The sequence below is a fragment of the Marmota monax genome, unplaced genomic scaffold, assembly GCF_021218885.2.
Source record: "Marmota monax isolate L192 unplaced genomic scaffold, Marmota_monax_Labrador192_F-V1.1 WCK01_AAM20220418_F8-fsc00111, whole genome shotgun sequence".
NCBI classification, from domain to species: domain Eukaryota; kingdom Metazoa; phylum Chordata; class Mammalia; order Rodentia; family Sciuridae; genus Marmota; species Marmota monax.
Window position 1 is genome coordinate 4,078,333 of NW_026695067.1, and position 67,841 is coordinate 4,146,173.

General features: G+C 50.0%; 5 protein-coding genes across 6 annotated transcripts in view; 2 read left to right on the top strand and 3 right to left on the bottom strand.

The window, feature by feature from the left end:
- The first annotated feature begins 3,456 nt into the window (after window positions 1-3,456).
- On the top strand, window positions 3,457-26,177 carry Scamp2 (secretory carrier membrane protein 2). Its single transcript, XM_046427991.2, has 9 exons — window positions 3,457-3,628; window positions 15,203-15,271; window positions 15,690-15,788; window positions 17,701-17,818; window positions 18,687-18,815; window positions 19,405-19,564; window positions 20,668-20,769; window positions 24,326-24,446; window positions 24,679-26,177. Exons 1-9 carry the CDS (start codon window positions 3,572-3,574, stop codon window positions 24,811-24,813), a joined length of 990 nt encoding a protein of 329 aa, XP_046283947.1. The 5' UTR covers window positions 3,457-3,571; the 3' UTR covers window positions 24,814-26,177.
- A 686-nt stretch (window positions 26,178-26,863) lies between these two features.
- Ulk3 (unc-51 like kinase 3) lies at window positions 26,864-33,716 on the top strand. Of its 2 annotated transcripts, none has more exons than XM_046427983.2 (16): window positions 26,864-27,086; window positions 27,692-27,832; window positions 27,913-28,033; window positions 28,602-28,706; window positions 29,429-29,572; window positions 29,788-29,870; window positions 30,317-30,472; window positions 30,652-30,757; window positions 30,979-31,019; window positions 31,240-31,360; window positions 31,497-31,561; window positions 31,647-31,725; window positions 31,796-31,836; window positions 32,210-32,257; window positions 32,394-32,460; window positions 32,571-33,716. In XM_046427983.2, exons 1-16 carry the CDS (start codon window positions 26,985-26,987, stop codon window positions 32,585-32,587), a joined length of 1,437 nt encoding a protein of 478 aa, XP_046283939.1. In that variant the 5' UTR covers window positions 26,864-26,984; the 3' UTR covers window positions 32,588-33,716. The 2 variants fall into 2 exon arrangements, with proteins under 2 accessions (XP_046283939.1, XP_046283940.1); XM_046427984.2 differs by having other exon boundaries at window positions 26,865-27,086; window positions 31,258-31,360.
- Window positions 33,717-38,599: 4,883 nt separating this feature from the next.
- Cplx3 (complexin 3) lies at window positions 38,600-43,090 on the bottom strand. Its single transcript, XM_046428000.2, has 3 exons — window positions 42,827-43,090; window positions 41,570-41,657; window positions 38,600-39,687 (listed from the first exon to the last, which is right to left on the bottom strand). The coding sequence occupies exons 1-3, from the start codon at window positions 42,988-42,990 to the stop codon at window positions 39,463-39,465; spliced, it is 477 nt and encodes a 158-aa protein (XP_046283956.1). The 5' UTR covers window positions 42,991-43,090; the 3' UTR covers window positions 38,600-39,462.
- A 225-nt stretch (window positions 43,091-43,315) lies between these two features.
- Window positions 43,316-56,842, bottom strand: Lman1l (lectin, mannose binding 1 like). The gene is made up of 13 exons (XM_058573817.1): window positions 55,714-56,842; window positions 53,047-53,201; window positions 52,826-52,933; window positions 52,685-52,743; window positions 51,229-51,331; window positions 50,710-50,830; window positions 49,499-49,554; window positions 48,635-48,767; window positions 48,209-48,360; window positions 46,966-47,033; window positions 46,003-46,126; window positions 45,404-45,531; window positions 43,316-44,176 (listed from the first exon to the last, which is right to left on the bottom strand). The coding sequence occupies exons 1-13, from the start codon at window positions 55,886-55,888 to the stop codon at window positions 44,047-44,049; spliced, it is 1,512 nt and encodes a 503-aa protein (XP_058429800.1). The 5' UTR covers window positions 55,889-56,842; the 3' UTR covers window positions 43,316-44,046.
- Window positions 56,843-64,133: 7,291 nt separating this feature from the next.
- Window positions 64,134-67,841, bottom strand: part of Csk (C-terminal Src kinase) — an 18,954-nt gene continuing 15,246 nt past the window's right edge. The window contains exons 5-13 of the mRNA XM_046427985.2: window positions 67,454-67,673; window positions 66,466-66,559; window positions 66,230-66,295; window positions 66,041-66,140; window positions 65,861-65,951; window positions 65,411-65,484; window positions 65,110-65,305; window positions 64,913-64,999; window positions 64,134-64,736 (exon numbers count right to left, since the gene is read on the bottom strand). Of these exons, the coding sequence (XP_046283941.1) occupies window positions 64,554-64,736; window positions 64,913-64,999; window positions 65,110-65,305; window positions 65,411-65,484; window positions 65,861-65,951; window positions 66,041-66,140; window positions 66,230-66,295; window positions 66,466-66,559; window positions 67,454-67,673 (1,111 nt within the window). The 3' untranslated portion in view covers window positions 64,134-64,553. The remainder of the gene's footprint in view (window positions 64,737-64,912; window positions 65,000-65,109; window positions 65,306-65,410; window positions 65,485-65,860; window positions 65,952-66,040; window positions 66,141-66,229; window positions 66,296-66,465; window positions 66,560-67,453; window positions 67,674-67,841) is intronic.

Here is a 67,841-nt window from a genome sequence, read left to right on the forward strand (position 1 = left end):
CAATGCCTTTATTTTTATTTATTTATTTTTATGTGGTGCTCAGAATTGAACTCAGGGCCTTGCACGCACCAGGTGAGAGCTCTACCGCTGAGCCACAACACCAGCCCCCCAAAAAATATTTCTTTCTTTTTTAGTTGTAGGTGGACACAACATCTTTATTTTATTTTTAAAATAAAGGTGCTGAAGATTGAACCCAGTGCCTCACACATGCTAGGAAAGCACTCTACCTCTGAGCCACAACTCCAGCCCTCTTTTGTAATATTCTTTTTTTTTTTTTTTGAGAATTTTAATATTTATTTATTAGTTTTCGGTGGACACAACATCTTTGTTTGTATGTGGTGCTGAGGATCGAACCCGGGCCGCACGCATGCCAGGCGAGCGTGCTACCGCTTGAGCTACATCCCCAGCCCCGTAATATTCTTTATAATAAACTGATAAAGTGCTGGGCAGTGGTACCCACCTGTACTGCCAGCCTCAGCAACTTAGCAAGCCCTAAGCAACTCAGCAAGACTGTCTCTAAATAAAACAATAAAAAGGGCTGGGGATGTGGCTCAGTGGTTAAGCATCCCTGGGTTTAATCCCTGGTATCAAAAAACAACACAAAGAACTGATAAATGTTTCACTGAGTTCTGGGAACCACTCTAGAAAATCTGTTGAACTTAAGGAGGAGGTCCTGGGAACCCTGATTTATAGCCAGACAGAAGCACAGGTAAAACAACCTGGGATATGTGAAGTGTGAGGGGCAGTTTTGTGAACTCACCTGTGGGACTGACTTGGGAACTATCTATCTCCAGGAGGATAGTGTTGGAATTGAGTTGAATTATAGAACACTCAGTTGGTGTCCACTGGAGAATTGCTTCGTGTTTAGAGAAACAACTGCTGCATCTGATGTCAGAAGTGCTGTGTTGAATGCTGGGACATAGCTCAGTGGGGATATAGCTCAGTGGTGGGGAACCTAGCATGCACAAGGCCCTGGATTAAAAAAAAAAAAAAAGTATTGAGTGACTTGCTGCAAGAGTAGAGGGAGGAAAAAAAAAAGAGTTTTTCTGTCAGTTCTCAAGACAATCCTATGAGATACATACTGTCCCTAGCACCATTTAATGGTTTGTGTGTGGGTGGTGCTGGGGACCGAATCAAGGCTCAGGGCCCTGTGCATGCTTGGCAAGCACTCTACCATTGAGTTATATTCCCAGCCCACCAGCCCCATTTTAGAGCTGAGAAAAATTGGTCTCAATAAGGTGAAGTAACTCATCCAAGGCACAGAGTTCCATGTTGCTATCTCCTTCCTTACTGAATAAATGAGACAGTGGTACATGTCTGTAATCCAGCTACCTGGGAGGCTGAGGCAGGAGCATCACAAGTTTGAGGCCAACCTAGGCAACTGAGCAAGATCCCGTCTCAAAAATAAAAGGGGGCAGGGCTGGGGTTGTGGCTCAGTGATAAAGCACTTGCTTCTCACAGTTGAGGCACTGGGTTCGATCCTCAGAACCACATAAAAATAAATAAAATAAAGGTATGTGTCCATCTACAATTAAAAAAATTAAAAAGTAAAAAATAAAAGGGGCAGAGGGTGTGGCTCAATGATAGAGTACTTGCCCAGCGTGTGCAAACTCCTAGACACAATCCCCAGTACAAAAAAAAAAAAAAAAGTAAAAAAATGAATAGTCTCTGGTTTCTCACAGGAAAGTGGACAGAGCCTAGGACAGATGGGTGGGAAGCCTCCACATTGGTTATAATCAATTTCATTCCTTCCTTACCAGCTCAGCACTGTACTAGGTTGCAGCAGTCCAGGAGGAGGTTAGGAAAGCCTTAGGCTATATAGATTGTTCTTGTCTTAGGCCACAGATAGCAAATTTCTCTGCCTTTGGAGGGGTGGCCATAGAGACTGAAAGGTAGGCACTTTCAAAGGGGACACACATCCCATCCTCCCACTTGAGGATATTTCCCAGAGAAAAGTTCAATTGAACCTTCACAGATAGTTGGGGCTTAAAGGAGAGGAAGTTGGTGAAAGAAAAATTAAATATTCACTAAATGCCTATCATGTGTTTGATACTATATTAGTGCCAAAAATACAACAGTTAGCAAAAGAGACTTCACCTCTGCCCTTGTGGAGGTTATGTCTAGTGAAAAACAAATATGCATTATATTACAATCTGCAACCAGAATTATAAAGGAAAAGTACAGAGCAATATGATAGCTTATAATGCATGATGGGTTGATCTAATCAAGAGAAGGAATACCACTTCTGAAGAAAGAGCCTGAGGCTTAGATTTGAAGAAAAATTTGAGTACCATTTCTTTTTTTGCTCTATGGAACTAGGAGTTGAACCCAGGCCTCATGCATGCTAAGCAAGCATTCTACGGTTGAGCTACATCTCCAGCCCTTAAAAGATTAGTTAGAGAATAATTGTGAGGTAGGATGTAAAGGCATACCAGTCAGTGCAAAGGCCCTGACACAGGAGAAAAAGACACAACCGGAGGAACTGAAAAGCTACTAGAAAGGATGGAATGCAGGAGGCTGGGCAGGAGAAAGGGTTGGGAAGGAGGATAGGTGGGAGCAGATCCTGCCATAACTTGAGGCCAAATTGAGAACTTAATCTGTACAAAAATTAAACAACAGGTTTTATGATTTTATTTCCTTTAAATAGATCTATGGAGCTGGGCATGGTGGTGCACACTTTAGTCCTAGCTATGTAAGGAGGCTGAGATGGGAGTTACCACTTGAACCCAAGAGTTAGAGATCAGCCTAATTAACATAGGGAGACCCCATTTCAAAAAAAACTACAACAAAAAAAGATCTCTGGTTACAACATGAATAACCATAGACCAATTAGCAGCTTTGTTCTAGTCCAGGTTAAGAAATTATAGTAATTGGATTACACAGCAGAAATGAACAAAGCCAGAAAGACGGGAATAAAAAAGTTGAACTTGTGGGGAGTGAATTAGCCATCTCCTCTATGACCGAAAATCCATTACTGAACTCCCTCGTTCACTTAATAAATGCCTAATGACCAGGTTCAAATTCCCACCGTGTGGGTCAAGAAATCCTTATCCCTAAAAGGAGCTGCACAGTCCTCGTCTTTCTCTTTCTTGGAGGATTGTTCTTCAAAGGAGAACCCTTCTGCTTGACTTCTTACCCTTGTCCCCCGCCCTCGAAACTATGTAGAATTTCCAAACTTGCACTCTAGGGAAAGAAATAAGTTTCCTGTCCCACTTTTGAGAGTTTACTTTGGAAACTCAAAGTTGGAAGGTATCAGACTGAGACAGTTGGGAATGACTAGGATCCGGCCCCTGGGTCCTACTTCTTCTGTGCTACCCCAACCCTGGAAGCATCAACACAGCGAAGACGTGGATGGAAACAAAAAGCCCACCCACAGTTCTCAAGTGGGCTGGGCAGGAGGCGGAGTGGGCCTCTGTGACGTTGCAGGGACACGCCCCCTGGGCGGGCGCTGCGCCTGCGCTAGAACTGTTGCCTCGCTCCCGGAAGTGGAGGATCTAGACAGAGCGCCGCTGGGTCTGGGTGCCCGGAGGCAGCAGCGCTCGCGGAGCTTGCCCGCTGGCCCTCGACCGCCATGTCGGCCTTCGACACCAACCCATTTGCGGATCCAGTGGACGTAAACCCCTTCCAGGTAGGACTCCCAACTTACAGATCTATCTAGAACCAAGGGCCGCCGCCCGGGCCTTTTTCGCCAGAGCCGAGAGACGTGGCGTAGGAGGGACGGGCTATTTGTCCAATGGGAGAGCGAGCTCTGAGGGAAGGCCTATCATAGCGTCTGGGGGCGGGACTAGCAGCAGGTGGAACTGCGAAGGGGGCGGGGCGCTGCAGCTTGGGAAGAGGTGGGATCTTCAAGCACCTGGGGATGTAGTCCTTCTGATTTGGCCGTTCACTGTGGAGAAGGGTACTGGAGAGGCAGTCGGACCCTTGGGGAGATGCCTTAGTGTCAGGGAGGGTAGCACAATATGACTATTACATTTCTGCAGTCTTGAAAAGACACCTGTCTTGAGTCACCTCAGGAGGTGACAGCAACATGATGAGGAACTTAGAAGCCTACGGTGATGGAGAAATGTGAGAAAACCAAAGCACTCTCCACCTCCACCACCAGCAGCTAAACTAGCATGTAAAGTATAGGAGAGTCCCTGAGGTTTATTAGGAAAAAAATAATAGGAGAGGGTAGGTAGATAGCTCAAGTTTTGTAACATTGAAGCCATTTCCAATGCCTCTCAATTTTAAAATAGCCTTAATAATTTCCACACCTTGGCTATGGGTCTAGTTTGGGGTGGGTTTTAGAGGATAGGAGAGCCCAGGAAGAGTCTTGAAGCAAAAGAATGTTGGTCTGATGGACCTAAGTGTAGGACAGGGTAATTGAGACTGTCCTATGAACTGGGCCTGACCTTTGGAACAAACAAGAAAGAAACAGTCTTCCTATCTAAAGCTGAAACCTTCCTGCTTTTGAGCAAAGCACAAGGATGTTCTTTTGCCAGTGAAAGGCTGGAACTCCTATTAGCTGAATGGCACCTGTGCCTCTTTTGTGTCTGCTCAAGAACAGTTTTAAAGAAGCCAACTTGTGCTGACTAGTGATTTATGAGCACAGATGTTTCTGCTCTGTCAGGTTGTCACTAGGCACGTTAACTCATCCTGTTTGTACTTTATTTTGGTCATTGGCAGCTTCAAAGTTTCCTGCAGTTATCAGGGAAATCTTGGAGGGGTCCTTCCTGTGACTCACAGCATAAGCTTTCCCACCTTGAATCTCTTCAAAGGTCAGAGCAAAAGAGACTTGAACTAAATTATTATATATTATCAGGAAAGCGAAAATTTTATGATTCTTTCATGGTTTCAAGGTGACTTTTAGCCGATGGAAACCCTCAAGGCATATTTTGGTAGCATGTTCCTTATAACGTTGGAGAATTCTGAGCATTCCTCATGTAGCTTAATGCTTCTTGACAGAGCTCTTGCAGAGACCGTGTCTCTTATATAAGTCATCTCTATTAGTTGGGTAAGGAAAGAACATTTGCATTTTTTCCTGTCAATGCCAATTGTAACAGTTTTGCTCTAATTATAAAACTGCTGCATAATACTAGGAAGGCTCCAGTAGCTTTTTAAATGGGTGGTTTTGTTTTGTTTTTTTACTGGGGTGGGGGTTGTCCTGTCAGGATCACAATTTCTGCTGACATCAGAAGCAGTTGGCCATCCAAAGAAGCAGAGAGCTTTTCTTCACTGTTAGCAGTAGCAGGATTATTTTGACCTTTATTAATAGCTCCTTGAAAGTCTTAAACCACATCTCTGGTCCCAGAAATGATTGTGCAAACTGTGAGAGAAATAACTTCTGCATTCAAGCAAGATAGTCTGCCCATCAGACAGCCCCCGGATATAGCAGGACAGGAAGCAGCTGTTAGCATATAAACCAGCAACATCTGGTAGGGAACCTTGTATGAGAAGAAGAAAACTGGCTGGCTGTAGTACTGCTCCCCCTCATCCTGTGCTGATTTTAGTTTTTAGCATTGGGAATTGAACCCAGGGGCCTTTTACCACTGAGCTACATCCCCATCCTTTTGTTTGTTTTGTTTCTGAAACAGGATCTCCTGGGTGGATGGGATTATAGGTGTGTGCCTAATTCGTGGCTTGCAGTTGTGTAGAGAGAAAGTGCTTTGGAGCTGGGTATGATGGTGAATGCCTATAATCCCAGGGGCTGGGAGGCTGAGGCAGGAGGATTGCAAGTTCAGGACCAGCCTCAGCAACTTAGTAAGACTGTGTCTCAAAATAAGAAGAGCTGGGAATGTAGCTCAGTGGGTAAGCACCCCTGGATTCAATCCCTGGTATCAAAAATAAATAAATAAATAACCAGCTTTGGATATGCGGCCCCCAGTGTCCTCCTTGTGGTCACAGCTTTCCTCTCTTTCCTTAAGATGAAATTGTCTGCTTCCCTGACTGCCAAGGCTGGGACATTGGAAGGGTGCAGCCCTTGGGAGACTGGGTGTGAACCCAGCTTCATTTACTTAAGGTGTTGGCACAGAGCTCAGGAAAGAGCAGGTGGATAGGCGATAGACTCAGAAACTGTCACACCTAGTCAGCCTCCAGAACAGTTTTTTTTTTTCCCCCTGTCTTGTCATATAATGGAGGATTGCAAAAATATACTTAGTGTTCAGAGTCCATGGTTAACTGCTAGAAATGGGAACAAGGTTAGAAATTTGTTTTAACCTTTTCAGTTTCATGATATGGAAACTAAAACATGCCAGAGTCACCAGTAAATTAGTGATGGGAAGAGGCTTAGACCTGGGCTTCATTCTGAGGACAATACTATTTTAAAGGTTTTTTTGTTTTCTTTGCACCAGGGATTGATCCCAAGGGCGTTTACCCACTTATCCCCAGCCACAGCCATTTTTATTTTTTATTTTGAAATAGGGTCTTCCTAGGTTGCTTACAACCTTGCTGAGTTGCTGAGGCTGGCTTCGAACCTGCAATCCTCTTGCCTCAGTCCCTGGGATTACAGGTGTGAACCACCATACCTGATTGTTTTAAAGGTTTTTGAATCTTAGACATTAAACTGTTTTGAGGTTATTTTAGGCTAGCTAAGGAAAGAGTAACATCATTACTATTATCACCATTCTAGAAATTGGAGTACTGGTAGTGGTGAAAATAACCAATTATTATTAGCTAAGCTCTCCCCAACCCTCAGGGTGAGAGGGATGAAATAATACAGATTTATTGTGTGGGTTTTATGTGCTAGGGCACACATGCGCACACAACACACACACACACACACACACGGAATTGAATCCAGAATTGTGAGTATGTTAAGCGTGTACTCTGCTAATGAGCTCAACCCTTAGTGTATCCTTTTTTTTAAAAAAAAAAAAAAGATGTAGTTTTTAGTTGTTGATGGACCTTTATTTTATTCATTTATTTATATGTGGTGCTGAGAATCAAACCCAGTGCCTCACACATGCCAGGCAAATGTTCCACCATTGAGCCACAACCCCAGCCCCCTTATTGTGCTTTTTTAAGGTAGTAGTTTAAACCAGTATATGTTCTGGGTAATGGTAGTTTTGAAAGGTGGTCAGATAGGTTTGGGAATCCCTACCTATTCCTTTTTTTTTTTTTTCCCTGGTACTGGAGATTTAACCCAGGATACTTAATCACTGAGCCACATCCCCAAAGACCTTTTTATTTTTATTTTTTATTTGAGACAGGGTTTCACTAAGCTATTTAGGGCTTTGCTAAGTTGCTGAAGCTGGCCTTGAACTTGTGTTCCTCCTGCCTCAGCCTCCCAAGTTACTGGGATTACAGGCATGTGCCATCACACCCAGCCTATTCCATCTTTCTTGAAGGTAACAAGTCTTATTTGTTTGTTAAGAAATCATAAAATAAAGAAATCTGCTCAACTTTATTTGACCCAGCATTTCTCAAGTTATTCAACTGGAACCTTGTTTCTTACTCTTGTGAAAGCCAGTGAAACTCCCAGTGCATTGTTGACTTCCCCATCCAAGTTCTTTATCAAGCCCCTATTCACACCCCATGATGTTGGCATGGGCTTTTATGACCCCTTCCTTAAGTGTGGTTATAGTTGGGATTATTAGAAAACTTCCTGCAAAGTAAAAACTATGTGTGGAAAGTCACAAGAGTGCAGCAGAGGCTTACCAAACTCCTAGGAGGAAGCAGAAAACTGCAAGCCAAGTGTTGACCATTTCACAACCTCCACTGGCACACCCCTAATGCCTCTGTTAATTATGGCATGTCTGCTTGGTACTTCTGGGTATTTGGGTTCCTGCTGTGGAAAGATTCTAGGGTGTCTGCCCCAAAAGTAAAGTTTCTCACTAAGTCTTGTCAGGTATTGAAGAAGTGGAAAGCTAAAAGGAGGCACTGTACTGTACATTTTATTTTTCGTAGTTGGTAAAAGTCAGACCACCCAGGCAAATGCCAGAGCTGCTTTCTTAGTTGGTCCTTTTGCCAGATTTTCCCAGACAGAGAACAGTGATCTCAAGAGGGGGAGTAGAAGAGGTGGTGATGCTGAACAGAGGAAGCCTTTCAGTGTTCAGAGTTGCCAAATCACAATCTCACTTTCACACATTGCCTCCTTGCAGTTAAAAGATAATCTCAGTGCTGTGATTGCTTCTCAAGGATTTGAAACATTTTTCTCCTGTGGGAGGAGAAAGTGGTGGCAGAAAAGTGATTTGGGTGTGAAGAAAGTTACATGGAGTTCCCTGCATAGACATGAGGACTTTGCCACTTCCCAGAGAGGGTTGTCCAGTTTTAACTGTAACTTTGGGAATTCTTAGAATCATGAAGTGGACCTGGTACCACTGTCCTATGGAACAGGAGCATTGTCTTAAGAAATTTGAGAGTGTCAAGGTTTTTATATCTTAGGGCTAACGGAAAGCTGCCCAGATGGGAATATTCTTGCCTTTATGGTTTGCACCTGGAGCCAGGCTTGTTAGAATTTGGCTGGAGATTCAGGTGAATTTGGACTCTATACTTCTGTTAAATTTTCTCTGGAGCCACTATGTGTAGGATAATCCTATATTCAGGGAATGGTAATATTTAACCAGGACAGACGAAGGGTACTTGCCATTCATTCAGAGAATAGGGCTGTGCACATTTGCAAGGTGTGACTCAGCCAGTAAGTGCCCCTTTGAGACGCTGACACATTTGTGCAGGTCATTGAGGCCCTGCTGCTATGCAGACCAGTGCAGGAGAGCAAGGTAAATGGGCACGTGGTCATTGGTCAGATAGAGCTTCTAATCCAGCAGGAGAACCAAGAATACTCACTGATAGGACAGCACAGCATGAGTAGGATGATGTCAGTGTGCAAGAGGAACTGTGAGGAATCTTGGGAGGAAGGACAGAGCCATACAGGAATACCGTGGTATTCTGTCTCTGACCCTGTTCTCTCTACCTTCACTTACCATGACCTCAGAACAGCATTCACACACCAGTGATCCTAGATCCTGATCTCAAACTCTCTATCTTGAACTTCTAACTAGTATTTTACAGCTCCCAACTGGATCTTTCCGGCTATTTCAACCAGATATAATCCATAGGTGTCTCTAACCCGATTTAGAATCTTCTTAGATCCCCTCCCTACCTATCATACCCAGCCTGAAAAACCTGTTTTTCCTTTCCTGTCATCATTATCGTAGTTAATGGTGGCAGTGTTCACTAGTCACCCAAGCTAGCAACCCCCAGCTCCCAACTCCTTCCTTTCCCTTCCCTTCTTGCCCTGCAGTCCTTCCATTTCCCCACCAACCTAGAGTTGCCAAACTGTGGCATCAACCTGAGAAGGTCTCTGGAGTTCTTCCTTCCTTCTCCATCCCTAGCTGCCACTTCTTAGTTCAGTCCTCAGTGTCTCCCATGTTGATGGTCTTGTTCCAGCCAGAGCTCCAGCCATCATCCTTCCGGCATATTCACGTTCCTCACTGCTGCCAGATCATGGCATACCCTGCTCACACATCTCTGGTTGTTACCTATTACCTATAAGGTCAAGTCCAAACTCTTTCACCCTGGCCTTGCCCTTGTGAGTCTGGTTTCCTGATACTCCTGGCTTCTCTCCACATACCCCACTCCACAGCCTCCATAACCACCTCCTATTTCCTGAACACTTGCAAGCTTTTTTTTTTGGGGGGGGGGGTGGTGCTGGGTATTGAACTCAGGAGCACTCTACCACTGAGATACTTCCCCAGCCCTTCTTAATTTTTATTATGAGATAGGGTCTTCCTAATTTGCTGAGGCTTGAACTTGGGGATCTTTCTGCCTCAGCCTCTGGAGTCTCTGAGCCAGCGTCAGTCAGCCCAGTGTGTGTGATGGGGTGGGATTGAACCCAGGGGTACTCTATCATCACTAAGCTACATTCCAGCAACCACCCTCCCTTTTTTTTTTTTTTTTCTTTTTTGGTATTGGAGATTGAACTCAGGGGCACTTGACCCCTGAGCCATATCCCCAGCCCTTTTTAAAATATATTTTATGTTGAGACAGGGTCTCACTGAGTTGCTAAGCACCTCGCTTTTGCTGAAGCTGGCTTTGAACTCTTGATCCTCCTGTCTCAGCCTCCCAAGCCATTGGGATTACAGGTGTGTGCCACCACACCTGGCCCAGCCCTTTTTTATTTTGAGACAGAGTCTCACTAAGTTGCTTAGGACCTTGCTAAGTACTGAGGCTGGCCTTGAACTTGCTATCCTCCTGCCTCAGCCTCCTGAATCACTGGAATTATAGGCATGCACCCCCCACCACCACCATTGTGTTTGTGTTTTTAAGGTAAAAATAACATGATCACATTATAGAAAATTTAGAAAACTGAAATGAAGGCATCCATATTTCTACCAGTCTTTTGCAGCCATTGTTATTTTGATGTGTATTCCTGCCAATCATTTTCATATGATTATTTTGAAAAAACTGTATTTTAGCATTTATATAACAGAGCCTTTTCTGTATTATTATGCTGTCTGCATAGCTGTGATTTTTTCTGGCTGTTCAGGCCTTCGAGGGGATGTGCACCAAAACACACTTGTGCTTTGTGTCATTAGATATTTGTCTTGCTTTTTTTCCCTCCTTTTGTAAATCCTGGTGCAATGAACATTTCCGTAAATACAAGTTTGTTTTTTTGTTGTTGTTGTTTGTTTACATGTTTTTGTCATATTTCCTTAGATAGATTCTCAGGTTCTTGGTGAGAGAGCTCGAAGAGTACTTGCGGCTCTTTGTGCCCAGGACCCAGCCAACTCCACTGGGGACAATTTTTATCATTCTGTGACACTTTCTTATTCTGTGACACTAAGCCTCATCTCAAGCAAGTAGGACTTCACCAAGGTTGGTGACTCTGCCTCCTAGAAGGAAAGACTGAGTTTTTTAATCTGTGAGATATTTCTTAATTGTGTTTATTTATTTTTTAAATATTTTATTTACATTTTAGTTTTCGGCAGAGACAACATCTTTGTTTGTATGTGGTGCTAAGGATTGAACCTGGGCCGCACCCATGCCAGGGGAGCGCACTACCGCTTGAGCCACATCCCCAGCCCCAAATTGTGTTTATTTGAAATCAGCCTCATACTGGGCACTTGGGTAGAGTGTAACATGGGAAAACGGGGAAAAGTAAGTGGGCTCAGGCCCACATAGAACCTGTGAAATGAATGGAAGGAGATTTGCAAACCAAGGAAAACAAGTGTTTCATGACCCTCAGGAGCAGAGCCCCTCCTCCCCTCTTCTTCTAGTGTCCTCCATTTCAACTGTGTGGAAATGCTCCTCAGCCCAGGTGGAGGCCTGCCTTCCCAGGCCTTTGCTTGCCTTTTCTCCTTCTTCTGGGAATCCCACCTTTCTCAGCCCTCTGGGGTGTCTATCCTCCCTCCTGACGTTACTCTGCATCTCACTTTGGTCCCTAGCACATTCATGAGGTGTGTCCACTTGTTTCATCTATCAGACTGTGGACCCTAGAAGGGTATGTATTGTGTCTTGATTGTTCTGGTGTGTTTCTTACACTGTCACTCTTTGCTGAGTAAAAAGAACTGAGTGTAGGAGTTTTTCCTTGTTATAAGTTCAGTAAAGGGCATTAGCCAGTCTGAGTGGCTGAGGGAGTTTTTAGATTGCTTCTCTCTCTTTTTTTTTTTAATATTTATTTTTTTAGTTGTAATTGGATACAATATCTTTAATTAATTAATTTATTTTTATGTGGTGCTGAAGATTGAGCCCAGGGCCTTGCCCATGGTAGGTGAGCGCTCTACTGCTAAGCCACAACCCCAGTCCCAGGTTGCTTCTCTTTTATAGGTGAAACTTAGTCCTCACCATCCTTTTAAATTACCACTTGACCCACTTAAGAACTAGTTGGTACTCAGTGAGCAGGAAAGAAAGATGATGCTGTTGGCTTCCTATTTATAACTCAGGGTGAAAGCTAATGGGGCTGGTCAAGTGTGACCCTTCCTTGAGAGACTCTCTGCGTGTGTCTTACCAAGTATGTTTCCCAAGAATCAACTCTTTGAAGTCCAGTAAGGAAACGAAGCAGAAGCCCTTGTCCATGTTCTTCTGGAGTGGGGTTCATTCATTCAGCCACACAGTGATAAAGCACCTTCCATTTGCCAAGTGTTGTATCAGGCTTGAGGAACCCTCGCTCTCTTCAGCAGTATTGTCTCATGTCCCTAGAAACAGATAGGGGTGAGTTTTTGTTTTTTGTTTTTTTTTTAAGAGAGAGAGAGAGAGAGAGAGAATTTTTTTTAATATTTATTTTTTAGTTTTCAGCAGACACAACATCTTTGTTTGTATGTGGTGCTGAGGATCGAACCCGGGCCGCACGCATGCCAGGCGAGCGTGTTACCGCTTGAGCCACATCCCCAGCCCCACTAGAAACAGATAGACTTGGGTTCAGAATCTGGTGCAGCTGCCCCTGAGATCTTAAATGAACTGCTTCCCATCTCTGGGCTTGAGCTTTTCCAGCTGCAAAATAGGAATACTCCTCCCTCATAGAGTTGTCATGAGGAGTTAAATGAGGAGATATATGGCAGACTTTCTTAGCCGGAGTCCCTCAGCTGAGCCATAGAACACAGAAGCTGACTTGAGTGACTTTTCTCATTTCTTTCCAGAATGAATATAACATGTGCATTCTAGATGCACAGGAGAGAAATCAAGTCACTATGGATAGAGAATTCCTTATGGGGCGTAAGTCTCTCAAAGAACCAGGTTGAAAGAGGCTGGCAGAACCTTCTTTTCTGATGGCTTGACACAGTGGCCAGTTCTGAAGTGACTAGAATTTCACAGTAACATGGTTATATCGTGAACCTGGCACATAATAGACACGGTAAATGTCAGCTTCCTCTCACAATTCCTCCACTTCCCTCCCTTTCTCACCAGACCTCAGATTCTCTTGAAGCTACCCACAGCTCTCAGGGGGAGCCCAGGTCTCCTCAGATGGAAAGTACCCATGTGTCTTACAGAGAGTTTTAGGCTTCTCTTCCCAGGCAAGTTGCCTTTGACCTTTGGGGCCTCTGATATCTACTAGACTTGCCTCCTGGAAAAAGTGGAGGCATTTTTTTCCTCAAATCTTTACTGAGTTGCTGTTCTGCCTTGGCTCCTTCACCAGGCCCCAGGGAGCAAAAAGGATAAACTAGTCCTAGATGCACTTGGCTGCACAGCATTACCAGCCTGTTAGTGGAGACAAAAATCTGTTCATGATGAGCCTTGTGAGGACCTAAGGGCCAAGCCTTTAAGATTTTAGAAAAAGGAAGGGGGATCCATATGGACGGGTAGTCACTCCCTTCATCTTTATCCTGTCCCAACATCCCCTACTGAACTGCCATTGGCATCTCAACATGGGTCTGGAGGTTGTCTATTAAACATGTACACCTTGGCCAGATATATATGTGCCAGCACTTGAAACCACTACCAGGGCTGCCCCTCTGTTCCTCTGTCCTATGGTGATTCAGACTCAATTAACCAGTTCCTTGGCTGGTGGGTCTGATTTCAGTGACTTCAGCTCACTCAGTCCACTCTGGGTCGAGTCTGAAAGGGAAACAGATACTGAGCCCCACATCTTCCTTGCAAGAAGTCTGTTAATCCTGAGAGAAAATTGCTACTAGTTGTTCAGCTAAAAAATAACCTCAGAACCAATTCCTCCAGCTCCATGTGGTCTCCTAAACCTCATCTTGTCACTTTATTCAAGTCACAGGAGCCACTAGATAAGAGGTCGTATCCAGCAGAAGGGTCATGGTCACAGTGTCTGTTTCAGAGGAGGTTGGAGGGCAGTGGGACTGCCTGGGATGAGGCCTGTCCAGGGACAAAAGCTCTAGGCTGGGCCCTGGGGGTGGTCACACAGACTCAACTTCTAGTTGCTGGCAGCATGGGTGGGAAGATAAGAATTAGTTAACAAAACAAACACACAAACAAAACCAGGGAACATGTTCAGACTGACCCTCATCTTCATCTCTGTAAATATTCAGAATAGGAAATTAGCTCCTGCTTTGAATCCTAGGACAAGTTACTTCATCATGTGAGTGTCACTTTTTCCATACCTATAAACAACTCCTATAAATGGAAGGAGTTGTTCTCTGAGGGTCTGAGTTTGAAAGGAGAACAGATACTGAGCCTCAACACTTTAACATTATGTTGAAGAGTTGGGTCTATGGAAGTTTCCAGTAGTGCTTTTCTGGTGGAGGCAAGACTGAGCCTGAAAGACAGGAGCCTGTGGTCGAGTAGCAAGGGGCTGGGAGTGGGATGCAGAGATTCAGGGCTGGTGATAGCCTGGCACCCCTTATGGCTAATTTTCCCAGAGCCTCTGCATGGCCTGAATAGGACCTGAACCCTGCACCTGTGACCAGGAAGCGGGGAAGATGTGGGGTCAGGGTGAAAACAGACTGTTTCATGCCACCAGGGGTGTTGTTTGGGTGAAGAGAAGGACGGGAATCTTGAGCCAGGGGCCAGACAGGAAACAGAGGATTAGAAACTTGGGACAAGGTTGTATTCTGAGGACTTGCACTTTTTGAAAAGAATCCTCCCAAAAACCAGAACAAAAGGTTTTCTTGGCTTTTCATCTGAGTGAGCCCTTCATATCTCTACTCCTAGCAAGTATGCCTGATTTAATAAAATCAGCACTGGCAGCCTGCAGTATTGTTTTTGTTCTAAGACCTTAAACTGTCCTTTAAAAAAGAAGAGGAGCTGAGCATGGTGGTGCATGCTGTAATCATAATGACTTGAGAAACTGAGGGAGGAGGATTGCAAGTTCAAGGCTAGCCTTAGCAACTTTCTGAAGCCCTACTTCAAAATTAAAAACAAAAAATTAAAGAGGAATACATACTTCCTATAGAATAATAGATAAAATAGCACAGAAGGGGGCTAAATGACAGGTAAGCCTCCACCTTCACCACCCCATCCACCTCATCTACTCCCCCCACCAAAAAAAAAAAAAAAAAGCCCACTCCTAGAAGGCAAGTTCTATGAACCATCCTGTATCTGTAAGGCACTGATGAGCAACTGTGTGGTGCTGCTTCTAGGCCTCAGGCTGGGTCTGGATCTTTTCTGAGATGTCATTTGAGCTGAACTATTTATAGAAAGGGCTAGGGGATACGGCTACAGTGTGGCAGGGTGGCCCAGAAGCCTGCAGGAGAGGCTTTTCGGGGCACTGGGCAGGGATCATCATCCTCACTACGGCCAGGTGTCATGGAGTTGCCTGCTCTGGCCTTTCGCCAGGGCACTCTCATCTCCTCATGTATCTAATGCCTCTTTTTCACCTTCACAGGATCCCTCTGTGACACAGCTGACCAGTGCCCCACAGAGTGGCCTTGCTGAGTTCAACCCCTTCTCAGAGGTTGGTGAGCGTGCGTGTTCTCTTGAGTCCTGGGATCCTTTGGTGGTGCCAAGATCGCTGGGGCAAGGAACTATGGCAGAGAAAGAAGCAGCTCTCAAAATCTGTAGTCCTCAAGGGTACAATCCTAATATGAACTCAGGGTGGGAGTAAGGAAACATCATCAAAGGTTCTCTGCAATTCTCCTGTTGGGATATATGAACTGGGCCCCTCCCTGAGGAGGGCAGAGAACTAGTGGAGGTTCCTGGGTCCAGCAAGGCTGGGGTTACTGGGTTAGGGATCATATTGCCCTGAACTTGAGGCTTGTTGGCCAAGAGTCTGCAGAGGAAGGCCAAAAGCAAGCCCAGAGGAATTCCCCTCACCCCGTGGGCTTTCCATTAGTAGAACTCACCTATTTCCCCCTTTGATCTGTCCCACACAGACAAATGCGGCCACAACGGTTCCTGTCACACAACTCCCTGGGCCCTCACAGCCAGCAGTTCTCCAGCCCTCAGTGGAACCAACACAGCCAAGCCCCCAGGTACTATTGACATCGAATCCATTGGCTTCTCCTGCAATGTGGGCAGATCCATGACTGAGCCCTGAGGCTGGGGGGGAACAGAGGACCTTAATCACTGGCTCCCCTTCAAGGGTCTTCTTGCAAAATTCTTTGGAACTGGTCACTTACAAGTGTAGGGGCTAATTGCCAACTGAAGTACTCACCAGGCTGTGGTCCTTGGTGTATTCAGAGAAAGAATTTGTTCCATTTTACCATTCCAGGTCCTCTTGAAGCCTTTGCCTTATTCTTTATTACTTGGGGCCCAGAATATCTTTATCTATCTTTCTATGGCCCTATTTCTATATCTGTCTCTCTCCCTCTCTCCAACTGGGCTGAGGATAAAACCCAGGGCCTTGTGCATGCTAGGCAAACACTGTACTACCGAACTACATTCTTGGCCCTACACCCCCAGCCCATCTCTATTGATTTTAACCTAATTTATTCCTGCTTTTCTTCATATTTTCCCTTGTCCTTCACCAGATATGGTGAATTTTGTCTGCTTTATGCCCAACACTCCATTCTGTCAACTTCCAACCCTATCCCCAGGCTCCTCCTACCTGAGGCTCCTTGCTGCCCCATTGAGTGTGGCCCACAGTGGAATTGTGTGTTACAGCTTCTGCCTAGGCAGATTGGCAAGTTCCTGCCTGCCTGATTCCTGGCAGTGGGTGAGCTCTCAGAGAGGCAGATGCTACTAGGAGGAGATAGTATTCTCAGAGACAGCTACATGTGAAAGCTTCCAAAGGTAGGCCCAGTGTAGATGCCAAGAGGGAGGCTGGGCATCTACCCTGCCCACACTGGCCCTAGAACCCTGTGGAGGTGAGGCAAGCCTTACATGCAGGGATGACTTTATTTCAGCAGTGTGGTGGGCTGCAGGGATCCAGGCCCTGCTCAGATGAAGGCAGGAAAGGGGAAAGGAGACTAAGACCATCAATGTGGTACTGAGGTCTGTTCTCCTGCTTCTGCCTCCAGTGCTTGAAGTTCACCTCCCAAAGGCAACCTTAGCTCTTTGGGGAACTCCTTTTGGTAAAAGGTGTGTTGTGAATGTATGCTAAGTTTGTCATTCTCTGAGATGACCTGCTCCCTAAAGAAGACTGTAGAAGGAACCTGGCCAAACAGTGACAGGAGCCTGCAGGAACAGGGCTCTAGGCCCCATTCTGCTCAGTCTCACCAGAGCGTCACTGAGCTCCCTCACTCAGATGCTCAGCTCAGCCTGCAGAGGAGATAAAGCATGGACTCTGCACACTGTGAAAGCCAGGCAGGGCTGTGCCTCCGGGCTTGTCTGGGGAGTGTCCAGTCACAGTTCAGGTGATCAGCTCTATTGAGATGGGCTTCTGGAGGCAGCTCCTGCGGGTGGGCAGGGATGGTAGAGAGTTTAAATACAGATCCCTGGGGCTCTATCCCTGACCTCAAGTGTCTCCTCTCTGTACTCACTGCTGAAAGCTTTGCACTATTCCCTCTTCACATGCCCACTCCAGGCTCTTCACGTAAGGCATGAGTCTCTAGGTTTCTGGCTTCATTTAGTCTCTTGTGAAGTTTTCTTCCCTCTGCTATAACCCCAAAGGTCATTAACTGAACTCAATGCAGACTCCAGTTTGGGGAATAAGGAGGGCGTCATGGGGGATTCTTTTCTTAGCTCAAGATTAGGGATAAGGGGAAAGGAGAACCCTAGTAATAGCTTAGTGGCCAGAGGGTGGCGTAGGGGCAATGGGAGATAGATCCCCTTGGCCTCTCTGTGGCAGTCCTCAGTTTTCCAAGACACTGTGGGGCTGGTACCTCCTCTGGTACTCCCTACTTGATCTTCTTATTTGGTACAAGGTGCCTTTGCCTGCCTTACCCAAGCTGACACTATTCCTTTGTCTCTAATGTCTGGCTGCCCTCCACCCCATTCTCTCAGGCTGTGGCAGCTGCAGCCCAGGCAGGCCTGCTCCGGCAGCAGGAGGAACTAGACAGGAAAGCTGCTGAGCTGGAACGCAAGGAGCGGGAGCTACAGAACACTGTGGCCAGCTTGCATGGTAAGGGAGGCTGCTGGAGCCTCAGCCCACCCTGCCTGGTACAGGAATGTCCTCAACCCTGCACAGATTGCCCTCCCAGCACTCATCCTGAGCCACCTTCTTCCTGGGGTAGCTGCAGAACTTCAAGGAATTCTTGGTCTTCTCAGAAGGGCACCAGTCCTAGGGGAGAGCAATAAGTTGGAAGTCTGGAGACCTACAGTGTAGACTTGATGTAGATTATTTTTGCACTCCTTTCCAGCTCTGAAATTCTTTTTCTTTTTTCCAGTAGTGGGAATTGAACTCAGGGTCTTATGTATTCTAGGAAGACATTCTACTATAGCTACCACCCTAGCCCTTTTTAAAAATTTTAGTTTAGTTTTTCTGGTACTGGGGATTGAACCCAGAGGCACTTCAACACTGAGCCACATCCCTAGCCCTTTTTAAAAATTTTTATCTTGAGACAGGGTCTCATTAAGTTGCTTAGGGCTTCACTAAGTTGCTGAGGCTGGCCTCAAACTTGTGATTCTCCTATCTGAGCCCCTCAAGTAGCTAGGATTAGAAGTGTGTGCCACTATGCACCCAGCCTGAAATTCTGATTCTTTGATAGCATGGGGCAGGCAGTGGTCCCACGATTTCTTACTCATGATGATGACCCTAGTTATCTTGTTTGTGGGCTTGTTATTAATAAAAATAATTACTTAGACCATTTAGCTCTCTACTTCCCAGTGCATTTGGGCTTCATTATCTTTGAGTGAGCTTATTTAAAGGTGTCTCTTCGGGAACATTTACAATCTTCCATCCCACTCATGCTCCTGCTTGTGGTAGGCCCTCTGCAAACTCTGGTTTGCCTGTAAACTGGGCCAGCATGTGCATTTCTCTTTCCACACAGTGAGAGAAAACAACTGGCCAGCCCTGCCCTCATGGTGCCCTGTCAAGCCCTGCTTCTATCAGGATTTCTCCGCTGAGATCCCTGCTGACTACCAGCGGATATGCAAGATGCTGTACTATCTCTGGATGTGTGAGTCCAACTCCTGCCCTCAGAGTTCAGGGGTGCAGTGGGTCTCTTTTTGGTCAGCTTATTCTTCTCTGGTGTTGACACTTTCTTCAGACTTCAGCTTTCCTGATACCTAGCTGTGTAGGGACCTCCCTATACAGGGTGCTCTCTTCTTAAGAGGGTCAGTCGAGACCACTTAGCACATAGAGTGGAACTAGGCAGACTTCTAAGTCCCTGTAAAGCTCACTGCTCTAAAAGGCCCATTTTAGGTGAAAGCCTCTCTCTCAGGCTCCTAGGTTCCTGTGGGTGAGAAAAGAGATTCTGTAGCTCTTTTGTGGGCCACTAGGGCTAGGGAAAAAGTTACTTCCCAAAGATCAGCCCTGGAACTGCACTTCCCCATGACTACTTCCCAGAGACCTGGGCTGTCCTGTTACCTCTCAGGAACTTAATTTTGAGGTTCCTGAAACCAGGGTTTGGGAACTGAGATTCTTTACTATTTTTGTAGCTGTCATATAGCATGGACCTCACTTCCTCTCCTAAGGAATGGCTTGCCCTGTCGGGGAGCCTTCAGCTGCCTTGGCTTAGTTTGTTTCTCTCCTCTCCCCTTGACCAGTGCATTCAGTGACCCTGTTTCTGAACCTGCTTGCCTGTCTAGCCTGGTTCACAGGCAACAGCGCCAAGGGAGTGGACTTCGGCCTCTCGATCCTGTGGTTTGTGATCTTCACCCCCTGTGCCTTCCTTTGTTGGTACCGACCCATCTATAAGGCCTTTAGGTGAGTGGGACTGTGGCAAAGAGTGAGGGTTAGGTTGGCATCCCAGTAGTAGGTGACAGACCCCAAGCCTGGGGTCCCATCCCCCTAGTGTATAATAGAGTGGTGTGGAAATTTGGTTTCCTAGTGCCACCCAGAGCCAGAGCAGACAAAAACAGGAGCCATTTTCTTCAGTTGGACCTGAACTCTGCTCTAGGCCCTGTCCACAAATGAGGTAAGGAGATCTAGAGAAGGGATATGGAGCCTCATTTGCCATCCCACTGCACCCACACTTGCTGGCAGGGAGATATTTCAGTTGCTAGGAAGAAGGGTCCTCAGAGAACTCCCCTTGGAGTCTCTAAGTGTGCTTAAGAGTGTCAAGCGGATGTTCTTGGTGGCCTCTCTCTTATGTTCACTTGTATACCCCGTTGACTCTTGGGTATCTGATGAGTGCCAGTGCCTAGGTTAGATAATGTGAACATGAATGGCTACATCTCATAGACCCCTAAGGGTTTTGGAATTGTACCTCCGGGTTGATGTTTTCAGAACTGAAATGGGTCAGGGCCCAACTGCATGATCCCATGCATCTTCAGGCAGGACCTGAATACTGCAGGGTACAGCGGTGGAGGTGCTCAACCGATAAAGAGCCTTATCTGATATTCCTACTCTCCATTCCCCAGGTCTTTTGTCCATTTTGTCCATCCAGGTCTTCACAGGTTTTGTGGTGTGGTGGCAGTTGTGTTGAACTCAGGGCCTCTACCACTAAGCTGTGTCCCAACCCCAGGCTTACAGTTTTTACTATTAGAGATTTATGCCTTTTGCTTAGATTTTTATTGCCTCCTATGAAATGCAGGTACTGCAGGAGATGGAGTGTTAGGCTCTTTATATTATCCTTTGGGTGAATAATTTTATCAGGGAGGCAGTAAAAGCCAACCCTTCTTGATTTTTTGGGTAGATATCCATGTGCTTATGTCCTTATGGACAGTGGGACTGGTTCCCTGGGGCCCTGGCTACTTGTCCATCCTGCTTCCTGGCCCCTAGTTAAAATAGATGTCATACAAAGTAAGGAAGGCTCAGGAAATGGCCCAAGCCCTCTCGTGACTTCTTATTTCCCTGTCTCTCCACAGGTCCGACAACTCTTTCAGCTTCTTCGTGTTCTTCTTTGTATTTTTTTGTCAAATAGGGATCTACTTTATCCAGTTGATTGGCATGCCTAACCTGGGGACCAGGTGAGACCTGAGGCATCACAGTGGGAAGTAGGCTTTGAATGTAGGGCTCAGCCTCTCTTGCCCTGTTTACTAGCTCCCAGAGAACTCCATGGATGACCCCAATTCTACCACAGTGGGAGTGGGTGGATGGGCCTGCCTCTGGATCTGCCTTGAGTAAGTTTCCTGTTACTTAACTCACCATTCTTAAGGTGGTGAGTATAGGTGAACTTGGCTTGAATCCTTAGGGCTGTATGCTGTGCTGGATTATAGCCTCTTCCTCCCAGAGGCTGAGGGATGACCTGGCCTTTATAGACACTGAGCTGCAATGTCCAGAGACATTGTAACTGCAGGAGACAGGGCCCAGCTTCCCCTGTGTAGGCTTCTTCCTGCTGTCCTCCCTGAGCACCTGGCTGACTTGAGTTTTCTGGCTACCTTGGTCCTCAACTCAAAATTGGTCTCTAGAGGAAAAGCTAGGACTGATAATTTGCCTCTCTCTTCCAGTGCACAGAGGCAGTACAGAAAGGTCAGCCAGGCACTTGGCTGAGAGCCCAAGCCTGGAAGAGTGGCACTATTTTGGTCCCCTCCCTCCAGCACAGCTGGCAAATCCAGAGCATGAGGAGAAGGCTGGCTTCCCTGGCACTCAGAGCCAGTGCCCACTGTCCTCCCACCAGCGTGCTTCCTTCTCACCCAGCTCTTCCTAATCTGCTGTCTTTTCGTGAACTAATTCAATTACTCTTTACCCTAAGCAAGATCCTTATAGAAAGGCTGTCATGGGGGGCTGGGGATACAGCTCAGTTGGTAGAGCTTGCCTTGTATGTACAAGGCCCTGGGTTCAATCCCCAGCACCACAAAACAAAGAAAAAGAAAAAAAGAAAGGATAACTGCTGTTTGCCAAGCATGGTGGCATAAACCTGTAATCCCAGATACTCCAAGGTTGAGGCAGGGGGATTGCAAGTTTGAAGCCAGCCTGGACAACTTCAGCAACTTAATGAAACCTTATCTCAAAAAATAAAAAGGACTGAGGATGTGGCCCAGTGGTAAAGTGCCCCTGGTTCAATCCCCAGAACCAAAATAATAATGATGATAATGACAATAACAACTGTTGTTCACACTCTGGCCCTGGCCTTGCCCCTCACTGCTCTGCATGGTTCCAACTAGATGTGCTCTGAAGCCTCCAATTGGTTTCTACAGCCCTTCTGTGACCATTTTCTAATTGTGTTTCACCACATCTTTTCTTGTTATTTGTTGTAAAACACTTTAACAGAATTTGCCATCGTATTTACCACCTTAACCACTGAGGAATGTAAAGTTCTGTGGCATTTAGTCAAATTTTTTTTTATTTCACTCATTTATTTTTTATGTGGTGCTGAGGATCGAACCCAGGGTCCTGCATGTGGGAGACGAGTGCTCTACCGCTGAGCCACAACCCCAGCCCCTAGTTGAAATATTTTATCAGCCCAGAAGAAAATGCCATTTCACATGGGAAGTCATTCCTCATTCTCTGCTTCCATGAACCCCTGGCAACCATTAAACTTTTTGTGTGGCTCCCTTCATATAGCATAATGTTTCCAAGATTCAGTCATGCTTTAGTATGTATTAGTACTCTGTTCCTTTGTATGACTGAATATTATTCCATTGCATGGATAATACTATATTTATTCATCAGTTGATGATCATTTGCATTCATTTCAGAATTCTTTTAGCTATTGTGAATAGTGCTAAGAACGTTTTCTGGGGGGTTTACCAGGGATTGAACTCAGGGTCACTCAACAACCACTAAGCCACATTCCCCAGCCCTATTTTGTATTTTATTTAGAGACAAGGTCTCACTGAGTTGCTTAGCACCTCACTTTTGCTGAGGCTGGCTTTGAACTTGTGATCCTCCTGTCTCAGCCTCCTGAGCCACCAGGATTTTAGGTATGTGCCACCACTCCCAGCTTGATGTGAACATTTTTATACAGAATTTAATTTGAAGATCATCTTTTGTGCATGTCTGGGTATGTGTGGTGCTGGAGATTGAACTTAGGACCTCATGCATGCTAAGCCAGCCATCTACCATTGAGCTATACCCCTAGCCTCAAGTTTTTGTTTATCTTCCCTTTGTATATCTTTCTAGGAGCAGAATTGTGAGTTATAAAGTAATTGTACTTTCTTTTGTAGTGTGGTACTAGAACTTGAACCTAGGGGCACTTTACCACTGAGCTACATCCCCAGCCCTTTTAATTTTTTATTTTGAGACAGGGACTTGCCAAGTTGCTGAGGTTAGCCTCAAACTTGCTATCCTCCTGCCTTAGTGTCTCAAGTCACTGGGATTACAGGCATGTGCCACCACACCCATCTAAGTCTACCTTTAACTTATTGAGGAGACTCTAAAGTGTTTCACACAGTACCTGAACTGCAGTGCATAAGGGTTCCACTTTCTTCATGTCCTCACCAATACTTGTTATTTTCTTTTTAATTTAAATTATTATACCACCCTAAAGATATATTTCACAGTTGTTTTGATTTGCGTTTCCTGAATGCCTAATGATATTGAGTACACTTTATGCTTCTTGGCCATTTGTGGATCTTCTTTGGAGAAATATCTGTTCTATTCTTTTGCTAACTGGGCTTTTTGTTATTGAGTTCTAAGGGTTCTTTACATATTCTGAATACTAGACTTTTACTAGATAATGTTTTCATAAGTTTTATTTTCTATTCTCTACATTAATTTCTCAGTGTCCTTTTTGCTGGGTATGTTGGCACATTCTTGTAGTCCCAACTTGGGAGGCTGAGACAGAAAGATCACAAGTTTGAAGCCAGCCTCAGCCGTTTAGTAAGACCTTATCTCAAAAAATAAAAAGGGCTGGGGGTGTGGCTCAGTGGTCAAGTGCCCCTGGGTTCAATCCCTGGTACTGGAAAAAAAAAATCCTTTCATGCACAAAAGTTATTTATTTATTAGTGCTGGGAACTGAACCCAGAGCCACATACAAGCTAAAAAGCATGTATTCAACCACTGAGCTAAAGCCCTACTCTAAAAGTTTTGAATTTTGATCAAGTCCAACTTATCTTTTTCTTTTGGTGTCATATCTAAGAAACTATTGCCAAACTTATAATCATGAAGAGTTGTTGTAAGTTTTCAAATCAGGGAGTATGAAGATAATCCCTTTTACAGATGAGGATACTGGAACTCAGGGACGTGACAAGGCTGACTAAAGACAGAACGGGCTATTCCTGAGCTAGTATGAGAAACTTGGTGCCAGGATAAATGCAGCAGGCATTCCATGCACCCCACCCCCAAGGAACAGGGGGCAGCTGCTACATCTTCTTTCTGAACCTCACATGGCTAGAAGATTCCCCATGTGAATCCATTTCTGAGGCCCCAAAGGAGGCCAACTGGAGTGGCATGGGCTGGTCAGCCCTAAAAGAGGCCTGGCCTCTCTCAGACTAAGGGCTCTGGCCCATAGCGTTCACTATATTGCAGAGAGATGTCCAGGTGGTAGTTGGGACACAGCAGCCAATTGGAAAAGAATCCCTTATGGAACTTCTGGAACCCACTCCCACTTTGCCCCCTCTGGCCCCCCTCTTCCTTTTGTAGTGGTTGGATTGCAGCCCTGTCTACACTGCAGCAAGAGTCCTTGGCCGTGTCAATCATCATGATGGTGGTGGCTGGCTTCTTTACACTATGTGCTGGGCTCTCGCTCTTCCTCCTACAGCGGGTAAGTGAGGGCCAGGCCCCAACAAGCTCAAAGAAGTAAGTGCTCGCTCTGGTCTTTGCCATGAGGGGTTCCTCACCTCTGTAGTTGGGCCTCCTAGGACATGGAGGTGTACAGCACATGCCTCCAAGACTCTTGAGTGGGCAGTTAGGCAGAGTTGGGTGCCTGGGGGCAAGTCCCTGTGGGAGTATAGCTAGAATTCTGGTGGGCCCATCACTCCACCCTCTTTCCCCAGGTGCACTCCTTCTATCGCCGGACAGGAGCTAGCTTCCAGCAGGCCCAGGAGGAGTTTTCCCAGGGCATCTTCAGCAACAGAACCTTCCGCAATGCGGCCTCATCTGCTGCCCGAGGAACCTTCCAGGGGAATTAGTGCTCCTGATTCTCCTCCCTCTGCCTCAGCCTCTTCTCTCTCCTGCCTTCTAAGCTGCACTTTCCATGGGTGCCTTATGCAGTGGTTGTGCCTAGCACTGACCCGGCGGGGGCCTCTCTTCCTCCTTCCTCAGCAACTAGCTCTCCCTTCCCCTGAGGGATGGGGAGGGAGGGACAGGGACTTTTTTTTACACAAGAGAAAAAAAATAACAAAGATGCCTTTCCTTCTCTGGTGGTGGTTTGGTAGGATTCTTTTGTCTCACTGGAAGCAGTGGGACTGAAGCTGTCTTCCTCCTGTATGCACACACACACAGAGGATCATTAGCTGGCCTGGACCTACCCTAGCTGGAATTTTCTGTTGGCATCCTGGAACTCATGTCCTGGGACCACAGTCCTTCCCCAGAAGGCCTGGCCCAAATTGGGCTCTACATAGCGAGCATGGGACCCCCACGGTCCTGCCCTGCCTGACCTGGTTGGGATAAACCTCCCAAGGGTTCCACTTTAGGTGAGCTGCAGTCTAGGTATATGGACAGGTCTGTTCCCCAGATCACTCTGGCATGGTCTCTGGGTTTCCAGAGTCTCTGGCTGGTTGCCCCAGGCTCTTCCCTGCCTCATGTTATTCACAAATATATTCATAACCTTCCTGGTGTGTGTAGCACCTTGTCCCCTCTGGCTCTGAGTCCTTTTCAGACTATGAATGTGCAATGGAGTTGGCTGGGATTGAGATAAGGAGGGATAGGACATTGGTCCCAAGTTGTCCCACCCAGCCTTTGGCATCTGCTAGGAGAGTGGGTCTTGAATGTTCTGGTGGTTTGTATGGCCCTGTTTGTTCTGTTCTCTCCTAAAGGACAGGTATTCTTTGCCTTAGCCTTAATCCTGTCCCCACCAATAGCCATTTCCATCTTGTGAAACTCTTGAGGGAGGGGGGAATCGTTCTAGAACTGTGTCCTTCAGGCAGGACAGATGAGCCATTTTTCTGAGGGTTCCAAACTAATCCTTCAGGGTTCCTTCCACACCCAGAGTAGAATCTAGGTCATCTTCCATCACTCGGGATTCTTAGGAGATGTGTTACTGTGATGCATCTCTGGGAGTTCACTGCCTGCACCTTGTCCTGCAGAGGTTGCAGGATCTGGTGTGTGGGCTGTGGGAACTTAGCAAGCTGGCCAGTCTGCAGACTCTGGGTCCTGGAGCCCGCCTGAGGCAGCCCCCTAGACTGTCGGCCCACTTAGGCCTAGAGCTACTCAGTGATAATGACAGCGACCAGGGTTTTGTAAACTCCTTTCTGGTGTTTTTCTCCTCCGTGTACAAATGTATATGTTTTGTCTAAATTTTTGTGCTTAAATAAAAATAAGACATTTTCAGACAGCACTGGTCCTGATGTCTGGGGAATGTGGGAGTACGGTGTGGTCCATCACATAGGGGTTGAAGGCTTTGGCTGGTCTTTGACAGGTGGATGAGCCCCTTCCTCCAAAGACAAAGGTAGACGGTAGGCCGGGGAAAGGAAACTTGGCCTTTTCCAAAGGCACTGGCTGGTCCCAAGTACTTCTACTTTCAGAACTACCATTCGTTTTTGTACTGGGGATTGAACCCAGGGGTTTACCACTGAGCGACATTCCTATCCCCACCCCCACCCTTTTTTTTTTTTTTTTTTTGAGACAGTCTTGCTAAATTGCAGAGGCTGACCCCGAACTTGCAATCCGCCTGCCTCGACCTCCGGAGTGTCTGGGATTACAGCTACCACCCCCAGGGAAGAGCTGCTAGTCTTGTCTTCCAGGGAGCCATTCTGGGTCCCTCTTGGAATCTCCCCTCCCCCTCACGCACCTGTTCATCGGGCTCCTCCTCTCCCGCCCCCTCACGTGAATTATCTCTGGACGCTGTCTCTGGGTGGGATTCCCTGGGTGACTGTATCCGCGGTACTCGGTTCGCTTTAGTGCGCCTCGCGGAAACTTCATTGACCCGGAAAAGGCCTTGAGGGTCCTGGCGGAGGACGTCCAGGGGCCGGTGCGAGAGCGGGAGGAGGACGAGCCTCGGAGCGGGGCGGGGTCGAAGTGCACTTCCGGAGGGCGGCGCTAGGGCTGCGTGGACCCCAGCTAAGCCGCCTGCGCTACGCGGGCTCGGCTGCCAGCCCGAACCCGCGCCTGGAACCAGGAAGCGCCTGCGGGCGGGCGCGGGATGGCTGGGCCCAGCTGGGGGCCCCCTCGGCTGGACGGCTTCATCCTCACCGAGCGCCTGGGCAGTGGCACCTACGCCACTGTGTACAAGGCCTACGCCAAGGTGGGTGTGGGAGGGGCTCCAGCGCCGGGCGCTCGGCTCCAGTGCCGCCGACGCAGGAGACCTGGGGGGTCAGAGACCTCGTAAGATCAGTGGGGCCCGCGGTCTGCCCAGCCCCAGGCTGACCCTGGTGCAGTAGGGTGGAGCTCACTGCCACTCCTCGGTCTTAAAAACAAACACAAGTATACGCCCACTGTTTGCTCTGGAGGGGCGGGTGGGACCCCAGTGTCAGAGGCTGAAGAACTGGCTCAAAACGGAAGTTGCTCGTGGACTGGGAGGCGTCTAGGACAGGACTCTAGAAGGCAAGACCAGTAAGGGGCGGAGTGGCAGTTCTAGAATACTGAGTGACGTGCTTTTGCGTGGGCACCTAGAATGCGGTGCAGTGAGGGTTGGGTTGCAGAAGGTTGGAGAACAACCAAGCTGGATTGGGAAGCCAGGATTCCAGAATCCAGCTGCCTCGTGAACCTGAGAAGCGGAAGCTGGGATTTCCGCCCGGAGGCTTGTGTGGGTGGGCAGGTCCAGGGATTGGAAAGGAGCAAAGGTGCCTCTTCCAGCAAGGCATGACCCTGGCCCTCTCAAGGCAGAGCCCCCAATCTCCTTTCCAACAGAAGGACACTCGAGAGGTGGTAGCTATAAAGTGTGTGGCAAAAAAAAGTCTGAACAAGGCGTCGGTGGAAAACCTCCTGACTGAGATTGAGATCCTCAAGGGCATTCGGCACCCCCATATCGTGCAGCTGAAAGACTTCCAGGTGTGAACCTGGGATGGGTCTCCCCCAAGGGGGCTGGAAAAGGGACACACTCTAGGCTGCTTCTCTACTTCTAATCACAGTGGGACAGTGACAATATCTACCTCATCATGGAGTTCTGTGCGGGAGGTGACTTGTCTCGATTCATCCATACCCGAAGGATTCTTCCTGAGAAGGTGGCTCGAGTCTTCATGCAGCAATTGGGTAAAAGCCTCTGATCCCAGCCTCACAGCCCTTCCCATGTTTTCTGTACCTCCTGCATACTACCCCTATCCCCAGGCTTAGAGACCTGGCATTGCTTTGCAGCTGCTGCTGCTGCTTAAGAATTTTTAGGGCCCTGTCTTTCCCATGTTCCAACCCTAGCTTCAGGGTGCTGTGAGATAGAGGAGCCTCCATTTGCTGGTAGTTCAGGCTTCCACATGTGGAACATAATATGAGAATTTTATTCAACATTCTAAGGCCCAGTAGGTGGAACCCAAGTACATTAGCAAGGAAAAGTAAAAGATCCTAAAGGGCCAGGGCATCTCAGGAGACTTCTGAGAGGAGGGAGACTTGTGAGAAGTCTAGAGGGGAGAAAGGTGGGCAGTGGAGGATAGTGAACTTTTGCAAGTGGCAGGAGCCTGGTGCTTATCTGTGAAGCATTTGTGAGACTAGTAAGGCTAGAACTGGGGCTGTGTAAGCTTGAAAGGGCAGATGAAATCCTGGGGAGGGGAGACATAAGCAGGAGAGGGGCTACTCTGACCTGTCTCTTTGCGCATGTCCTGCTCCCCAGCTAGTGCCCTGCAGTTTCTGCATGAACGAAACATCTCTCACCTGGATCTGAAGCCACAGAACATTCTGCTGAGTTCTTTGGAGAAGCCCCACCTTAAACTGGCAGGTCTGAATCTGGAACAGCAGTGGTGATGTTTTTGGGTGGGTGAGCAGAGGCTCCCTCTGCCTGGCAGGCCCCTGTTGAGACATCAAACAGGGACAGACTGGTAGATCCAGGGCTGGGTCACATCATTGGCAGGTAAGAGCTTTCTTAGACTGCCTACAGTTAACTCCAGCAATGTAATGGGCAGAGTTAGGGTAAGTTTGTGGTCAGAGTTGGGGCTTACTGTATGTCAGGTTTGGATTTCAGTCTGGAAACAGTCTCATTGTGTGACCAGCATCAGGGATCAGTCTGTGATCAGGGAACAGACTGGATTGGTTCTCAAACTGTGACTCAATCTGGGGCGGTCTTGGAGGGGGTGTTGTGGGGGAAGAGTGGTTGTGGCCCCTGATACAATTTGGACAAGAATGGACTTTAGGCTAGAGGTCAAAGAACATGGTGTAGCCTAAGATGGTGAACAGTGAGGGTGAGGCCCTTATCCATGTAGCTGGTATGATCAGGTGGCTTCCTAGGAAGCAGATGCCTAGAGAGAGTGTGCAGGTTGGTTGGGATTTCCACACCCAGAGGAAGAAATAGGAGGATGTTGCAGAGGCTGGGAAGTGGGATTGATCCTGGGGGTGAGTCTGGAAGGTGGGGAAGAGCCCTGCCATGAGCTGGGGTGAGGTTTTACAGGCTACAAGTGGAAGCAGCTGGAATTTGAGCCCTGCTGCCTGGCCTTTTGCCTATAGACTTTGGCTTCGCACAGCACATGTCCCCATGGGATGAGAAGCATGTACTCCGCGGTTCTCCCCTCTATATGGCCCCTGAGATGGTGTGTCAGCGACAGTACGACGCCCGTGTGGACCTTTGGTCCGTAGGGGTCATCCTGTATGGTGAGACCTCTGTCCCCCTCTCCCACCCTAACCCAAGGGCTGTACTCTGTGTCCTCTGATAAGACTTCTCTGGACCTCTGGGGTGTAAATGAGAACTACAGTTCTATTGATCTGTGGCCCTGTTCTAAGGGGCATCAGATCCCCCTCCCCAGGAGTGTGCCAGCCCATGCTTGGCCTCCTCCCTTCCCAACCTCTCCTCTGCCTCCCTTCCACAGAAGCCCTCTTTGGGCAGCCCCCTTTTGCCTCCAGGTCATTCTTGGAACTGGAAGAGAAGATCCGAAGCAATCGGGTTATTGAGGTGGGTCTGCCAGGGTCTTAGCAACCATGTGGGGGTGGAAGGAGTCAGGGCCTTGCACAAATTGCAGTGTGGGCCCCAGGCTGTCTCCATGGTCATGGGGCAGGCTCTAGCAGGGAAGGTGGGGCTGGATGCATTGCAGGGATCCGGGACAGTCCACAGCAAACAGGGGCAGGCCACAACAGAGCCAGACCCAAACTTCCCAGGAACATAGTGCAGGGATGGAGGGAGGGATCCACAGACAGGGCTCTGCTCCCCTGTGGGCAAGAGCCTGGGAAATGAAGCCTGGCTCTCCACAGGCTCTGTCACCTTGACCTATCTTGTTCCTTTTGGGTCTCAGATTCTCCACATGTCAAACATGTGTCTCTGAGGTTCCTAACAGGGCCCTGGGCTCGGGGCTGAGGTGCTGGAGCCCAGTGACATTTGTCCCTGCCCTCCTCTTCCCATAGCTCCCCTTGAGGCCCCCGCTCTCCCGAGACTGCCGTGACCTACTACAGCGGCTCCTGGAGCGGGACCCAAGCCGTCGGATCTCCTTCCAGGACTTCTTTGCCCACCCCTGGGTAGACCTGGAGCACATGCCTAGCGGGGAGAGCTTGGCACGAGCAGTAAGCAGACCAACAGGGATGTGGTGGGATAAGGGCATGTGGGGGGGTCCCATCTGCCCCCCCTCGGTGGTGAAAAGGTGGCTCACCCACAGAGGCAAGAGGATGGGCTCGGGGTTTTATCTCAGCCCTGTGCTGGGGAGTGTGGGGGTGGGCCTGACTCCTGATCTGCCCATCCCCAGACTGCCCTGGTGGTAGAGGCTGTGAAGAAGGACCAGGAAGGGGACGCTGCAGCTGCCTTATCTCTCTACTGCAAGGCTCTGGACTTCTTTGTGCCTGCCCTGCACTGTGAGTGCCAAACTAAGCTCTGTAGTTCCCGAGTACAGCAGGAGTGGGGGTCAGCTATATCTGCAGTGATGGATTCCAGAGGAAGTTTCCCATCCAGGATCTTACAGGAGATAAGGCAGAGGATAAACCTGGAACGTGGTGTTTTAGGGATTCTTGGGCTTGGTGTGGCATAGACATCCCTCCCCCCCAAGACTCCTCATGTGAATCCCCACCTTCTGCAGATGAAGTGGATGCCCAGCGGAAGGAAGCAATTAAGGCAAAGGTGGGTGAGATCCTAGGAGGAAAAGGGTGGTGTGAGTGGAGAGGCCCCAAAGATCCCAGGGCCTCTGGGGAATGACTGTCTTAGAATTGGGCTAGGGAGGGATCAGGCCAGCTTCATTTGACGCCTGATGTAGTTACAGCTTGAGAGAGTTATTGAGGACCCACAGGGAGAACAGGAGGTGGGTGCTACAGAGAGGCAGGTGTGGGACAACTCTCCTCAGCCCTTGGCCCTCCTACAGGTAGGGCAGTACGTGTCCCGGGCTGAGGAGCTCAAGGCCATCGTCTCCTCCTCCAACAAGGCTCTGCTGAGACAGGGAACATCAGCCAGAGACCTGCTGAGAGGTAGGCTTAAGTTCCTGGCTTATCTACCAGGCCCCTTGCAGGCCTCCCTCCAGCCTGAGGGGTGGCAGGTTGAGGTAGGCCCCCTATGTTGAAAAAACCCAGCTCCTCACCCTGAGCCTCTGTCTCCTCATCCCAGAGATGGCCCGGGACAAGCCACGCCTCCTAGCTGCCCTGGAAGTGGCTTCGGCTGCCATGGCCAAGGTTTGTATCTGGTGGAGAGTTCTCTATAGGGTAGGGAGGAATTCGAATCATGATCCTAAATGACCTAGTGTCCTCGTGGCTGCAGGAAGAGGAAGCCAATGGGGAGCAGGATGCCTTGGACCTGTACCAACACAGCCTGGGGGAGCTGCTGCTGCTGCTGGCAGGTGAGATGCCAGCACCACCCACACCAGACCCCTGGCAGCTTTGTCCTCACCACCTGCCCTCTCTTTACAGCGGAACCCCCAGGCCGGAGGCGGGAATTGCTTCACACTGAGGTGCCTACTAGGGTTAGGAGGCTGGTCGGGCCTTTCTCTTCACCTCTTATTCTGCTCTTGTCTGTGGAAACTCCTTGGATTCCCTGTGGAGTTCCCTTCCCTTGGGGTTTTCCAAGTTTCCTTCCCTTGGCGCGTTCCAAGTCTGAGAGTCAAACATCATGGACTTGTAGTCAGTGGGTCAGGGATGGGATGCTCAGATTAGCAGGAAGTGCTAGGCTCTTGTAGCCAGGAAGCCTTCCTGGAGGAGGCAGCAAATAAGGGGTTAGCGAGGAGACTGTTCTAATGGGGCAGAGGATTCTGGAAAGCATTAGGAGTGAGGAAGAGCTCAAATTTAGGCCCTGCTCCCATCTATGGGCACGTCTTCCCTCTGCAGGTTCAGAACCTCATGGCTCGGGCTGAATACCTGAAGGAGCAGGTCAAGGTGGGCCATCTTGGGGTGAGGGTTTGTGGGTTCTCCATGCTTGTGGCTGCCTGTCCCCTGCCCCCTTTGCATATTTTGTGGCCCTCTTCTCTGTCTCTGGCTGCCTCATCCTTTGTGCTGCCTTTATGTCTCGCAGATGAGGGAATCTCGCTGGGAAGGAGAGACCCTGGACAAGGAGGGGCTGTCGGAGTCAGTTCGTAGCTGTGAGTCCTGCCTCGGAGGACAGTCCACAAAAGGAGGGATGAGGGTGGCCCAGATTTCTGCTCTCTTTCCAGAGACCTCAGCCTGACCCTTCCCCCTCCCTCCTCCTTAGCTTGCACCTTGCAGTGACCTCAGAAGGATGACTGGACAGCACGAGACACCTGGAGTAAAGGGGCACGCAAATCCAGGCTGATGCCCAAAATTAAGTGGCCCTTTGCAGGTCTGGGGAACTTCCTGGATGGACACTTCTGAGACCTCCATATTCCAGACAATTCCTGGCAGTACTGCCCAGCCTGCAGAGGGCCTGGTGGCCAATGTCATGTGCTGGGAGCACTGGAGGCAGGATTCTGAGACAAGAGTTTCTTTCACGAGACCTTTGTTATTTGGGGAATGCTGGGTCCTGAGCCTGTCAATTTGGGAGCACCAAGCCATTTGTGGGTTTTGCTCTGAGAAGAGGGCAGGGGGCCCTCTGCAGGGTACTTTTGCTCTTGCACTGTCCCTGCCAGCAGACAGCTACACCCTGGACCCACCCTTCTGGGGAGCGGGTATTCCAGCTCATCTTCCTCCTCCACTGGAATAGGCACTCCAGGACCCTCAGGGACCACCCACCTGACAGTGCACTCAGTTCCATGGAACGCCACAGTGTTATTCCGAGCTCATTCCTGCCCACCATCTCTGTACTTTAAGATAATCCTTCAAGCATGAGAGTAATGTTCTTGGTAGGGGTGGTACAAATTTGAGAATCCCATGTCTTGTTTCTGCCTTGGCACAGCGTGGAGGGGTCCTCAATCCTCATGCCTCTCAGTTCAGTCCTATTTGGAAAACACATACTAGCTGCAGAGTAGGCCCTGTACTGGAATTTGAGCCAAGGATTGGGGGAGTGGTTGGGGACTGCTGACCCTAAGAGGCTGCAGGCACATCCAACACTGTCCAGGATATGTAGTCCTAGGCCTGACACTGCCACTGCCCCAGTGTGTGACCCTGGTCAAACCCCTTTCCTTTTCTGAGCCTCTCATCTCTTCAGGGGTGTAACTGATACCTCCACATCATGGGCTCTCATGAGGGCAGAGTGAATGTAACGTGGAGAAGAATGTACACACCAGAGAGGGTTTCTAACACTTCTGCCCTTAAATGCCTGGGAGTCTAAATTCCTAGAACTAAACACACACAAAAAAGCCTTCTTAAGTGTTGGCTGACTTCTCTGCAGGAGACTGGGTGTAAAGACTGCAATTGTTTCTCTATTAAATTATTTTGGGTACTTGTGCATCTCTTCTTGCCCTAGGGAAAATAGGGAGAGGTAGCCCTGCTCACTGCCGAGGTTAGAGGAGGCCAGGAAATTTGGGGAGCCTTGAGAGTAGGGCTAGGGAGATCACTGCAGGGAGTGGTAGGCACATCTGCTTCCTGCTCACAGCCTCCTGGGAATCCAGAAGAGCTGACTGCTGCCATTCCTGCCAGTGGGAAGTGGAAGCACGGGCCTGGGAGCCTGGCAAGGCCCTTTCCCCTTTGCTTGGAGCTCTGTTTTGGGGCTGGTGGCAGTCCTCAGATGCTCTCTCCTTTATACCACACACTTTCCCCCAGCCAGGGTGGGCGCCCTAGAGCCCCTTATGCATGGCCTGTGAGTAAGCATTGACTGGATTGAAGAAAAGGACATTCTTAGATGTCTTGATCTCATGTCTAGCTCCCAGAACCTCAAGCAGGAGTTTCCAGCAGATTCTGTACTCTTGATCTGACCAGCTGTTGTTAGGAGTGTCCTTGAAGTTTAAGAGTATGGTAGAGCGCTTCAAAGCAGCCACCCAGAAGCTGTTCCTCAGACTTCGTGATACCAAGCTGTTGTCTTCAACAGTTCAATGGCTTTTGATACGGGGAATGGAGCAGGGAACTAATTCCCCTGAAGCCTTTGACCTGGCCATTGGAGGGCACTCTAGAGCAGTACCACAGGGCAGAAGGAGCTGGCTAAAATCTTGGCTGGGAAGCTTGGGACCCATCAGTTAGCCTGTTTATTCTCCATAAAATGAGGATGAAGAAATGTGCCCCATGGGAGTATGTAATGAGGTAGTATACATCAGCCTGGCATATGGTAAATTCAATAAAATGTTATTTTCAGATCTAGGGAGAGAAACATTTCAGGTTATCTCTGAAAATGGACCAGACAAAAAGACTGCAATAGGTGGAAGGAGGGGAATGAATGGACATTTTAGGTGGGTAAATGGGGAAGATGGGCTGGGAGGGAGAGGTTTGGCTCACTGATCCCACCCAATTTGTTATTTCTGATATCTATATCAAGTGATGGAGAACAGGAACCTCAAATTCTTAGACAATGTGGGTATGGAGAGGAGTGGGCCCATATGAAGAATTAGGTACAGGAGATGCCTGGAAGCTTCAGGCCCTGGGAAGGTGCTCTCCCTGGGCAAACCATTAGGTGGATGGGTCCAGGCTGGTCCTGTGTGCCAGCCACCTACAATGGAGGCAGTCCTGTCTGAAGGCTAGAGGCAAGGGAGGAGGTAGGCTCTCTGTAGGGCCTTTCTTCTAATGGAAGACACGTGAGAAACCTACAAATTGACTTTTCGAATACTTTTGCTCTTTGGAGCAGGTTGTTTTCGCCTCTCATTTTCAACACAGTGCAAATGCCCCTCAGCAGTGTCCAGGTCTCACCGTGCCTTATCCTCCCACTTTCACAGTCACCCATGGTCAAAGCCAGCACCAGGCCAATTGGGGACCTTTCTGCTCCCAAGGGCCACTTCTAGAGCAGATTGAGGGTGCCAGGTGTCCTTGTACCCAGTTTGCCTATTATTTGGCTTCCGGGGATACAAAAGGATATAGAATCTTGATCCCTACAGGAAGTTATCTAGAAAAACTCTTGTCCACAGAGGCCAGGATGCTGTTTCAGCATCCAAGCCCTTCCTGAGAGAGATGGCCTCATGAGGTTGAGGCATGAGGGATGGAGAGCATCAATGAATACTCCCCCAGAGTAACACACCCACACCTACACACTTGAAATCCCATGGATACAAAACCGGAAAGCCATGTCCAAATTCACAGATGCCTGAAGATCCCCACACAGACTTCCACTCCTGGTCACACATGGGAATGGCTCTTGCTGGATGATACTGAGGCAGCCTTAACATTGCTGCTCCTCTGGACGCAGGCCACCCAGACTCCTCACGCCTCATACAGACTCAGGATGATGATGCCTGATGGGTACTGGGTTCGAGGCAGAGCAGCGAGTTTTGTGGCTCCCCACTCCCACTGCAGCCTCAGGTCTGTGGGATGGGGGACAGAAGCTCCCACCTCCCAGGCCTGAGCATCAGCTGGGTCAATAGGCATTGTCAGCAGCTTGGCTTAGCAAGTGAGCATGCCCCAGATGTCCCCAGTGCCTGCCTATGGCCTCCAGTGTCTGAGGAGGACCATCTGGATGTTGGGGAAAGGGAAATCCCACGCGCTCCAAACGCCAGCCACCCTCCCAACTCCTCTCTGGGGACCATCTGGCCTCCAGAAAGTCACTTGTTTTTCTGCACCCCTCCTCCCACTGGGAACTGGGTCTGGGCTGACTGGTTGAATGGTCAAGGCAGAAGGGGACTGGAGTTTCCTTAGGTAGGGCCCAGGGGCGCCATCAATCTTCCCAAAATCCTTTGTATGGTGGAGTCAGAGCCCTTGAATGGTGGGAGGGGAGGCCATCCATCTTGACCTCCCCTCTCTCCTTGAAAAAGCATGTGGTAGGAGGTGAGGACAGAAGGGCTTTCTTACCACCTGCCTGCAAGGGGAAGAAGGAAAAAGGGGGAAAGAACAGGAGGGTAGGTGGAAAGGAGACGGCACAGAGCATCAGGCTCCAAACTATGATGCTATAGTAGTAGGGTTTGGGGCACTGTGGAAGGGAAGTTTTGGTGGCAGGTAGCTTTCTTTGTGGCCTTTACATCACACCAGGTGGGAGCATGTGATTGTCCACAGTAAGAAAGTATAGAAACGGGATAGGAAGAGAGTGAAGTGGATGCATTGAGGGCCTGGGAGGAGAGGCCCCAGCTTGACCCGTAAGCCCCGTGGAAGACGGGTACAGGACAGGCACTGAGCCAGGAATGAGGTAGAGGGTAAGAGTACACAGGGGAGAGCAACACAGACTGAGAGAGAAACCCAGAGCGAGGAGCTGACAGGCAAACAGGACAAGGCCAGCAGAAGCAGAGAGCCCTCAGCCTGCCCTATCACAGAACTGGACCCTTTTGCCTGGTAGCCTCCTCTACTCCATTCCAGGGACAGTGCAGACAGGTCAGGGCTTCTTGGGATTCCCAAGATGTGAGGGGAGAGCCAGTGTGGAGGGTCAGTCCCCTCCCACTTTCTGACTCCAGGCACCAAACAGCCCTGCTTTGACAGGGTTCATCGAGTGTCCCCCAATCATCCCCCGACACACACGCTGCCTGACACCCCGGGCTGGCTCTTGGCCCTGCAAAGCACTGAGGGGGAAGGGGGCTGTCCGATCTCATTAGGCAGAAGGCCCCTGGAGCGCGGAGTGCTGACGTGGGTCCTGCTGCTGACGCTACTGAGGCAGCCCACGCACCCCCCACACCTGGCTTGGGGCTCCTCCAGCTCAGGGAAAGTCAGAAGGGGTTTGTGTGCAGTAGCTGGGGGGCCCTTCCCCAGGGTCTCCTGGGAGCTGCTCAGGAGGGCGAGGCCCATGTGATAGCCTAAGCAGCTCTGCCTCCACTCCAGGCCTGGGTCCCTTGTACTTCCCACTCCCAGCTCTTCACCTTCTTTCTCCCCTCTCCTACCCCCACATTACCTACTGCCCGTGTTTTGTGTTCCTTGTTCTTATTTTACAAAGGGAGCCTAATGGGAACTTTGACCTTGACAACCATCCCTCAGGAGGCTTTCCCACAGGCGGACCTGAGCTTCAGGGTGGAGGGCACCCTGGGTTGCCTGCAGTGTTTCCTTCCTTCATTGCAGGCGGCCCAGGGTGACCCATTCGCTCAGGCAGCTTCCAGGAGTCACCAGGACCCTCTGCTCCACCTATCCCTGGCACCAAAGGTGAGCAGGATGACATTTGGGCTCTTCATTTTTTTGTTGTTTTAAAAAATTCAAAAGCATTCTTCACTGCCTAAGCATAAACTCCTGAATATACCGAGCTTGGGAACAGGACCAGCTTTCTGCCTCATCTCAGGCCACCTCAGGAGCCTGAGGGTGCCAGGGGAGCCTTCCCACTGACTTTGCCTGCCCAACTAGGAAGTGTCACATGACCTCAGGACCCACCCCTCTCCTGTTTTTAAATAATGGGTTACCATCTATTTATTTATTTATTTATTTTTATTTATACATGGGCACAATATCTTTTTATTTTGTTTATTTTTTCTTATGTGGTTCTGAGGATCAAACCCAGGGTCTCACACTTGCGAGGCCAGCGCTCTACCACTGAGCCACAACCCCAGCTCCCCATTTATTGATATGGCCTATCATGTGTCAAGGGCTTTACAAATGGTCATCCTTTAGGGCTGGAGTTGTAGCTCAATGGTAGGGCATTTATCTAGTATGCCTGAGCTCTGGCGCTTGATCCACAGGACCCCTGAGAGAGAAAAAAGTCACCCTTTGAAACTTGTGCTATTGTTATTTTAGGGTGGTGGGACTCTTCTTTTTACAGGGGCAAATAGGCTTAGAGAGGAAGGGAGCCTGCTCAAAGCCACATGATAGTCAGGCTGGAGCACAGGTTCCCTGCTTCTTTCTGTTACATCCTCCATCTCCTAAGTGAGGAAAGGGTAGTAGGCATAGGTGCCAGAGAAAGCTGTGGTTGAGTTGTGGCAGTTCCTGTGGACCCAGGTAATGACCTGAAGGCCCCCACCTTCCCACATATATCCCCCGATGGCCATCACATCCCCCTCAAAGCCCAGAGCCCAGTCCTACTTCATCTTGCCCCAGGCTACTGGGTCAGTACAGCCCCCCACTCTCACCCATGGCCCTGGGAGGGTAGAACTAGAACATCTTATAGGGGCTGGCGGTGGAGCAGTTCCCTTCCATTCACAAGACCCTTCCACTCCTGGCACTGAATGTGTCCTCCCCACTGTGCCACTCAGGTAGGCATAGAGGATGCCCCTTCAGGGCGGGCTTGGGGCTATGAGCTCCAGGACTCAAGATCAGTAAGAAGTGAAAAGAGAACCATGACATTTGAAATTTTTATTTTTCACTGAGCTAGGAGAGGAGATTCCAGCTATAGAATCCAGACAGAGAGTTCTACAGGAACAGGACAGAAATTGGCTGGGCCCTGGGCCCAGAGAAGGCCTGGAGCTGCTTGGGCTACCGTTTGATGCCAGCTCCATCCTTGGCACTTCGCCCCTTACCCAGCATTGCTCAGCTCCCAGAGCCCACAGTGGCAGCTGCTTGAGGCTCTGACTGCAGCTGCGGCCCTGCCCAAGGAGGAGTGTGGGCTCAGCTGGAGTGGCCAGGGATGCAAAGCCAAATAGAATCTTGGGAATCATCCAGTCTGTTCCCATTTTCCAGATGATGAAATAGGCCCTGAAAGAGCAGTGGCCTTCAAGGACAATAAAGATGGAGATTGGAATGCAGGCCTCCTGTCTGCTAGGGCATCTCCTATAGCCCTCCTCTGAGAGCATCTGAGGGGTGGTGGCTGGTGGGGCTAGGAACCCAGGGGATGTGTGTCTTTGTGTGCCAGGGTTATCTGTGGCCAACATGGCAGGGTCATTGTGTCCCTTTGTGAATGCTCCTGTGTGCAGGAACTTGGGGGCCAGAGAGGGATGGACATATATCTATAATCTTGGGTGGCCTCCCCAGGCTGAGAAGGGGGATGGGTCCTAAAGGATAGAAAAAGGAATGGAAACTTTGCTCCCAGTGGGAAGGGAGGCACTAGAAGTCAGGTTTAGGGCAAGGATGAGAAGGGTTCTGAGGCTAGATTAGGGCAAGGGAAATAAAGCCCAAAATGGGATATAGATCCCTGGAAACTGAGACACACTCTTAGCCCTTATGTGGACCAGCCCTCTGGCCATCCCAATGGGCAAACCCAGGGGAAGTGATCACATGATGTAGCACTTCTCAGCTGATTGCTTGAGGTCCCCCAGTGTGGTCTGGGCCTTGTCCTTAAGTGAGCCGAGGTCCAAGCCTGGGAGGCTGCTCAGCTGCCCGAGGACTGAGGCCTTCTCCTCCTCCTCTTCTGTGTCCTCCTCAATCATCTTGGCCAGCTCCCGGGGTAGCTCCACATCTCCACCTGCCATCTGGATCTGGCTCTCATCTGTCTCGTTCTGAAGGGAAGAGGGGGCAGGGTGGAGGTGCAGGTCTGTGAGGACTCAGAGTTGAAGTATCAGGAAAGAAACCTGGACTGGGTTCCAGTCCTTGAGCCATAGCCTCAGCCCTCCCCCCACCTTTTTTTTTTTGAGACAGGTTCTCATTAAGTTGCTTAGGGCCTCACTAAGTTGCAGAGGTTGATTTTGAACTTGCAACCCTCCTTCCTCAGCCTCCCAAACCACTGGGATTATAGGTGTGCACCATCGCCCCCAGCTCAGGTCCCTAGATTCTTGAGCCCCGTGTTCTAGTGAGCTCTTCCTCTACCCATAACATCCCAGGGTCAAGCATTTGATGCATGGACCTGGAGGCCTTGCACTTTCATACTGCCTTACTTCACTCTGAGACACTGAAGGACTTAGCATACTGAGTAAAGAGAAAATGAAAATGCCTAGGAGTCACACTGTTAAAATCAACTGTCATGTACTGACTATTGTTAACACCACCAAAGGACATAACCAATAATAGCGATGGGTACCATTTAATAACTCCTGTTATATGGCTAATGTTGAGCTGGGGTGCTTTTAATTCTCACAATAAAAAAGTATCTAGGAGGTAGTTCCTCTTGTCTCCACTTTACAAATAGGAAATAGAGGTTCAGATAATTTAAGTAAGTAATTTTCCCAAGGCCACACAGCTAGGAAACAGGGGAGCTAGACTCAAATCTATGTCACTGATTCCAACATCTATGCTGTCTTTTCACAGCACCTGCCCATGGCTAGTACACTTCTTTGTCCCTGTGGGAGGCATTGGGACCATGTGTCCTACTCAGTCACATCCAAGTCTTGCCTCTTCTAGTAGACTCAGAGTTCCCTAATAGCAGGAGTTGTGTCTCTTAGATACTCAGTGCAATCATTTGAGTAATGACTCCATTCCTAGCTGGGTTTGCAGCCAGGCAGTCTTTTTGGATTGGTTTTCCCTTTGAGAGACTTCCAAAAGACTGGTGCTCTGTGGGAAGTCAGAGGCAGCCAGGGGCTCAGTAAACATTTATTGAATGAGTGAAGGTAATGTTCACTGATCTTTCAATTCAAGTGGAAGATCAAGGTCAGAAGTGTTATAGCACTTTACCTCTATTTGCCCTTCAGTCTAGCTCTATTCCAGGCACACTAGGGTGATATCCTGGAAGTGGCTTATACCTGGGTTGCTTTCTTAGGTTACAGAAGTAACATACTTGCATGCTTATGGTGCTGAGTGCTTACAGGAGCACAGGGGTCCTCCTGATAAATACACCTTGGCTGCTTGGAGGTACTTTGCTCTCTGCAGGCAGACCCCCATGCCAGGAAAACAGCCTTAGGGCCTGAATTGAGCACAGGCTCAGTATTCACAGGCATGAGCTCCATCTCTCACTGGCTATATGACCTTAGCCAAGTCCTTTAATCTCTCTGAGACTTAGTTTTCTTATTTGTAGATGTGGGTGATAGCTACTTGGCAGCATTATTGAGGTTATTAGGTGAGAACATGGCCAAGTACCTCTTACATCAGTCACTGGCCTTCTCTTCTTCAGCCTAACCTCCATGCATGCTCAGAAGGCCTGAGAGTACTCATTCCTGTGGTAAAGCCTACTTTCTGTCTCCTTTGTTCCTTCTGAGGCCAGGCCTGATTGGGGTGGAGGGTTGGGGACACAAACCTGTCAGTCTCTGGATGATTGGGTTTCCCCTAAACACCAAGCCCTCACTCTTGGCAGCGCTGGTTAACTGAGTGAATGAACAAATGAATGAAAAAGATTCAACCAAGCACCCTGTGAGTCTCACGGGCTGAGAGCTCTGGCGCACAGAGTGGATCAAGGAGTTCTAAGCCCAGAGCTCAGGGCGCGGTCCACTCTTACAGCTTGAGCTCTCATACCTTGGGCAGTCGGTATTTATCTCGAAAGTGAGTCCGTAGCGTGGCCCGCTCTGCTTTTCTCTGCGTGAACTGCGCGTCCCGCTCCATCCTGCCAGGATACCGGGGTGGAGTCAATGCAAGGACTGAAAGAAGGGGCGGGGTCTGCGACCGAGGGCCCCAAGGGGTCTCTGGAGTACTGGCAGCAACCTGCATCGGTCCAGCTGCTGGCCTGTGCGTAGCTAGGGCTCTCAGACCTGACCCGATTATATTGGTCTTTGTTGCTTTTCCCCATCATCGTGCCCTCTGCGGACTCTGCACCCGCCACTGAACAGGGGTATCAGTCTTTCTAACCCTCTCTGCAGATCCCAATATTTGTGCCGTTCCTGACTCATGCCTGTCTTTCCCTCCCTGACAAACTGTGTCATGAGGGGGAAAAATATTAGGAATAGATCTCAGTTCCCATTGTGGCTCCATTACCACTTTAGGGTATGACTTTAGGTAAGTCACTTGCCTTTCTCGTCTGTAAAATGGGGATGAGACATTGTAATTCACAACGCTGTTAGGATTAAGTGAAATAACAAGTAACATTTAACGAAGATTTGCTACGTGCCAGGCTCTGGGCTAGATGATTTACATGCATTAAGTTATTTAATCTACATGAATATATAAAGCATATATTATGACGACCATCCCCCCTTTCCAGAAGAGGAAAAGAGGCATAGAAAGGTTAAGTAACTTGCCTAAAGTTACCCAGCTAATGAGAAGCAAAACCAGGATCTGAACCCAAGCAGCCTAACTGCACCCCCACCTCCGCTGTGTCCCAGGACTGCTGGAACACAATAGGCTCAATATCCATGGGTGCTCCCATCTCAGGATCTGTCTCCGCGACTCTGAGCACCCCCACCACCACCTCTGCTGTGCTGCTTTTCTCAGAGCTTCTGGCTCAAAGGAGCCCCAGTTGGAAGACACAGGCGGCTAGGACCAGATCGGATTAAGGGATTATTTGCTTCGTCAGAAATGCACGTGCACCCAGCTCCCTGTCCCAGGCACCGATCACCCCTCCCCCTATGCCCTCTGGGCCAGAGTACAGAAGCTGGAGCAGGGTCCTGGGTTTGAGAAGCAGTGGCTGTGGGAGTAGCCTAGAAGGCATCTCCCAGGCTCTTATCACATGTAGGAAGGCAGGGGAGGAAAGTTGGGCCCCCAGATTGGCCCAAGGGTGGGCACAGCGGCTGTGTGTATGTGTGGGGGTCGCTGGAACCGGGAAGGGATCCCACTCACTTCTCTTCCACCAGTTGCTTCTGATACTCCTCGTACTCCTCTCGGCTCATGCCCTGCGCTTCCGCTGCGGACTTGTCCCCGTCCCCCTTGTCCTCGCCGCCCCCCAGGCTCCCGGTGAGGTTCTTCAGCTGGCCACCCACCATGGTCTTCACCATGAACGCCATGGTCTTCGCCGGCCGGGGCACCAGGCGCCTGGTACCACACACCGGGCTCCGGCACGTCCGCGCTCACTTCAGCACCAGGTCCCGCGGACAGCTCCCGCCGCTAGCCCTCGCCCCACGCTTTGCGCCGCCTGTCGCCCGCCCCCGCCCGGGCCCGCCCCTACCTTCCCAAACCCCTCCTCACAGGGGGCGGGGGGCATGCACGGGGCTGAGAAGGCTGGACCACGTGCCCGCTCCTCACTCCCGCCTCTCCCACGTGCCTCCTTCAACGCCAAGCTCTGCTGGCCACTGCTGACAGCGGATTAGGGCCTGCGGTGATGGGGTCGCTCCTCCGGGGACAGGGGTTGCGCTGATGCGTACCCTGCTTCCTAACCTCCTTCAACCTACTCCCCTCCTGGGTCACTGATAGTCAGGATTTCAGCTGGGAGATCCAAACAGCAGCAAGGGGCAAAACCTCACCCCATCCTTCTTTCCTCCAATCCCCCCAGCCCCGCAACCTGCTGGCCCTGGAGCTTGGGACTGGGAAGGAAGACCCGAAAGCGTTAGCGGGAATCCCAGTTATGGATTCATGGGTTCCTCAGTCACGTGCCTGCCCTGCTGTCCGCGAGCTGCAGGGATTGAAGAGGGAGAGGATTGTTTGGTAATGCTAGCAGGGCTGGGCCAGGAGGGGCACTGGGAGACACCGCTCCTTGTTCTGGGTGAATTGGGGATGGAATTATATGCAGTTGTTACTCCCTCTCCTTCCCTGGTCAAGAGGGAAGGGCTGTGGGGTATCTGGTCTTTGGGCAGGTAAGTGAGCCCTTGGCCTGCTTACTTGCTAGGAGCCCACTCCAGGTTACCTACCCAAAGCGGTGGAAGCCATCAGAGAGATTAGACTTGGAGATAAAGGAGCATATCAACACACGCAGAAGAGGGAATTCACCTTTAATAAGGTGGGGCTCACCAAAAGCTAAGGTGTGGGCAATAGCTGGGCACCAAGAGGAAGAGGATCCTAACAAAGTCCTCTTCCCCACCCACAGAAGCCACCTGCTTCCCAGAGAGAAGTGGCTTTGAAGTGGGTCAGGCATGCATGCTGGGGGAGAGGGGCTGCCTCCTCAGAGTTCCCAGCACCCTAGGGATGTGTGGCACAGCACCCAAAGGAAGGTTTCCTGTGGACAAACACTCCCGAAGCCTCTTGTCCAGCTCCTGCCTGCTGCAGAGACAAGATGGTTGCTTGACTTTTTCCTTTCTAGGCTTTTGTTTTTGTTTTTTGGACCAGTGATGGAGCTACATCCCCAACCCCTTTATTATTATTATTATTATTATTATTATTTATTTTGAGACAGGGTCTTGCTAAATTTATTAGGGCCTTGCTAAGTTGCTGAGGCTGGCTTTGAACCTGTGGTCCCCCTGCTTCAGCCTCCCGAGTTGTGGGGATTACAGGTGTACACCACTGCACCCAGCCTCTTCTGGGCTTTTGAAACCAAGACTCACAGTTGCCTTCCTCCATTCACTGCACCACAACCTTTCTTGCTCTGGGATCTTCTATGGCTCCCTTAGCATGTCACATGAAGGGCATATTTCCCCTTGGCATTTAAGGACCATCTGGGTGGTTTATTGCTACCACTGCCCTTCTGTACACCAGGAAGCCTGTGATTGTTTCCACTTTGTGCTTTTTAAAGCTCAGCACACTTTATTCCTTCCCTGGGATCATCCAAGCCCACACTAATTCTTGTTTTGAGATTCCCCAGCAAGGACTGTCAGTCCCTTGTCCAGGGCCCTCAGCATATCTGCATCTCTAAATGAGAAAAAAATGATAATTCAGTACTTTTGGTGAAAAGAGTCGGACCAGCGCTCATCCATTCAGCAAACACCCATCAAGCAGAAATAGTGACATCCCCTGCCTTTTCAATTATCAATTTCACAAACTGGTCCTGTTCTTTTCACTAATAGTACTGAATTATCATTTTTTTTTCTCCAAAATATTATGCTTTTTTCATTTCCCCATGCCTTTCCCCATGCTGTTCTCTATGCATCCATGCCTTTACCCATCCTGTCATGCTGGGAAACTCCTAGTCACTTTAATGACCCTTATCAAATGTCCTTTTCAGACCAGATTCCTGATCTTCACAAGCTCTATCAAGTGCTTTCTCCTGTACTTCCTGAAGTCCCTGAGCTTCCTGCCATTTATAGTGCTGATCATCTAGGGTGTGACTATTGGTTGCTAGGAGGACCAGGACCAGATGGGGCTGGGGGTTAAGCAGGTGGTCTGTGCCCGATGAAAGTATGGGTTTGAGCCTGTGCTCTGCCCCTTGCCATCTGGAGGACTGGGCAGCTCCCTTCTGGGCCTCAGGGTCCCCCTTGCAAATTGAATAGCTGTAACCCAGAACCAAGTGATGTTGAGTAGGGTGGGAAGTGCTGCTCGTGGAAGACCCACCTAAGATTCACATAGCATAAAAAGCCAAAAGTCTGGATAAGGAGGAAGAACAGGAAGATGCCAGGCCGTAGACATGTGGAGGCTCCTGGGGGCCATCCAGATGGGCGGGGGGACTTGACTGCTGCTTTCTGAAAGGGGAAAGTCTGAGATCTTGATCAGCTTCTAACACAGAAGGAGGGGGGGGGTACCTGGAATCTGTGCCATACTTGAGCCCTGTTTATCTCTCCAGGTTTGGGGCATGCTGGCTCTCATCTGGGGAACCTGGAGGAGGGGCAGCATGCATTTCCTCCCCCACCCCAGCTCTGATGGCTCCATCTGTGAGAAAAGCTGGGAAGACCTAGATCCTGAGATCATCAGGAGGCCAAGGGCTTAAGAGATGAGAGAGACAGAAGTGGAAAACAAAGACAGGATGAGGGTGAGGGTGAGGGAAAGAGCAAGAAGGTACAAGGGCACAGAAAAGAGCCCCTCTACCATAAAACTCTGAATGATCTTGGGCACAACCCACCCCATTTCCCTTCTGGTGGTTGAGTTGGAAGAAGGGTGACAGAGCCTGGACCTCAGGGCTGGGGCCCCCATGCTACCCACTACTTCTCCCTTACCACTGGGTCCCGAAGACTCTTATGCAGGAGGCTCAGGATCTGGTCCAGCTCTAAGAAATGGTGTTCAGTGCCCACAGGCAGATAGAAGACCTGGGCTCCTGAGGCCATGTGAGCAGCTGCATTGCTGGTGTGTGTGTGGAGTGAAAACCAAGGAAATGACTCATTACCCCTTCGGGTTGTACCCAAATTAACTAATCATTGCCCACAATCCCCAGGGTAGTGAATAGGTGGGGAACAGACACCATTCATAGGGGCTTTTCTTGGGGACTGGTCTTTTTACTCCAAACCTTTTCCTTAGATCTTGAGCCAGCTCTAGCTCAGACAAGTTCTCCCTAAATCTGTCTTTCTCAACCTGAGGCTCCTTGGGCTCTTTCTTTCACCTACAGACCCCAGGGAATTTAGCTTCTTCCCTCTTCCCCTATACACCCCCCAGGTGTCTGGATGTGGGGTGAGAGCACCCATGGCATCCAGGTGATCTCCCCACTCTTAGGAGTCTATGGGTAGCTCCACAGGCCTGAGTGCTCCAGAGTAGGATGCTAGCAGGCTGGAGAAGGGCAAAAATGAATTCAGGGATTGTCTCCAGCTGGTCTGATCTTGGTTGTGCTCCTTCCAAGAATGTTCATCAAAACATTCATTCCTTCCACAAACTATCACTGGAGGAAAGCTCAGTTACTAACCCTCGCTGGGGTGGGAATGTCTCAAGGCGTCCTTATGATGGGCTTCTCCTAGGGATAGTTGCTTTTAAACTAGGACTTTCAAAACTTGAAACTTCATTCAGTTAAATTGAGGTCAACTCAGCTAACATAACTTCAGCCCCAGGCCCTCTCATTGCCAAACTCTGTGCTGGTTGTTCAGGAAATAATGAAAGGAAGGAAGGGCCCAGAGAGGAGCTGCAGGCAGACAGACAAAGTTGGTAGAGAGGCTTCTCTTCCCTCTTCCAGCTCCTCCCTTACTCCACCTTACCTCATCTCTTGCAGGGCCTGGAGCAAAGTCTGCTGTCCATAGAGCAGGGTGCTGATCTTGGCAGAATCCTGCGGAGGGCCAGCCTTTTATCTATGGTCACGGACCCAGCTGTCCTCCCCTCAAAGCCCACCTTCCCCAGAGACACTGCAGCCCCCCTCCTTCCAGAGGCCTTACCAGTTTACCAGGGCCCTTCTCATTTGGGGCAGGTAGAGTTTACCTGACTCCTGTTCACCTGGGCTTCTGAAATCTTCCCTCCTGATCTCAAGCCCCTTCTCCCTAAAGGGGCTTGTTCCCACCAACAGGGTCACCCCTAGACCTTATCAAGCTCTTCCAATTTCTTTTTTTTTAACACAATGCCTTTATTTTTTTATGCGGTGCTGAGGATCGAACCCGGATCCCGCCTGCCTGTGCTAGGCAAGCACTCTATCACTGAGCCACAATCCCAGCCCAAGCTCTTTCCATTTCTAAAAATGGTTCTTCCTCCCTGAAGTTCAGCCCAGTCCTCTCTCCCTTCCCTTCTCCCAGGGCATGACCCGAGCTGGAGGCCAGTGCTAGTTAACAGCCAGGGCTTGGTTCCCTGTCCTGCAGAGTGACCTAGAGAGGTGGCTGCCCTTTTGGGAGATGAATGGAATCTCTCAGGAACTGTAGGTAGGATCAGAGAGAACTGGCCCTAGGGTGTAAACCCCCACCCCGCTGTCCCACTCCAGCAGCCCAGCCTAATCTGCTCTGGTCTGAGGACAAAAGATTAAAATCTTGACCCTTCAGAACCCAGCAAAGCCTGAAAGTGCTGCTGGTCTCCTCTGCTAGGCACCTAAGCACCTAAGCGTTGGCTGGGTTTAGCTCTCAACCCCCAAAACTGGGCAGTGACCTGGGACATGAATCCCTGGGGGTGGAACTTGGAGGGACAGTGAAGATGAAAGGAGGATTCTGATGCAACTGAGCATTAAGCAAGCCACAGGCAAGTCACTTGTGAAGCTACATGCAAATTAGCACCTAGTCTATTTCTGTCATTTGTCTACAGACCCGGATCCAAATTCCTGGCATCTCCTCTCCCCAGCCCAAGCTGTGTGGCTCTGGAGCTTTTGCTTGTCGTGAATGCTGGCCTGCCCCATCCTGTGACCTGCAGTCTTTAACCTCTGCCTTCTTTGCACTCCAGACTTTTGGGGAGACTAGTTCCTGACTATAACTCTTTTCCTCTTTTAGGACCACAGGTGGAGACTTGGATGCCCAAGGGGCTACTCACCCAGGCTCCATCAGGCCTTGCCTGGCCTAGGAACCCCAGCTGCTTCTTCCATTGCATCTCTGCCTGGGCCAACTGCTCAGAGAGAGCCTGGAGGTCCTGCAGGATCTTGTTGTGTCTGCCCAATGTCTCCTCCAGGTCAAAGAGCCTTTCCCCTGGGGATGGGGCAGAGCTGGGTGGGTGGCCATTGGTGTAGGGCAAAAGACCCTACCTTCAGGGACTTGAGGAGCATCAAATGGTATGGCTGCTTCCTTGGAGAATTTCTGGGTGGAGAGGATAGGACAGGACACCTGGGTCCACGTTTGGCTTAGATATGGCTTCCTTAGACCTCCATTTCCCCACTGGTTGAAGGACTCCTGATTCTAAGGACATAGGATCATGATACTCAAATGGGCCACTTCCCCTCCTGCCCACTCCCTGGGTCTCTACCCTCTTCCTGGGCTTTTGAGTTTGGCTGTGGAATTATAACCACCCTGCTGCCCAGGGCCAGCTTGGCTTGCAGCCCTTCCAGCTGCCTTGCCAGACGAAGCTGCTCCATCTCCAGGAAGGGCTGAGGGGGAACCTGGAGGAGGAGGACAGAGATCAAGCCTCAACCTATGGGAGAGCCAAAAGTGGAAAGAGCCTTCCCACAGGATCCCGCATGAGCCCAGCTTCCCTCCCTGACCAACTATTCACCCCACCCTGGGGGTGGGGCTTCGCTCAGCCTCGCCAGCTCTTTCTAGCCCTTTGAGCTCTGCCTCCACCTCCAGCCCCACACCCCACACTCTTCCCTTCCTGCTGCAGCCTCAGGCCTGTGCATGTAGGGTTCCTTTAAGCTCCCTCCTCCAGGCAGCCTTCCCTGACCCTCAGGCAGTTCAGACCCCTCCTTTGTGCTCGCCACAGCCCTGGTGCCTTTTTTTTTTTAACTAAACTTTTTTCCATAGCTTTATTTTATTTATTTTTTATTTTTCTGTGTGCTGAGGATGGAACCCAGTGCCTCACATGCGCTAGGTGAGCACTCTACCACTGAGCCTCAACCCCAGTGCCCCCTGTGCCTTTTGATAGCCAGCACAGATCACTCTGAGCTCTCTCATATCATAGCCTGACTCCACCCACCAGCCTGGGAGGCCTGGAGACAGAGCCTGACCCCCAGCACTGCCAAGCACAAGGCTTGGGGCCTGAGCAGAATTAAGAGAACAGGTGAGGATAAGGGCTGAAATGGTGAGTCCAAGGACACGATGAGACTGGCAAAAGCATCTGGGGAGGGGTGGGTCCCTGGGCTGCCTCTCGGAGGCAGGCCAGGGCTGGTATCACCTCTGGACCCGGCTCGTTCAGGCTGAAAGTCAGGAACGACAGGACATCATGGTCATCTGGAAGGGGGATAGATGAAGGGGACATAAGATCCCTCCATCCAGCACCCTGCTCATCCAGACCTCACTCTGCCCCCAGGCTCCATTATATCCCAGGAAGGCAAGAGGTCGGGGTGACTTTGGGCATTTGTCTTGCTCACTTCATAAAAAAGGTGTGAGAGCCAGGGAAGCAGATGTGTGGGCTGTGAGGGTGAACCACACACGCAGCTAGGCCCCTGTGCGTGGGAATACTGGACAATCACAAAGCATCCAGGGCTGGAGCCATGGCAGCAGGCCAAGGGACACCCTCCCATCCCAGAGCACAGTTGCTTTTGGCAACAGCATCCTACAGAGGCTGCTTCCCCACCATGGCTTGGATCATATCACTCTCCTCCTCAGAAACCTTCCAGGGATCCCCAGTGCCCAGTCTAAAGACCAAAGTCCTACTGGGTGCGGTGGTGCACACCTACAATCCCAGCATCTTGGAAGGCTGAGGCAGGAGGGTCCTGAGCTCAAAGCCAGTCTCAGCAACTTAGCAAGGCCCTAAGCAACTTAGCAAGACCCTGTCTCTTAATAAAATTCAAAAAAGGGCTGGGGGTGTGGCTCAGGGGTTAAGCACCCCTGGGTTCAATCCGGTACCAAAATAAAATAATAAAATAAAGACCAAAGTCCTGCCATTCAAGGACTGCCATGCTCTAATCCCAGCCTGCTTTCCAGCTGCAGACCCCTCATGGGCTCCCCCCTGCATCACCTCCCTCTGCTCTATTTCCCTAAATGTCCCCTGTAGCCACTATCCTCCTTTCACCTGCCGCATTGCATGGGGGAGGGGCAATACTGGAATAAAACTTCTCACGTTTTATCACATTTGAGAGTTTCAGTAACCCTGCAAGGCAGATGTGACCTTCTCCAGATGGTAATAGAGACCCAGAAAGGGCTCGTGACTTGCTCAGGTCACATGGTGAGGAAGTGGTTGACCCCACACACAGAGCTCTTTAGAAGGGATGCTAAGGATGAGTCATTTCACAGGGTCCCTAGGCGAGAGCCGGGGCTCAGTGGCAGAGCACTTGTGGCAGAGCACTTCCCTAGCACAACAAGGCCCTGGGCTCCACCCCAGCACTACCCACAAAAAAAACGAACACTGCGCCTCGGCGCTTACCTGCCCAGAGAGGTCCTCACCTGCCAGGGTGCTGGTGGCTGCTGAGACCCCAAAGAAACCTCCAGGAGCCAAAAGCACGGACCCCACATCGACACAGACCTCATCTGGGTCACTGGGAGTGAGACCAGTGCTCAAAGACACCTGAAGGGCATAGAGGGCATGAGCTTCTTCTTGTCGCCTTACCCAGCAGTGGGGGATCATCCCCACCTCTGACTCTCTGGCTCCCCTGGTCCTGAAGAAGGACAGACAGCCAAGTGCTTGGGATCTAAATGACATGAAGGTGACCTGCACTCTGGTTTCATGTGAACACTATACGCTTGTTCTCTGGGTGACTGCTAGGATTCTGTATGCAGGTGGAGGATCCCACATGGGATGTGCCAGGAATGCCACGTGAGTGGAGGGACCCTTTGTCTCTGATACCCTTTGTGGTATCACAGACATGAGTCTGTTGGGGCCATGGGCACCCCCACGGCAACTGTGTAGCTTGGAGCTCTGTAATCTGCCAGCAAAGGACCCCTAGAAGCAGGAGGGTGACTCACACGCAGCCTCTGCCTCCAGTAGGTGATCCGTGTTCTGATGGGATATGGCCGGTTCCGGAAATCTCGGTGACAGGAGCCCAGTACCTGGTGACTTGCTCCATCCCTATGAGAGCTGGAATCTAGCCAGGCCACATAAGACCCTAGGCCCAGCCAATGAGGGCACTCCAGTAGTCACTCTGCTGAGGCTTGTGGTGACACCCCCTTCCCAGTGGGGTGGCCTGGTATGAGACTTGAGTCTCCCTTGCTGTACTCTGCCTCCTTAGCATAAGAAAGAGGGATAGGAAAGCAGGCTTCACCTGGCAGAATATTGGGACTTGGAGTTTACAGAGGAGGCTGGGGCCTCCCTGTGGCCTTTCCCCAGAAGGTTTCTGTCACTTGCACCCCACCACCTCATCTCACTGTCCCTTTCTCCTTTAAACTCCAAGTCTCCCCATGACTCTGGGGATGCTTCTTTTTCCTCTCTTCTACCAAGGCTTGGACCGAGCGGGACTGATAGCTTGGCACATGTCCTAATAGCCAAGGACAATATGACCAGTTCATTTCCCAACAGGGGTGACAGGCTCTGGAGAGTTAGGAGAAGAGTGATGAGCCCTGAGTTCCTCTGGGCACATGGGTGCACAGACACTGTGGCAGCTCACACCAGAGCATGTCATTGTCACCTTCGTGGGAGAGGGAAGCAGCACAGAGCCAGGGAGAAGCAGGCCCAGAGCAGCTCCCTGAGTCTGCACTCCTAGCTATGTGACCTTGGGCAAGTTACCTCACCTCCCCATGCCTGGGGCATTCCCGTATTTAAAATGAAGAGGATAATTGCCATTACCTCATAACAACGGGCTATGAAGGTAACTAAGAATGAATGTCAAGTGCTTGGGCACTGTGCCTGTACAGTAAACTCAGCTCCACAAATGTTAGCAATTATTCTAATTGTTATGAGTGGAGGGATGTTTGCTAAGAGACACCGACAAACCGGCCCAGCCACTGAGGAGCAGCTGGGCCACGGAGGTCAGCAAGCCACGTCATCCTGGAGAAAGGGAAGACTCAACTGGTTCAGGGAAGGGCGTGGACCCTCCATGGGCAAGTCAGGACTCCAGTCTCAGCTCTGCACACAGCTGTGTGACCTCAGTAAGTCATTTCACCTCTCTGGGCCTCTGTGTCCTCACTTAACAATCCCCACTTAACAAGGGGATTGGGGACTAGGAATTTCACTTAGGACTGTTGGGTTGAATTACTTGAGAACTCCGTGGGGCAGTTCCCAGGAAGAGCAAGTATTCTGGTTCTGGGGCTGCTGCAGGCACAGCTGACACCCAGTGAGAGGTGTCCCAGGAGGCAGCTGTGGGCTCAGAGTGAGAGAGCCAGCATGGTAGCAGCTCTAGCGGGGGAGGGGGGGCCGGCTCCCTAGGGCAAGGGCTGAGCCCTCACAGCCCAGGGTAGGGGCAGGTCAGTCCCCACAGACCCTTACCCAAGCTGCTCAGAAGGGACGTACCCATCGCTGGCCACCACACGGATTGCAGGGCTGTCCTGCATGGGAGTGACAATCAGCCTGAGCCCTGGGCACAGGAAGGAGGGCAAGGGAATGGGCAGGCAGGAGAGCGCTACTCACCTGGGTATCCTCGGCCGAGGAGTCAAAGAAGATCCCGATGCCGTCCCATGAGGCCAGCCCCCCAAAGACAGAGCCAACTTGGCCCCTGTTCTGGGTATACCATACAGCCTGCAGGTCCCCAGACCCTCAGCTCAGGGTCTCTGAAGAACACTGGAACCCAGGGCTCATCCCCCTCCTCCCTGACTCACCCACTCTGTTAGGCCTGGGTGGTGGCTACTCACCATGCCCTGGGCTCCCCGGTGCCCGGGCCCAGTCACCCTCATCTGCATCTCCACCTCCCAAGCAGGGAAGAGGACAGAAGTCTCGCTCCACACCGCGCCCTTCTGGTTCCTAATGGATGGCACTAGGCGTACTTCCTCCAGGCCCAGGATGGTGTCTGTGGAGCAGGGAAGCTCAAGGGCCAGGGCCCACTACTCTCTCAATCCCCAACTTCCTGTCTTATTGGCTGGAGCCAGGCCCTAGGAGGAGAAGGAGGTCACACCTGACCTGCTATAAGTCAGGAGCCCATTGGGGCTGGGGTCGTGGCTCAGTGGTAGAGCACTTGCCTCAATCCTAGCACCACATGAAAACAAATAAAGGCATTGAGTCCATACATAACTAAGAAATATATATATTAAAAAAGAAATCAGGGGCCCGTTTGACCCATGCAGGAGCCAATTGAAGAAGGGAGATCTACAACCCAGCACAGGAGGGGACAGTGTCCCGGTGGGAAAGCTGCCTGTGTTCTCACTTCAGCCTCACTTCAGCCTGTGTTATCTGTTTTGATGAGACTCCATTTACCAATGAGAAAACGGAGGCTCAGAAAAGTCAAGGAACTAAGTGAATTGGAATTCATTTCAATCTGACTTCAAAGTATAACATTTTACTGCCATGAGAGAGATTCGTGTTGTCAGATTAGGAGATTAAGGACTTGTGAGGGCAAGGGGACAGCTTGAAACCACAGAGCACAGGAGAGCAACTTGTGAGAGAGTAGCCCCAGGAGGCTCAGGATTGCAGGTTGTGGAAGCTCAGAGGACACTCGAGTGTGGCTGAATGGGGCTTCATTGTGTGTGTTGCAGGGAGACCTGGTTCCTTCCAAGATGAGGAAGGCTTGAAAGCAGGAGGGGTGGGCAGAGGTAGCTGCTGGCCCTCAGGACAGTGGGGGGAGAAGGATGGAGCTAGTGTGAGAACCATCCCTGGTGTTGGTGGGGACCTACATAGTAGGAGAGCAGAAAAAGGAGAGACACTGAGAGACTTGGTAAGAACCAGGGGAAGGGAAGTCAGAGTCCCCACTCCAGCTGGCTCCCCAGCCCTCCGGCCTGCCAGCCTGGAACCTGGCCCAGGGCCCAGACCCTGCCAGGACTTTCCAAAGGCTGCTAATCCAGCCTGTTTGCTCTGCAATGGCCAGGGATGGGGGCAGGGAGGCTCAGACACAGCAAGGCTGCAAGTCCCAGGGCCCCTGGAAGCTGCTGCCACCTTGAAGTGACTTGCAGGAGACCAGGGTTGTCTGCTAACTGCTACACTTACATGCTCAGCCTTCTGTGGAGTGTCTGTGGACCTTGCCATAGACCATGGGCTCCTTGAGCCTGACCGGGCTGGACACAGAGGAGCATGGGAGTGGGGGTTCCATAAAAGGTGAATGAATGAATGAAGAAGCCACAAGTATATCACTGGGTAATTTCATAAAATGGGCCTCTGCTACCCTGCACAGTCTGTGACACTTGGAAAGGCCCAGAACAATGAGCATTGTACCTGCCCTGACATCCTGACCCTGAGGCAGAGCCTGGCTTGGTGCTGAGAGAAAGAGCCCACTCATATGTTTACCTCCCGTTCCTCTGTGAGAAGATTAGAACAAAGACCCTACTAGCAGGTTTTATCGTCTTTAAGGGCCTCAGTCAGCAAGTGGGCCATTTTCCAAAACTTACATCTCATAGATAGTAATACAGAGGCCATCTGCTTGCTCTCTTTGCTTTGCCTGCCAGGAAGCTCTGAACTAAATCAATGGTTAAACAAATCTCATGGCATATGTTTTGGAAGAAAGCCACATTGCTGGACTTATTTCCTGCCCCATTTTCATTGCAGGTGTCTTTCTTACTTATTCCTAAATTAAGCTCCTTTGTATTTTATAATTCTTAGTCATCACAAACTTTTTTGAGAACAAAATCAGGTAGAAGATAGATTCTTTGTAACAGTTCTGGGTTTGGAGGGCCTTATATACAGACCTGTAGAGTAAGATGCTTTCAGGTTTGATTCTATCCCCAACACACATACAAGGAAGGGCTGGTGCCTGCTGTGGCAAAACAGCTGGACATGAAGATGCCTCCCTCCAGGTAGCCTCCCTGTTCTTGTGGACAGCCATGACCCACCAAGATGAATCCTAGACTGTAAGCTTGTGCTGGTCCAAGGTAATTTGTTTCTGTGTGTCTGGGACTTAGAGTGTGTGTATGTGTGTGTGAGAGGGAGAAGGAGAGGGAGAGGAAGAGGGAGAGGAAGAGGGAGAGGGAGAGAATTGGGAGAGGGAGAGAAGAGGGAGAGAGAGAAGAGGGAGAGAGAAGGGAGAGGGAGAGGGAGAGGGAGAGGAAGAGGAGAGGGAGAGAGGAGAGAGAGTTCATGTGTATTTACCGTCCTTCCGAGAGGCAAAGGAAGATGAGGGATCTAAGGAGAGACAAAGCAGAGAGTGGTCCTAGGGTAGGGAAGGCAGAGAGGAGAAACTGAGGCTGCTGGGTAGGAATGGAATTATAGTGGGCAGAGCAGGAAACCAGCCTGGGAGTGGTCCTGGGACCCCAGCGCTGTCTACACCAGCCAGGCCCTACCCTAGACAGAGGCATTGGCAGACCCTCCCCATCTAGTCCCAGCTCCAGCACTCTGAGGGACCCCGGGTGTGGCTGCTCCCCACCTCTTCCCCTCACCTCCATGATGGCTCCAGAAGGGTATTCCAGCCCCAGGCAATGCCAGCCTTGGGCCTTTGAAGCTGAGCTTGTACTCAAACCTGCGCCAAGGAAGACGGTCCCCCTCAGCGCTGTGGGGGGCCAGGAGCAGGAATAGAAGGCAGAGCAAACGATCTGGACCATGGACCCTCAGCATCGTGAAGGGAGCCAGTGTCCGGGTGCCAGGGTGGATGATAGCTAGGAGGCCAGGGAGGCCCTCCTGGGCCAAGGCCAGGTAGGGTGGAGCTGGGGACTGGCCAGGACCTGGGTTTTGGCGCTGTCTTCTTCCTCCCTCCCCAACAGAGACATCCTGTTCCTTCTAGGCCTGATCTCAGGCCCCAGCCCTCCCTCACCTCCAGCCTGTGGAAAGGGCAGCTGACCCCTGCCAACCTGAGCCCTGTCCCTGCTTCTCAGCTTGGGACGTATTTTCACCTTCCTTTAGCCCCAGCAGCTGGTGGAAGGGGTTGCTCAGGGATGCACAAAGACAAGCCCCACCTTTCAGCAGCCCTGGCCTCTCCTCCCTGTTGGAGAGACCATCCTCTGTACCCTATCTCTGTAATCGCACATGGATGTCCTGACTCTGACCATCTATCCACCTCCCTGCACTCTTCAGCCCAAAAGCTTACCCTGCCCTGCACCCTGGTGCCTGGAAAAAGAAAGGGATGCTTAAGAGACTAAGCAAATAAATGCAGTGTATAGATACACCTTGTTTGAAGCCTGATCTTAATCCACCAACTGGAAAAAAAATAAGACAATTGGGTAAACTGGACAATGGACATTTGATTATGTTATGCAATTATCATTAAATTTTGGAATAATATGGTATTTTGTTATTGTTGTTGTTACTGGGGATTGAACCAAGGGGTGCTTAAATACTGAGCCATATCTCCAACCCTTTTTATTTTGAGACAGGGCCTCACTAAGTTGCTGGCTTTGAACTTGGGATCCTCCTACCCCAGCCTCCTGAGTTGCTGAGATTATAGGCATGCACCACTGTCGTGGGCTGTGCTTATATTTTTAAAATATCTTTTGTCTCAGCCAGGCTCTGTGGTGCATACCTATCATCTCAGCTTCTTGGGAGGCTGAGGCAAAAAGAGGGCTAGAGAGTCAGCCTGGGCAACTTAGACCCTGTTTCAATATTTAAAAAAAAAAAAAGAAAAGGGCTGGAGCTTAGCTCAGTGGTAGAACACTCGCTTAGCATTCATGAGACCCTGGATTCAGTCCCTACTACTAAAAAAAAAAAAATGTATTTTATCCTTTGGAGAAACATTCTAAAGATTTATGAATAGATTCATATAATGTCTGGGATTGATATTACAGAGTCTGAGAAGAGCAAGTGAAGTGTAGACAAGAAAAAATTGACCTTGAGTTGATAACTGTTGAAGCTAAATGATAGGAATTTGAGGTTTATTATACTGTTCTGTCTACTTTCTATTTCTTTTTGTGGTGCTGGTGATGGAACCTAGGCAGGCCCTCACAAATGCTAAGCACTCACTTTATCACTGAACTACACCCCGAGCCTACTTTTTTTGACTATTTCTGTGATTGATTAAAAAGAATTTTTTAGAAGGTAAGGAAACCCTATAGTTTGAGTATTTTAATATTTCTTTAGTTATTGATGATCCTTTATTTTATTCATTTATTTATATGTGATGCTGAGAATCAAATCCAGTGCCTCACACATGTGAGGCAAGCACTCTACTACTGAGCCACAACCCCAGTCCTTGAGTATTTTTAAAAATTTTTTCTTTTAGTTGTCAATGGACCTTTATTTTATTTATTTATATGTGGTACTGAGAATCGACCAGTGCCTCACACATGCCCCTCAAGTATTTTTGTTCAAATAAAGGTTGATTTTCCAGAGTGATTCATTAGCCAAGAATTCTGGATAGCTGAAGTTTCTTTCTTTCTTTGTTTCTTCTTTTCCTTTTGTGGTACTGGGGATTAAACCCAGGACCTTGGACATACTAAGCAGTGCTTTACCTCTACCACCGAGCCATCTCCCCAGCCCATTTTACTTTGAGGCAGGGTCTAATTGTCCTAAGCTGGCTTTGAACTTGTGATTCTCCCACTTAGACTCCTGAGTAGCTAAGAACCATAATTTTTTTCCTTCATGCTGGAGCCCAGGGCCACATGCATGCTAGACATGAACTCTACCTCTGAATTGCACCTGCAGCCCTGCATAGCTAAAGTTTTGCTATGCTTTGTAAGTTCTCTGTAGGACTCAGTTCCTGAAGCTCTAGGAATTGACTGAAGTCATGGTTGTAAATGGACAATTTTAGGATGTGCTAAAGGAAGTTCTTTCTCAACACTAAGCCCGCAACACTTTTGCTTGCTCTCCCCCTGGATTTTACAGCAAAGCTTTGGAAACGAGAATCCCAACTTGTTCTTTCTTCTTGGTCCTTACTCTGTCCTTCCAGCTCCTGCCCTGTGCTCCATGAGAATTGCTCTAGCAAGGCCTGAGTAATGGGCCCTGTTCTCTGGATCTAATGAGCTGTTCTCAACCCAACCTCTGCAACATGCAGCCTGCCCATGTCCCCCACCCCAATGCCCCTATATTGTTGAGGCCTCCCTTCCCTGTGCTGAGGCCCCTGCCTTTCTCAACCGCTTCTCCCCTACCTAGGCTGCTCCCTTAGCTGCTTTGTCTCAGCTCCCTAAGTTGGGGCTCCTCAGGGCTCCTTTCCCTCCTCACTTTCTATATGCTCCCTGGCCCAGCCTATCTAGGCCCATAGCTTCCAGCACTTTGCTGTGGGTTTTTTTTTTTTTTTTTTAGTTGTTAATGGACTTTTATTTATTTATTTATATGTGGTGCTGAGAATTAAACCCAGTGCCTCACACGTGCTAGGCAAGTGCACTACCACTGAGCTACAACCTCAGACCCCTTTGTTGTGTTCTTGATCCCCAAATCCCTACTACCAGTATGGCCTCTCCCTGGAACAACAGGCCCTGAAAGAATGTCTCTCTCTCTGCAGGGGACATCTCTGCTTGATTGTCACTAAGACTCTCCCAACATCATGTCCAAACTAAATTCCTCTTCACTAGCCCCTACTCAGCTTCTTTTAGTCTCACCACTCATCTTATCATGCAAGAGGGTAAAAGGAATTGCCGCAGGGGGCTGGAGTTGTGGCTCAGTGGTAGAGTACTTGCCTGGCATGCACGGGGCACTGGGTTTGATCTTCAGCACCACAAAAATATAAAATAAAGATATTGTTTCCACTAAAACTTAAAAAATAAATATTTTAAAAATTATTTTTTTTAAAAAGGAATTGCTCTTAAGTTCGCTCTTGTCATTTTTACACTGTGTCACCATGTCCCTCAATCTCTCTGAGCCTCTAATGTGAAAACAATAACAATATATACCAGAGCTGGGTGTGGTGGTGCACAACTATAATCCCAGCAGCTCAAGAGACTGAGGCAAGTGGGTCACAAGTTTAAAGCCAGCCCCAGCAACTTAGCAAGGTCTTAAGCAACTTAGTGAGACCCTTTCTCAAAATAAACATTTTTTTTTAAAAGTACTGGGGATGTGGCTCAGTGTTTAAGTGCACCTGTGATCAATCTCTGGTACCAAAAAATAAAGAAAAATAGTATATACTTCCAAGATTTTCTAGAGAGTTCCAGGAGGTAATACAAATCAAAGACCCATCAGACTGAGTACTCAGTAAAATGCCACCTGAGCCTGTAACCCCAGAAACTCAGAAGGCTGAAGCAGGAAAATCCCAAATTCAAGGTCAATATTGGTAATTTAGCAAGACCCTGTCTCAAAATAAAAAACAAACAGGGCCAGGTTTGTGGACCACCACAACTGTAATCCCAGCCACTCAGGAAGCTGAGGCAGAAGGATCACAAGTTTGAGACCGGCCCCAGCAATTTAGTGAGGCCCTAAGCAAATTAGTGAGACCCTGTCTCAGAATAAAAATAAATAAATAAATAAGGCTAGAAATGTGAAAAAGCACCCTAGGTTAAATTCCAAGTACCCCCAGCCCCCCCAAGCCAAGCCAAAAAAAAAAAAACCAGCTGAATTTATCTTCCTCTCCACACTGTTTCTGCAGCCTGGGCCACCATTAATCACCCTCCAACCTGGCTGCAGCCTCCCTACCAGCTCATCTCCACCCACAACCTAGACCTCCTCCAGGCCAGTGTGATCTTCCTGAAATGCAGATCTGACCATATCATTCCTCTGTTCTAAAGCCTTCAGTGGCTCCTGGTCATCTTGGCATGCAGTTGAACTTCTCTTTGGACACAACACAATGCCTTTATTTTTATGTGGTGCTGAGGATCAAACCCGGGTCCCGACCGACCATGCTAGGTGAGCGCTCTACCGCTGAGCCATAATCCCAGCCCTGAACTTCTCTTTGGATCTGCTAAGCCAATTGGGGTCTGGGCCCTGCTTCCTCTTCAGCTTCATTTGCTCCCAAACCACACCCTTTGGCACCTGAGCCCAGTCATACTAAAGCACCTCACCAGCTTTGCCCCAAACTGCCCTTCTTTCGCCAGGAATGCCCTTGTTGTCCCTGCTGCCCTCCCAGTGTTCAAGAAGCTGCCTGGCACCTCCCTTTGCCTCTGCCTCACTAGCTGGTGCTGGTATCAGGGAGCAGGTGTCACCCCACTGGATTTCTGGGCACCAAGTTGAAAGTCTGGAGAAGAAATTTTCCCCGTTTGTCCACAAGCTCCTAAAGATGTCTTCTCATCTACACTGAGCCAGCAGCCAGCACAGAGCAGAAGGGAATGATGAGAGAGAAGAGGCCAAGCTACAAAACGAGACTGAGAGACTGTTTGAGAGAGGAGTAATGAATGAATGAGGACATGCTATCAGGTGAGAAAAGAATTGGAACATCCAGCTGCCTGGGCCTACCTTCACTCAGGACCCTATCAGCTGGGCCCTGTCCCTTCATATGGGCACCATTACAGGGTTCTGGACCCTAGTTGACTTGGACTAGCTAGTGAGAGTTATGAAAATCTCCACCCACCCCTGCATTAGTGAAGTCAGGTTGGTAGGCTCAAACTGGCCATGGAGAGTACTTATCCCATTATCATAAACACTATAAAGAGCTCCCCACCCCACCCCCTGGCCCTAGATTTGGTTGTTAAACATTCACCAGAACACCACTGCATGAACTCTCTTCCACTTTGCAATATCTGAGGGACTGTCCCTTTCCCCTCCCAGGCCCTCCCTCCCTGTGCTCTGGGTCCAGCCTCCCATTCCTTGCTGTAAGGAGGGTTCCACTGCCATTTCCTCCCCTTTGTATCTTCTGCTTCCGTTACAGGATTTAGACATGACCCAAAAGTCAATGTCCTTCCGGTTGGCAATCAAATCTGCTGAAGCCTTTGCCTTCATAAAAACCACTCCACATATTCCTCTAACTCTCAAGCTCTCCTTCCTCTCCATTATGGTTAAATTCCTCAGAAAGGGGCTGGGGATGTGGCTCAAGCGGTAGCGAGCTCGCCTGGCATGCGTGCGGCCCGGGTTCGATCCTCAGCACCACATACAAACAAAGATGTTGTGTCCGCCGAAAACTAGAAAATAAATATTGAAAAATTCTCTCTCTCTCTCTTCTCCTTCTCTCTCACACTCTCTCTTTAAAAAAAAATAAATAAAAAATAAATAAATAAATAAATCCCTCAGAAAGTTTTTGACCTCAGATTGCTTGTTCCTTCTAGCCACTGCCATCTGGAACAGGTCCCTACCAAAGACAGATATTGCTAAGGCCAACAATGACTTCCTTGTGGTTACTCAGCAGGCAACTCGGCCTCCATTTCCATGTCTCTTGGGAAGCAGGGACCCTGGTGGCCTCACTCTGATCTCTCCCTTGGCCTGTGACGCAGCCCTTTCTTGTTTCCTCCTCAGCACCTATGTAGCCAATTTCTTCATTTTGCTCTTTCAATGATAAGAGTCCCTCAAGGATTGATCTTGGACCTTCTGTGTCCTTCCACAGTGACCTCATACTTGCCTATAGCTTCAGGTTCAATCCTGAAGGGAAGGATGAGAGAGAAGAAAGGGGCCAAGCTAGAAAACAAGTCTGTGTGTTTGAGAGAGGAGTAATGAATGAATGAGGACATGCTACTAGGTGGGAAAAGAGTTGGAACATCCAGCTGTCTGGGCCTGCCTTCACTCAGGACCCCATCAGTTGGGCCACACTCTGGTCTCTAAAGTAACTCAAAATTTCTTCCTCTAGTGTCTGGGTTCCAACAACTTACTCAACAGCTTAACAGTTTCTTTTCTTTTTCTTCTTTTTTTTTTTTTTTTTTGGTACTGGGGATTGAACCATTGAGTTACATCCTCAGCCCTTTTTATATTTTGAGACAAGTCTTGTTAAGTTCCTGGGGCTGGCCTGGAATTTGCCATCTTCCTGTCTCAGCCTCCCGAGTCACTGGGATTACAGATGTGGGTCATCACATTTGGCCTCATGGCAGTTTCAACAACACTTAAAATTCAACATACCCTTAACATAACTCCTGATGCTCCCTCCTAAACACAAGTCTCCTGGTTCCCTTGCTTAACAGGTGCCCTGCACATACCCTGCCTGCATCCAGTCATTGGGGTAGTCAGGCATTAATGGCACCTCCCTCTTCTTCATCCTTATACGGAATCCATTACCAAGTCTGTTCAATTTTACCCCTTACATCTCTCTAGAGCCCACCTACCTCCCACCATTCTTTGTATTGAGACAGGGTCTCACCAAGTTACCCCAGCTGGCCTCAAACTGTGGTCCTCTTGTCTCAACATTCCAAATTGCTGACAATACAGGACACCACACCCAGCCAAGCGTGATCATTTTAAAACTACAGTCTGACATGTCACTCTCCTATCCTGCTCATAGCCTGTCATTGGCTTTCCAAGGCTGTTGACTCGGTAAAAGCCACATCCTGGCTAAAGATTCCCTTCTCCAACTCCATCTCCCAGCCCCAGGCTATCTGTACAGAATCATCACCCGTTTTCTTGGATATTCCAAACAAGCTACCCCCTTGAGCCTCAACTTCTCTCCCTGGCATGCTGCTCACCACCACCTGTGTTCTTGCTCATCCTTCTTATCTTAAATGTGTCTTCCAGGAAGTACTCCTTGATCTCAAGATTCCCATGTTAGGTGCTTCTTTCACAGCCCTGATGTTTGTTACTACGTGTGATTATTTGTCTTTCCAAACATGAACTCCACAGGGTTTGCTTTTGCTCACTGATGAATGCCAGGCCTAGCACACAGCCAATATGCAAATATTTGCTGTTGAATGAATGAATAATGGTCCACTTTCAAAAAAATTAGTCTGGCAGTGTTTGCAGAAGATGGAGGTGATGAGGCTGCTGCACGGGCAAGGAGAGAGTGCAGTGGAAGGAAGTGCAGCAGGGCTGAGAAGCAAGTTCCAGGCACACTACAGGTCAGAACACCCTGCTTTTCAGTCTTGCTGTGGTGAGACGAGGGTCAGGAGTGCTGCGACAACTGGAACCCCCCATCTGCCTCAGGGATTGAATCAAGCCTTCCCTTCTTCCCAGGCTCTGTTGGACAACCTAAGTGTAGGGAGAGAAGCCCATAGCTGGTCTTCATTCCCTATCTGTGTGCCCTGCATGGAGTAGGGAAGGAAGATCCCTGAACACAGGGCTGGATCTCCATTCCCTGCAAAGTCCAGTAAGGCACAGGGGTTGGTGCAGGTGAGGGTGGGGTCAGGGCAAAGCTATTACATGGTAGGTGAAACGTGAGAACCACCAAAGGCTGGAACCTCCCCTTCCCCAACATGGTCCAGGGTTAGCATCTTTAGGCATGAGCTATGCACCTGCCACAGGGACCCCCTCCCCATCTGGTCAGGCCTAGCCCCTCCCCTACCCTCAGTCCACACCCCTTGTGTTGAAGGCTTGAACACAGCAGGAGAGGCAGCCCAGGACCTTCAGGCAACACCCTGTGGACAGCCCCCCCACCCCCAGCGCCAGGGCCAGGTGGCAGCTGGGTGGGGAGGGGCGGACAGTGAGCGCTTCCCCATGAGCAGACACAGGACAGTCGCTCGTGCAGCTGACACAAAGCAGAGGCTACATCTCCCGGCCATGCTTCCCCCCAGCCCCACTCACAGAGACAGAGGGATGGACAAAATGGCATGGGGGGGACGACCCGGCAGGACAGGCAGGCTCGGCGGAGGAAGCGCCGAGGCTGGATGGCGGTGTCCTCATGGAGTGGTTTATTACGATTCCATCTCACAAGGCAGGTAGGCGAGCGGCAGCGGCACATGAAATCCAAGCCCCTGACAGACGTCTGCCTCGGGCGCATGCAAACAGTGCAACATGGTCAAGCGCAAACACGGGCGACCGAGGCGACACGGGACACAGAACACGGAATGGGGAACGAGGCTGGGGCATGGGTCCCTAGAAAGGGGCCAGTCCCCCCCACCCTGGGGGGGCAGGACAGGAAAAATAAGATTCGTACTTCTTGTAAAATGCCCATTTGCTGGGTACTTTCTTTCTCCTTATCTTGAAAAATAATAAAAAATAAACACACGGAAAAAAATCTCAAAAAAGTAAAGGAATAAAACTCTAAGAAGGCGAGCGAAGGGAGGCCAGGAGATGGCTGACTGTGATGGGGGCACTGCCTCCACTCCTCAGCCGCCTCCCTTCCTGGCCCCTGCAGTGGGCAGGCACCCCAAGCCTACAGGTGGGTCCATGAGAGAAGGTGCCAGGCTTAGGTGGGGTGCCTGGGGGCCAGAGGGGACAGGCTGGGCAGAGGAAAGAAGCCTGCCAGCCCACTGGGGCTCAGTTCAGGTTTGGGCCCAGCGAGCAGCAGGGGCACCAGGTCTGTGTTCTTCCAGGTTCAGTCCCCACAGGCCCATGACCTGGGTGGAAGCAGAGGTCACAGGTGCAGCTCATGGGCTTTGATGTGTTCAAGCTGCTCTCGAAGCTGGAGGAAGGAGGGCCGCGTGGTGGCATCCAGATGCCAGCAGTTCTTCATAACCTCATAGACTGCGGGTGGGCAGCCATCTGGGGCGTCCATCTTATAGCCCTTTTCCACCCGAGGGACAACGTCCTTCAGGGGCTGTGGGAAGATGAGTGGTACATATTAGTGTAGTGCCTGACCACATAGAGGACTCCTACCTGGCATCCCTCTTCAGGGACCCCCCCTTTCAGCAATACCTCAGACCCAGTGGGATGACACACCCCTGCCATTCTATCAGTCCCAGCCATGCACTAGGCCCTAGCGCCCAGACTCACAATTCTTGGGTAAGGCACTCGCCCAAAGGAGTAGATTTCCCAGAGAAGGATTCCAAAGCTCCACACGTCTGACTTGGTGGAGAATTTCTGATATGTGGATGGGAGAAGAAATGTCAGATCCTGAGAATCTAGGGGTGGTGGGTGACACAGAATCCTAGCCCACCACAGCTTAGGACCCAGGGGAAGACTGGTCCCACCTTCTCTCTCAGAGCCTCGGGGGCTGTCCACTTGACTGGCAGTTTGCCTGTGTCCTGGGTGCTGGAGGCCTCCTTGGTGAGGCCGAAGTCGCTGACCTTGGCCACATTGTCCTCAGACACCAGCACATTTCTGGCAGCCAGGTCCCGGTGCACAAAGTTGTTGCCCTCTAGGTATTCCATGGCCTCACAGACGTCTCTGGGGGGCAGGCCAGTCACATGGCCCCTCAGATCAGGGCTCCCACAGCAGGTTGGGGGGTCTTCCTAGAACCCTCACCCCAACCCCAGGGACTGCTTCACTCACAGTGAGAACTTCAGGAGACAGTCTCCGCCCAGCACCGACCTACCCCGAGACCTCAGGTAGTCCACCAGGCTGCCCTGGGGGCAAGACAGACAAGATCAGCCCCTCAGGTCAGATTTGCCCTGTAGCCCTCTGGACAGTGGGCTTGAGGGCTAGGTAAATGGCAACACCAGGGGAGTAGGAAGAGGGAAGGAGCGGGACATTGCTGCTGGACACCACGTCAGCATTATCCCTCAACCCTCACAGAATCTCTGAGGTAGGCTTTATTATTATCATCTTCATTTCACAGATGAGGAAACTGGCTTGGAGAGGTAACCTGAACTCTTCAAAGTCATGGTCAGCAAATGATGGGCTAGGACAAAAGTCCAGCCCTAGTGATTTCAAAGCTCAGTTGGGGTGGGGGCAGAGGGAGTCAAGGAGATAGATCCAGCCAGGATTTGGGCAGGTGCTCACCTTGGCCATGTACTCAGTGACAATGTAGAGCCCGCCCTTCTCCTCTACAATTACACCGAGAAGCTGTACCAGGTTGCTGTGCCGAAGTTGCCTGGGGCAGGACAGGGTGGTTGGAGCCTTTGGAGCCTGCCCCCCACCCCTTGCCTGTGGGCAGCCTCCCCCTGCCTCCACCCAACTCACGTCATGACAGAGGCTTCGGCCAGGAAGGCCTGGGCGGTGGCATCATTCTTAATGCACTTGACAGCAACTTTGTTCCCCCGGTAATCACCCAGCATTACATCTGGAGGGAGAAGAATTGAGGGCTGTTCCTGGACTCCCCAGACATCCCCACTCCCAGCTCTTCCCAGGCTCCTAGACCCTCCAGCTCACCTCCAAACTCTCCCTTCCCAATGGTCTGCAGCAGCTTCAGCTCCTTCATGTTCAGTGCCCAGCCACCTGTGGGAGGGGTCAGTGAGGGTGTGGATGCTGGACAGGCCAAAGATCAGCCCCTGATGGGACAGACAGACTGGACTGTCTCTAGACTTGTGGTCTTTAGGCCTCCAGAATGGGGGCAGAGCCTGGGGGTGGGGAGGCAGGTGAGTAAGTTTGGGGGTAGATGCACTCACTGCGGTAAAATTCATCCTGGGCTGCCACTGTGCCCTCCATGACCTTTGGTTTGATGAGGCGTGTGCAGAGTCCATCTGCATCAGTGGTGTAGTGCTGGGGAGAGGAGGGCAGGTACTTAGGTCAGCCTCCAATGGGCCCCATGTCCTCTCAGCTAGTATGCACTGCTCAGGCCTGACCACCAGAGGGCAGCAGAGGCTGACCCCACCCTCCTGGAACTATTTGCATAGGGAGGGCTCCCCATTTCTGGCAGGGCAGGAATGTCTGTCCATTTCCCATGCCACCCTACACCCAGCTGCTGGACAGACAGCTGGCTGTTGCTACCACTCAGGCTCACCAGAATCCTGAGGTAGAGGGCAAACTCTGGTTTGGTCCTAATGCTAACCTCTAGCCAGGTGTGCTCAGGACCCCACCTTCCTTTGCCAAGACAGCAAAGTGAGTCTGGAGGCATCTGGGAAGCCACCGGCAGCTACTGGATGCCAGGTGTGGCTGGGCTAGATCTGAAAGAGCTGGTCTTGGAAGCTGCAAGAACCTGTGAGCACGTCCATGCAGGGGAAGCTAGAGGCACCTGACCATCAAGGTGTAGGGCTCCTGTTTACATATATACATCTGGGCATGTGGTTATGCAAATGGAGGGAAGGGAGTTCTAGGATGAAAGAGACTCGGACTCCAGTCCTAGAACCTCCAATATATAGCTGGGGGCCCTTAATTGCTTTGAACCTTTATGTCTTAATACACAAAACGGGGATAATGCCACCTTCCTTAGGGGAGGATTATAGGATCAGAGGTCAGTCCTGGCATGCAGCAGGTGCTCCACCAAAGTGTGAGGAAAACAGGGGCTTAGAGATCGCCAACATGTCTGGGTTAGCCCACCAGAAGAAGCAGGTAGGACTAGAGCTAGAATCTAGGGTTGTGTGTCAGTATCCACAGATAAGTTTGGGGTATATGTGGGGATGGTGAGGCCACCTACAGGTACCCTCCCACCCTCACCTCCACCAGCTGCATTAAGTTCTCGAAGTACACTTCTTCGTCAATGCTGAGTTTGCTGGCATGGTACATGATGCGGTAGTGCTCCACCTTGCCGTCACAGCTCACGCACAGTGTGTAGTCCCCGGGGTAGTTGGTACTTTCCCGCACCAGGAACAGGCCTGTCTCCGGTGGGTATAGAAGCCGCTCAGCCTGCTCCCGTGTGATCTTGCCATGGAACCAGCTGGGGAGTGGTGTGGCCAGGGGTCACAGTGGCCCAAGGGTACTGACCACCCTGGTGCCTAATGCTCTGCTTTCTGAAAGTGCTTCCTCTGTTCCTGGAGCTCCCACTCGCTCAGCCAGGCTACCAAGGTCCTTATCTGCTTCATGTCTCTTTTTTCTTCTGTCCTTG

Bases quoted from the DNA above. Each gene is read 5' to 3' on its own strand.
- Cplx3 (XM_046428000.2), bottom strand. From the start codon at position 42,990: ATGGCGTTCATGGTGAAGACCATGGTGGGTGGCCAGCTGAAGAACCTC. The intron at 41,658-42,826 runs GTGAGTGGGATC...GTATCCTGGCAG, and splicing joins AAGCAACTGGTGGAAGAGAA to GATGGAGCGGGACGCGCAGT. The intron at 39,688-41,569 runs GTATGAGAGCTC...TCTTCCCTTCAG, and splicing joins ATAAATACCGACTGCCCAAG to AACGAGACAGATGAGAGCCA.
- Scamp2 (XM_046427991.2), top strand. From the start codon at position 3,572: ATGTCGGCCTTCGACACCAACCCATTTGCGGATCCAGTGGACGTAAAC. The intron at 20,770-24,325 runs GTGAGACCTGAG...TTCCTTTTGTAG, and splicing joins ATGCCTAACCTGGGGACCAG to TGGTTGGATTGCAGCCCTGT. The intron at 24,447-24,678 runs GTAAGTGAGGGC...CTCTTTCCCCAG, and splicing joins CGCTCTTCCTCCTACAGCGG to GTGCACTCCTTCTATCGCCG.
- Ulk3 (XM_046427983.2), top strand. From the start codon at position 26,985: ATGGCTGGGCCCAGCTGGGGGCCCCCTCGGCTGGACGGCTTCATCCTC. The intron at 27,833-27,912 runs GTGTGAACCTGG...TTCTAATCACAG, and splicing joins TGCAGCTGAAAGACTTCCAG to TGGGACAGTGACAATATCTA. The intron at 31,726-31,795 runs GTGAGATGCCAG...CTCTCTTTACAG, and splicing joins GCTGCTGCTGCTGCTGGCAG to CGGAACCCCCAGGCCGGAGG.
- Lman1l (XM_058573817.1), bottom strand. From the start codon at position 55,888: ATGCTGAGGGTCCATGGTCCAGATCGTTTGCTCTGCCTTCTATTCCTG. The intron at 48,768-49,498 runs GTGATACCAGCC...CTCCTCCTCCAG, and splicing joins TGAACGAGCCGGGTCCAGAG to GTTCCCCCTCAGCCCTTCCT. The intron at 45,532-46,002 runs GTAAGGGAGAAG...TTCCCCTTTCAG, and splicing joins AGAGTCTTCGGGACCCAGTG to AAAGCAGCAGTCAAGTCCCC.